Source organism: Musca domestica, unplaced genomic scaffold (genome assembly GCF_030504385.1).
Source record: "Musca domestica strain aabys unplaced genomic scaffold, Musca_domestica.polishedcontigs.V.1.1 19, whole genome shotgun sequence".
NCBI lineage: Eukaryota > Metazoa > Arthropoda > Insecta > Diptera > Muscidae > Musca > Musca domestica.
This window is the reverse complement of record NW_026712245.1, coordinates 2,012,985-2,085,073: the sequence shown is the minus strand read 5'-3', so window position 1 is coordinate 2,085,073 and position 72,089 is coordinate 2,012,985. Positions and strand designations below refer to the sequence as shown.

Sequence of the window (72,089 nt, the reverse complement as noted above, 5' to 3'; positions counted from 1 at the left end):
AGAGTGCATATTACGGCTGCGGAGGACAAAAATAAAAAATCGGTTGAACAATATATATGGGAGCTATAGCTATATCTGAACCGATTTCGATCAAATTTGGCATACTTATTTTCAGGTCCAATCTGATCCTACATGCAAAATTCCATACAATTGGGACTGATATTACACGTTTGGTGCACAAAAAAAGGCAAATCGGACGAATATATATATGGGAGCTATATGTAAATTTTTACCGATTATCTCCAATTTCAAATAGGTTTCGTCCTTGGGCCAAACAAATGACTTGTGCAAAATTTTATCTCAATCGAATAATAAATGCGACCTGTATTCTGTTTACAAAAATACATGGACAAACGGAGGGACGGACTGGCATAAATCAACTCAAGTTGTGATTCTATGCTGATCACCAAAAGGAACTATAGGTCTATCTCGTTTCCTTCTTCATGTTACAAACAAATGCACAAAGACATAATACCCCTACCACAATGTGGTGTAGGGTATAAAAAACGTAATGGTACCAAATTAGTACCTTTAAGTACATTTCGCACTCTTCTAGTACGAATGTCCCAAAACCCAGCCTGGCAAACACCCACAAATTTTAGATTCTAGCTGCAATATTTCCCAGCATTTGTCTGATGAAATATAAAAACCTTAAAAGTACAATATTTAGTACTTTTCCCACTAATAGTGGTCCTTATGTAAAATTTCAAAGTTCTAGCTCTTGTGTACCTTGTCTACCCTTGTAATAACTGTCGTAACCTTAATACCCAATAAGGCTGTATATTTGGAAATTCGTACTAGAACGGTATGAAAAGTGCTAAAAGGTGCTTAATATGATACCCTTTGTTTTTGAGGAAGCAGTATAGCTAAAGCTCTTTAATTGGGAATGAGGGTAGCCGATGGCGCTACTTCCCCACAATATGTCAAAATTTTGAATAAAAATAATTCCCTTAAAATATGATTTTTTTAATATCTCCAAAATTTTGAAAATGCATATATCCGTGTTAAAAAAAAATAATCGACCACCAGACGAAGCGGCTGAAGCTTAAATCTTAGGTTTTTGTAATTCATACTAGATAGGTGCCATAAGTACTCAAAGGTACTAAATATAGTACAAAAAAGATAGAAACTAGAATTCTGAAATTTTGAATGAAGGGTCACTTGTGGAATGTAGCTTAGGTATGCCAAAGTGATTTAGGACATCGGAACTTTAAGTGTACGAAAAGTACAAAAATGTACTCATTTGTTACCGAGGTGTTTTTTAACAATAGAGTTATGGAGTGAATGATGCACCAAAATGGGTTTTTCAAAATGCGCACTATAAGTGTACGACAAGTACTAAAATATACTACTTTTAGTACCAGTTCGTATCGTGTAAACGGCTAGACCTAAAAACTTGAAATTTGGATTGGCAATCAAGGTGGAAGAGAAGAGTCGATGAAAGGAGGTAATTTTGGAAGTATGTGTGCAATGTATGTAAAAAAAGTATAAAATTTAGTACAATTTCAATTTGGAGGAACGGATGGAGCTGGAATCTTGAAATTTCAAATTAACATTAACTGGCGGAGTGTGGGATTGGAGTATGTAGGAAGTTTTCGAAATGTGTACTTATTTGCACAAAAAGTACTAAATGGTACTAAATTTGGTACATTTTCGATTTGGGTGAATCGATAGAACTAGAATTCTGAAATTTAGAAATAAGATTACCATATCATTCTAGGACTGATGAATGTAGGTAGTTTTGGATATTATGTACGAAATATGGTACGAAATTTGGTACAATTTAAATTTTGAGTGAACTGATAGAGTTGAAATCCTGAAATTTGGAAACTGAGTTATGCAAGTTGTTTTGGAAATTCGTACATATGTGTACTAAATGTTACTAAAGTTGGTACAATTTCGATTTAGGTGAACCCATAGGGCTGGAATTTTGAAATTTAGAAATAATATAACTATTGCATTCTAGGACTGAGAGAAATTGATACTTATGAAATTTGAAATTGAAATTGGTACTTATGTGTACTAAATGGTACTAAATATGATACAATTTAAATTTCGGGTTGGGGATGGAGTCCTGAAATTTGGAAATAAGATTACTATTACATTGTAGGACTGCGGTATGTAAGTAGTTAAGGAAATTCGTACTTATGTGTACTAAATGGTACTAAAGTTGTTACAATTAAAATTTTGGGTGAACCGGAAGAGTTGGAATTCTGAAATTTGAAATTAACATTGCTTGCAGAGTGTGGGATTCGGATATGTAAGATATTTTCGAAATTTGCACGAAAAGTACCAGATGGTACTAAGTATCGTTTTGCGTGAACCGATGGAGTTGGAATTCTAAAATTTAAAAATAGGATTATTATTGCATTCTAGGACTGAAGAATGTAGGTAGTATTGGATATTCGTACATATGTGTACTAAATGGTACTTAACTTGGAACAATTTGAATTTTGGGAGAACCATTAGAGTTGGAATCCTAAAATTTGGAAATAAGTTTATTATTAGATTGTAGGACTAGGGTAGGTAGGTTTTTAATTAAATTTAATTAAATAAATGGCACTAAAGTTGGTACAATTTAAATTTTGAGTGAACCGGAAGTGTTGGAATTCTGAAATTTGAAAATAAGATGATGTAGGTAGTACGAATATTTGTACTTAAGTGTACTAAATATCACTAAATTTGGTACAATTTGAAAAATAAGTACAATTTCCAATTTTCAGGATACTCTAGAAAATTGGAAATTGTACTTATTTGTACTAAATAAAGTACAATTTATATTTTGAGCGAACCAACGGCGGTGAAATCTTAAAATTTGGAATTGGGATTACTGCGGGAGTATAGGATTGGAGTATGTAGGAAGCTTTAGAAATTCGTACTTATGTGTACTAAATGGTACAAATTGGAATTGTGATAAACCGATGAAGCTAGAATTCTGAAATTAGGAATGAGAGTGGCTGATGTAGTGCAGAATAAATATACCAAAGGGTTATTCGAAATTCTAACTTTAAATTTAGGAAATTTGGTATTGCAGCCTGAACCCATGGTGGTTTCGGAGATGTGTACTTTAATTGTACTGAATGTTACCATATTTGGTATTGGGTGAAAATTTGATATTTAGGTTACTGATGTTGTCTGTGTTTTAGATTTGGCGGAGGTTGTTTTGACGGGCTTCCAATATTTGTATGAAAAGTACTAAATGGTACTAAATTTCGTATTGGATGAAGGAATAGGGTTAGAATCATCAAATTTGGTATTGAAGTCTCTGTTGGTATCTGGAATTGAGATAAGGAGGCGGTTTTGGAAATTGGTCCCATATTTGTACGAAACGTACTAAATGGTACTAAATTTTGTATTGGGTGAAGAATAAAGCTGAAATACTGAAATTTAATATAGATGCCACTGTTGGTGTCTGTTGCTAAGATATAGAGGTGGTTTTGGAAAGATGTACTATAATTGTGCGTTAAGTACTAAATTTGGTTTTGGATGAAGGAATAGGGTTAGAATCATCAAATTTGATATTTTGATTACCGATAGTATCTGTCTTTGAGATTTGGAGGTGGTTTTGGAAATTCGTCCTATATTTGTACGAAACGTATTAAATTGGTGTCTGAAATGGTTTTAGAAAAGAGTACTATAATTATACGAAAAGTACTAAATTTGGTATTGGTTGAAGGAAAAATGCTGAAATTCTGAAATTTGATATAGATATCATACAGTTTTAAGAGAAGGAGGCGGATATGGGAATGCGTGCTATAATTGTTCGAAAAATACTAAATGGCACTTAATTCGGTGTTGAGTTGATTTTCCTATATTTGATAAGTTTTTAAGTTTTGCACTAAGTTTGAATTTCCATCCTATCGAACATAATTTTACCTCGAGTGTACGATTTATTTAAGTTTGTTATCATTTATGATTTCTGTGTATTTGTTATTTTTTTCGGTTGCCAAAATAACCGGCATCAATATAACTTCTCACACTCTAACCGGCTCAAATAACGTTTTACGTTTGATAACACCAAAGTGTCGACATAATTTTGGTAATCAGACATCATCAACAAAAACCAGTAAAGAAAGTCTTAAAGTCGGGCGGGGCCGACTTTATGATACCCTACACCACTTTGCTAATTAAGTAGAGCTCCACATAACAATTAAAAGTTTTTATGGGAGAATTCAATCATACACGCTATGATTATAATTATAATTTAAAGTTCAAAGGGCTAAATATGCCGAAGCATTTGTATCTTTTAAATTCGGAATTGTATTGCCCATATGGTGCTCAATTAATTTAAAATCGGATAAAGATATATATGGGAGCTATATCCAAATCTGAACCGATCTCGATAAAATTTGGCAAAGATATGTCTGAGCTGTATTTGATATATTTCCCTGAATATCTCTGTTACGGAGTGCATATTACGGCTGTGGGTAACAAATATAACAAATCGGATTAATAATATATTTGGGAGCTATAGCTGTATCTGAACCGATCTTCACCAAATTTGACATACTAGCTTCTAGACACAATTCGATCGTAAGTGCCAAATTCCATCCCATTTGGACAAATATTAGACGTTTGGTGCACAATAAAAGGTAAATCGGGCGAAGTTATATATGGGAGCTATATCCAAATCTGAACCGATCTCCATAAAATTTGGCAAATGTATTTCTGAGCTGTATTTGATATATTTCCCCAAATATTGTTGTTGCATAGTGCATATTACGGCGGGGGTGGACAAAAATAACAAATCGGATGAACAATATATATGGGAGCTATAGCTATATCAGAACCGATTTCAATCAAATTTGGCATACATATTTTCAGGCCTAATTTGGGTGTATATGAAAAATTCCATACAATTCGGGCTGATATTACACGTTTGGTACACAATAAAAGGCAAATCGGACGAAGATATATATGGGAGCTATATCTAAATTTTGACCGATTATCTCCAATTTCAATAGGGTTCGTCCTTGGGCCAAGCAAAAGATCTTTGCAAAATTTCATCTGAATCGGGCAATAAATGCGACCTGTACTTTGTTTACAAAAATACATGGACAGACGGACGGACGGACATGCATAAATTGACTAAGAATGTGATTCTATGCAGATCATCAGAAGGAACTATGGGTCTATCTCGTTTCCTTCTGCCTGTTACAAACAAATGCACAAAGACATAATACCCTGACCACCTTGTGGTGTAGGGTATAAAAAGTTAAATAGCGTTTTTATGGCCTAGTACCAGTTCAACCAAACAAAGAAGCGACCACTCTTCAATAGCACCGCTGTTGTGCACACGCCAAACAAAAATCTGCGGCAAAAAAGAAACATTCTCAGGGAAAAAATGGCTGAATAAGAAAACAATATTCATAAAACTTAGTTGGAGCTATCAAAAGAGGTTCAATGATTTCCGTGATGGCTCTGAAGCAAACAACGGAGAATTTTGGATTCTAATTTTAAATCTGATTCTATTTTGTTTTTTTTTTTTTTTTCTTTTTTCGGGAAACAAACTTTGCCCAACAAAAAAACACGTTTCATTCATTAATAATTTTTATATTCTTGTAGGGAGGGAATGGCGCCAAAATGTGGCTTTCTTGTGAGAATTCTGTTGCTATTTAATTTATTATCAAATTAATTTGTTTGAATTCATTTAAAAAAATATATATTTTTTTTATTTCTTGCCCGCTGTCTGCACGTGACGTCTGTCTAATTTAAATAAATAATCAGCAAAAACAAGTCGTTGTAAAAAAAAATCTTGATAATTATGACCCTTGGGTTATCAAACTTGGACTATTTATAGTTGAGTGTAGAATTTTTAAAATGATGTATGAATTATGTTTTTTTTTACATTTAGTTCAAGGGCAATGTCTGAAGCACGCCGTGAGACATCAAAGTGTTGGTAGGATGTAAGCTGTTATGTCACTAGTTACTGGTGCCAAAATGTACTTTATTAACCGGTTATTTGGGAGAGAGATTTTTTGCTGAATTCTCAGTGATAAAACCTGAATATTTTTGGTACCATTATCTTTTTTTTTAGACACATATTTAAAATCTGAAAATGTTACAGAAATATAAAAATTTTTTGGAAATTGTTTAAAAAAATTCGCAAAAATAAACAAAATCAAAAATAAACAAACAATTTAATAGATTTAACAGATTTAAACAAGTTAAAAAAGTATTAGTCGGTATAGCCCACAAATGTATACCAACAGCCAATGTTGAAATTATTATTCAAATTGTTGACCCTCTATGGAGTGGGTTCCAAAGGCAATCACTATTGTCAATTTCGTATCGAACCTAAATAAATATAATATAAATATTGCGACGTGACAGGTTTGGACTATATTTGTTACATCCTTCACTTTGTATGAGATATGTGATACTTTTTTTTGGTACCACATATTGTCGACCGAAGTATTCCATTTTCATACTTCATCTAATACAGATAAAAATATTGGTAAGGGCTAAATTACGAGGAAATCGAACATGTATATCCAATTTTATGCGAAACCATAAATTCCTTATTCATCTCAGGTTTCTGGTTGAGAAAAATATTTAGATATAGCAAGTTGTAAAAAATCGCTGACTTATTTCACAAGTTATGACAGATAAACCTGACCTTCTGTGTTTGAGATAACAGAAGGGGTTCGCAGATGTTAATCATCTACACACAACATATCTTGTGTTAGCAAAAATGTTTATTGTTTGTGAAATTTGAAGAGAGTTGGATGCTTATTCCGCTTTCTTTTAACGTTTTGTTTTGCAAAATCTTGAAACCCATATAGGGGAGGTACCAGAAGGAATAATCCGTTTTGCTACCATATTTATAACAGATCTTGTATTGATGAAAATATTGAGATGTACCAAATCTGAATGAAATCGGATGTTAATTTCACTCTTTCATAGGTATTCAAAATTTTGACCAGAAGAAATGGACCGATATATCCCATCTTCACATCAGTTATTTTGTTAATAGAAATATTGGGATGTATGAAATATGAGGAGAACCGAATGCTTATTTCGGATATTATAATTGTTTTGGTTATTCAAAATTTTGACCCATTGTGGGGGAGGCACCGGATGGAGTGGACCGATATATTCCATCTTCACACCAGATCTTGTGTTAGTAGAAATTATGACAAGTGTGAAATATGAAGAGAACCGGATGCTTATTACGGATTTTATAGCCGTTTTGTTTTGGAATGGTCCGATCTCTATCATCTTTATAACAGATCTTGTGTTGATAGAGGTGACCGATATTGTTCACTTTCTCACCTGACCTTATCCAAATTATCCTTTCTCCAAAATCGAATTATCCTTTCTCTTTCTGTGCACCAAAATATTTCTTTTTAAATGTCGACCTTTTCTTTAAAATTTTATTAAATGAATGCAAAAAATGTCGGAAATAGCATTAAATTTTAGAATAAGTTTAGATTTGTTCGAATTGGTCACCTTTGGCACGAATTATGACCTTATGGTCAAATGGCCAATGAAACTGTCACCCGCTGCCCGAATGTTGCTCTGCGGTATTTTGGCCCATTCCCGGCAAAGCGCTTGCTTGAGGTGATCGACACTTTGGTATTTTTCACCTGCCAACCTTGCTTTCCAAGATACTCCAAACACCATAGTCCAACGGATTGGTATCCGGAGATTTTGGTGGCAATTGTGCGCTGGAAATGAAGCAAGGAACCTCATTTTGTTACCAGTCTTGGGTGGCGCGTGCTGAGTGCGATGGTGCTGAGACCTGTTGGAATGCTCAAGGTCTGCCAAAATGTTTGCGTGCCCAAGGCTTTAATACAACCTACAGAATATTTTCGCGATAATATTTGGCATTTAATCTGATGCCATGGTCGATTAATACGAGCGGAGAACGACCATTGGCTGTTATGGTGGCCCACACCTTCACAATGGCCGGTGATTGAGTTCTGGTGGCCAACCGAAGCACAGTGCACATTTTCAGCTGACCTCTTTGGCAAGTAAACACGATCATTTTGTTTGTTTACAAACTGCTGGACAACGAATGTTTTCTCAACGGAGACGAAGAAAACAAATTTCGGCAGTTCACCACTTTCGAAGCAACTCTTTAGCTCTTTTAAGTCCATTTTCTTTCTGTTGCGGTGTAAGTTCTTGCACTTTTTGAGATTTCAATGGCTTTACCCCGAGCTCATTTTTGAATATTTGCCGAATGGAATATTGCGATATGTTCAGCTCATGAGCCATTTTTCGGCTACTGCGACGCGTGTTTCGATCAAGTTGCTTCTTCACCTTTAGAACTATTTCTGCTGATGTTGCTGTTTTCTTCCGCCCACTTCCTTGACGTCGGGCTACGCTACCAGTATCCAGGTAACGAGCGATGGTACGAGACACAAAAGATTTATTCAAATTTAAATGCTGGAGTGCTCTAACGATAGCCACTTGTGGTTTTCCAGCCAAATATAAAGAAATCGCATCATCATGCTTGAATTCTATCACGAATAACTCTTTTTCTGAAAAATTCTAACCAAAATGCTTTTGTACGCTTGTAAACAATATAATGAGCTGTCTCTGGAATAATTTTAACAGTTGTCGGACGAGTGACTTAGAAATGACAGCAGTCTGAAATTGGTTGAAGTTTTTTCATCTCGTCCTGTATGCTAGAATATGGAGTTCAAAATAATTTTTTTTTTTTTTTTAATTTCCAAAATGATTTTTTTCACTTATGCCACTCTTCCAATAAATGAGCTATATAATTTTACTGAAGAGCCACAAATAAAAACGTATTGAGGCCTTCAGATGGCCATAATTTCTGTTATATTATATGACCTTTATTAAAATACTGTTCAATATATACATTAATATAAATCTTTTATTAAAATCAGAAGTGAATAAACCTCGTATGGAAAAACGGAGAACTTTCATTCACAATAAGAAGAAAAAAATGAAACAAAAATGTATATTCACACAATGGCTGTGCATGCGTTCAGCACATGACATGATTTTGCATTTTATTTTTGCTTTATTTATTTATTTTTTGTTTGTAGCTATATTTTTATTGCGACCGGACTGAAACATACTGCCAGCCAGCCAGTCAGCCGGACGGCCAGCCCGCCATCCATCCGTTCCATTGACCACAGGATGAAGTAGCAGGTCATTCACTTTCTATAGAAACTCGTACAACAAATGTTTTGAAATGCAGAATTCATTCAAAAGACCGGAATGGAGTAAAGCAAAAAAAAATTAAAAAAAAATGTAACTCCATGCAATGCCCTGCTAACCCAATTTTTTATGGATTCCCTTTTAAAATCATCAATCACAATAATGGAAATTTTAGCAATTGCTTTTTACAATTCTGTTGTAATGGAATTTTGATTCCAAGTTCAGCTGTTGTGGGTTTTATTTCATATCAACAGAGAATGAAAAAGAAAAAAATAAGAAAAGAAATGCATTAATGTTTATTTAAATTTTGCATTTATTTATTATTCATTTTTTTATTATTTGTTTTGAAGATAAGTTTTTTTTTATTTTTTCTTGATATAATGTGGCAAAGGGGGTATTTATTTATATTTACACAATGAATTCTAATCAGATAGCATGGGTAATTACACTGGGTTACAAAAAAGGTTTTAGGGGAGATTTATTAAAAAAAGGTTATGAACTGTTACTGAGTGTTGTGAAGTTCCTTGAAAGTAAATTTGAATATAATATCTTGTTACTTTGTTCTTGATGGTAATGTGAAAAAGGTTATTGGGTCTGTTCCAACTGTTATTGCTAGGGCATTTTTAGTACTCAAAACGCACAAATTATTTAGTTTGACAAGATTTTTTAAGCAAAACTTTAAACTTCAGACTTTTTTATATTTTTAATGTTTTTTTTTCGTAAAAAATAATAGGAATATGTTTCCTTTTACACCAAAAAGTACTCAAAATCTTTTATTTTGAAGTTTACCGATGGAGGTATTAGTACAATCATTGCACCAATATTTTTTGTCTAAAACTATTTCAACGTCAACATATGTAAACCCTAAAGATCAACAGTGAATCCAGTATAAAATTTCGGAATTCCATCTCTATCACTTCACCCAATACCCAATTTAGTACCACTTAGTACTTTTCGAATAATTATAGTACACACATCCAAGACCACCTCCATATCTTAACCACAGTCACCAACAGTGAAGTTTATTTCAGTTTTTAGGATTTCAACTTTCGACTTCACCTAATAGAATTTTAGTGCTCATTTGCAGCACGGTTCCATATCTCAATATCAAATTTCAGGATTTCAAGTCTATTCCTTCATCCAATATCAAATTTATTACGTTTCGTACAAATATAGTACGCATTTCCAAAACCGCCTTTGTATCTCTATTCCACATACCAACAGAAACCTCAATAACAAATATGAGGATCGCGTCACCCAATACCAACTTTTGTAACACTTAGTACTTTTCGTATAATTTTAGTACGATTTTCCAATCGTTCCATATTTCAACTCTCGACACCAACTATGACATCCATATCAAATTTCAGGATTTCAGCTCTATTCCTTCGATAGATACCAAATTTAGTACCATTCAGTACTTTTTGTACATATACAGTACGCATTTCCCAACCATCGCCTAGTCTCAAACATAGATATCACCAGTAATCTAAATATGAAGTTTCAGAATTTTACCTCTATCTCTTCACGCAATACCAAATATTGTACTATTTGCCAGTTTTCGTACAATTATAGTACAAATTTCCGAAACCACTTTCATATGTCCAGACTACGTATGAACAGCAATCCTAATACCAAATTTCAGATTTCAAGCACTATCTGTTCAACCAATACCAAATTGTACCATTCAGTACTTTTCGTACAAATATAAGAAGTATTTCCTAACCGCCGCCAAATCTCAAACGCCGATACCATCTGTAATCTAAATATCAAATTTCAGGATTTTATCTCTATCCCTTCACCTAATACCAAATTTAGTACCATGCAGTACTTTTCGTTCATTTATAGCAACAATTTCCGAAACCACCTGCATATGTCTAGGCTACACATGAATAGCGATCCTAATACCAAATTTTAAGTTTCAAGCACTTTTTGTTCACCCAATACCAAATTTTACCAAATATAATACAATTTAGTACTTTTCGTACAAATATAGGACTCATTTCCAAATCACCATCAAATCTCAAACGCAGACACCACTGGTAATCTAAATAAAAAAATCAGAATTTTATCTCTATACCTGCATCCATTACCAAATTTAGTATTATGTAGTACGATTCGTACAATTATAGTACACATTTCCTAACCACCGCCAAATCTCAAACGCAGATACCATCAGTAATCTAAATATCAAATTCCAGTATTTTATTTCTATCCCTTCACCTAATACCAAATTTAGTACCATGCTGCACTTTTCGTACAATTATAGCAACAATTTCCGAAACCACCTGCTATAGGCTATACATGAACAGCGACCCTAATACCAAATTTCAGATTTTAAGCACTTCATCCATTCACCCTAAACCAGATTTAGTACAATTTAGTACAGTTCGTATATTGAGATATGGGGGTTTTTTGGAAGTGCACATTTCCAAAACAACACCCATATCTTAATTCCCAATACCAACAGAGACCTCATTATTAAATTTCAAAATTCCAAACCTATCCCTTCACCCAATACCAAATTTAGTACCATTTAGTACTTTTCATACAATTATAGAATATATTTCCAAAGCACCGCCAAATCTCAAACACGGACACCATCAGTAATCTAAATTTCAAAACTTTATCGCTATCCCTTCACTCAATACCAAATATAGTACAATTCAGTACTTTTCGTACAAGTAGAGTACACATTTCCGAAACCACCTCCAAATGTCCAGGCTACGCATGAACAGCGACGACCCTAATACCAAATTTCAAATTTTAGGCACTATCTGTTCATCCAATACCAAATTGTACCAAATTTAGTACCATTTAGTACTTATCGTACATTTATAGTACACATTTTCAAACCACACCCAAATCTCCAACACAGATACCACCAGTAATTTAAATATTAAATTTCAGAATTTTATCTCTATCCCTTCACTTAATACCAAATTTAGTACTATTTAGTACTTTTCGTACAATTATAGTACAAATTTCCAAAACTATCTGCATATGTCCAGGCTATACATGAACAGTCTCTACTACCAAATTTCAGATTTCAGGCACTATATGTTCGCCCAATACCAAATTGTACCAAATATAGAACTATTTAGTACTTTTCGCGCACTCGTAGTACACATTTTAAAAATCACATCTTTATCACAACCTACCACCAATAGGGATCCCAATACAAAATTTCAGCTTCATCCGTTCACCCTTGACCAGACTGTTCCAAATTTAGTACCATTTAGTACATTTCTCACATTTAGAACGCATTTCCAAAAGAGCCTTCATATATCAAACTTACTTTCCCACATTGATTCTCATATCAAATTTTAAGATTTTAGCTCATTCCCTTCACATAACACCAACTGGTACCATTTTAGAAGTTTAGTACGATTTTAGAGCTTTACGTATCCTTAAAGTTCAAATTTCCAAAAACCCTCTGTTACATCTGTCCTGCACACCATCAGTGACTCTCATTCCAAATTTCAGAATTTCTAGCTCATTACGTTTATCCAATACAAAGTATTCTATTTATAGTACTTTTCGTACCATTTAGTACAAATGTCCAAACAAACTGAAATTTTTCGCCGAAACGTTCATTCTCAGTCAGGCCTCTGAAAAATTCGCTCGTATTCGTACAAAGAGTAAAACTCACCCAATTTCGAGCGAATACACTACTGGAGCAGAAAAAAAATTGGGAGAACTCAATTTTTGGATGTCGCTCCAATATATTTATAATATTTTCCTCGTTTTTGAGTGGGAGAAAAATTCGTTTAAATCGAGCAGATTCTACTCTTGCACTCTTTTAGTTTTTGGTTTATCATTGTAGTATTTTTATTTATCAGTATTTTTCTGTACAAGATCAACTTCTCCTCCACCTCTTCCTCCCCTACTCGGGAATGTTTCCACAGAAAACGAAAGAGTGAAGAGTAAACGCCCTAAAAAACTCCCACTCTTCAAACAATCCTGCTCACGAGCAAGTCTCTCTCGAGTGAAAATGAGCTAATCTGTGCTCTGTTCTCAGTCAATTATCTCACTATTCTTTTAAATAAATAGATTATTTTTTAAACTTTTCGGCGCTCGATGACGTTCGATTAGGGATTTGATCTATTAAATAAGATGATGAACCCGGTTACGGCGTAGAATCAAAATGTCGCATTACTTTATAGAATTTGGTAATTTCGCCCCGAAAAAAATCATATTTGTGAATAATGAACTCGAATCATTTCCCGCCATTCTTTGTTTGAGCTTTGTTTTTTTTTTTCGCCAAACATTTGATTTGTTTTAATACGAAGCAACAAAAAATAATAATAATAAATACGTATTTTAATTAATCAGCTTGTTTATATTGTTGTTATTTTTCTTTAAGGTGACAGTTCATTGGGTTTTTTTCTGTCAGTTCCTTTGGCGTAATTTGCAAAAGAAAACGTAAATATTGTCTTTGGCAAATATTTCCGTTTCTTCTGTTTGATGTTTGGTATCAAAGTTTATTAAACCATAATTTCTAGAAGACCAAACGAATGAACGTGAAGCTGCTGCTGCCTGTTGATAACGTGGAAAATAATAATAATAATAATATTTTTTTTTCAAATAAAAGTACAAAACATAGAAACAATAAAAAACCGTGCAATTGATAAGAAAAAAAGTTATTATGATTTGCCCGGCAGATTAATTTGCCGGCATTGACGTCACCGGCGCACACGCACAAATTAAATTAATTCAAACTCTATTTAGTCGACAATAAATTATAGAGAAGATGAGACAAAAAACATATAAATTTTATTATTTTTTTTAATATTATCAGTTGTATTTTCCGTTTTTCGTATGCAATTTAAATACGAGGAACGGATTTAAAAATTAATTATAATTAAAATAAGGATAATAATAATAATAAAAATAATAATAATAATAATAATAATAATAATAATAGTAATAATAATAATAATATAGCAATAATATAATAATAAGAATAATATTTATATTGACAATAATAATAATTACACTAATGATAACATAATTAAAATAATAATACTTATGATAGTGACAGTAATAATAATAAGAATAATAATAACACTGTGCAACACAAAAAAAATAATTAAAGCAAAAAAGCTCACAGATTGTGAAAATAGAGCAAGAACTAAACCAGTAAGGAAAGATCAAAAGTCGGGCGTGGCCGAATATATATTACCCTACACCACTATGCGCATTTAGTAGAGCTCGCGTAACAAAAAAATTATTGGGAATTTATAACAATTCAGTGTTCTGCCGCAAACACTAATTTTTAAAGAAATTCGTGGAAAAATGAGGCAAAAATCATTAAAATACCGAATATCGGTAGGTACCGTTATATGACGGCTATACCAAAACATGGACCTATTATACTATGTTCCACCAACGGAGCTAGAACCCATCACGAACTATAAATACCAATTTTTAGTCAAATCCGTTAAAAAAATGTAGCAAAAATATCGGGACCAACTTGTGGTGTAGGGTATAAAAACAAGTGTACCGGCGCACAGTGGGGTTAAATCCCCAAAAACGGAAATTAATTCAGGGAAGCATTCTATCGCTCTGAAATTATGCTCAGACACTTATATTAGTATGTTTAGTATTAAAAATGGGACATATCCGTCCTATTTCGATAAGGTCCCCATATAGTCTTACTTCCTGATTTTCGGTATTTTGTAGGTTTCGGCCACAACTTCTAATCCTATCATGTAGAGTCCTGAGTAACTAGACATTCTGAGTTCTTCACTCTTCTTTTTGGACCAAATCCGTTTCAGGATATTTGGAGTCGATCTACCGATGTCCATACGTCCGTCTGGCTGGTGCGCACGATAACTCTCGAAGGGAGTATCCGATTTGATCCAAACTTGGTACATCGTAATATTATTATCAAACTTAGATCAATTTCGGAGATGGGCAACATCGGTAGACTTCTTCTGGTACTTCCCCCATAAAAGGTTGAAATTTTCAAAAAAAATATGTTCTTGCATAGAAAGAGAATGGATGATCCGATTATGCTCCAACTTTGCAAATCCTAATATTGGAGTTAGTGTTAGGTCAGGTGCGAAAATGGACAATATCGGTCCACTCCATCAAGTACCTCCTCCCAAAGGATAAAAATGTTGATGTATGTGACCGATTGTTTTCAAACTTCACGCATCCCAAAATTTTTATAAACCCAAGGTCTGGCGTGAAGATGGAATATATTAGTCCACTCCTACAGGTACCTCCCCCACAAATTGTCAATATTTTGAATATCCATGAAGCTCATAAAACGCGATATTAACATCCCATTCCATTCAAACCTGGCACATCTTATCTTTTCTACGAGCACAAGATCTGTTGTAAAGATGGTAGAGGTTCGATATCTATTCCTTCCGGTAAGTCCCCCACAAAAAGTCAAAGTTTTGAATAACCAAAACGTTCATAAAATCCGAAGCATTCGGTTCACACATTCCATTATTAGTACTAACACAAGATCTGCTGCGAATATGGGATATATTGGTCCACTTTTTCTGGTACCTCACCCACAAAGAGTCAAAATTTGACCCTTGAAGCCCAAAAAACGCGAAATTAACATTCAAATCCATTCAGACTTGGCACATCTCAATTTTTCTATCAGTACAAGATCTGTTATGAAGATGGTAGGGATCGAACGATTCCTTCTGTACTTCCCTCACTTAGGGTTCAAGATTTTCGAAAACGAAAAGCTCAAACTAAGCTAAATAAGCATTCAACTCTCTTCAAATTTCCCACATACAAACATTTTTGTTAACACAAGATCTGTTGTGAAGATGGTAAATAGCTGGATTTTATGATAAAGTTACCAATATAGACCCAATATTTATGTCGTATTTATTTAAGTCCGACAGTATTGGCCCATTCCTTCAGAACCCACTCCATAGAGGGTCAAGAGTTTGAAAAATCATAACAGAAGTCAAAATATATCTAAGTAATCAAACATTGGCTGAGGGTATAATTCTGTCGGCAGAACCGACTGATACTTTTTAAATACGATTAAAAACTCTCTTAATACGGAATTGTGGCATGTCAAAATATTCTGCAAAACCCCATAATAAATAATTTTTTATTTGTCATCCTAACTTTAATAACACTCCTCGTAGCTGCTATTGTTGTTGTTGTGTCAGCGTATGATTCTTTTATTATTATTTTTTTTTTTTTGTTAAATAAAATTGAACAGAAAACATTTTATTACCCTCAAAACAAATGAAGAAATTCTTTAAAAAAATTGCCCTGGCGTCATTGAGTCTGGCGCGGAATACAATTCACTTTTTTTTAATTTTTTCTCGTTTTTTTCTCGTTCTTTTTTTTTTTTTCACAACTTTTTGTGAATAGGTTATAAAATAAATTTTGAAAAAAAATGGAGATAGCTTTTGGCAATAATTTGGTTATATAGTGTTAGTAGTTTTTATGTAGTCTTCTTATCACATTAATTGACAATAAAATTATCTTGACCAAATCGTACGATTTCAGTGGAATACTATTTTGTTTTGTAAAACACGACAAAAAAAAAACGTTTTGATTTATGGCATGTTCTGAATTGTAGCACTGTTGAGTATGTAGTTAATAGAAGACTTCATAAATTTTAATTGTTGATGACCATGCATGAGAATGACGGCGCCAAGTGGTTGTTTTCTAATTAGACATAGTAACAAAATCGAATTAGTTTTTTTCGTTTTCGAATAGAGGGCTGTTGGTAAAGTTTATGTTACAATTAAGGAATTATTAATTATTATTATTTTTTTTAATTAAACACAATTTTTATATTTATATTATTTAAAGCTATTAGTATTCTGAAACTAAATTATGAGAAACTACCTAAAGGTTGAGAAAAAAAACTGCAACAAAATTTTATTGAATGAAAGCAAAAAATGTCGGAAATAGCATCAAATTTTAGAATTAGTTTAGATTTGTTCGAATTCGTTACCTTTGGTACGAATTATGACCTTCAAACGGCCAATGAAACCGTCACAAGCACTTGCTTGAGGTGTTCGACATTTTGGTATTTTTTAGTGCCAACCTTGCTTTCCAAAATACTCCAGGCACAATAGTCCAACGGATTGGTATCCGAAGATTTTGGTGGCCATTGTGCGCTGGAAATGAAGCGAGAAACCTCTTTTTGTAACCATGCTTGAGTGGCGCGTGCTGAGTGCGATTGTGCTGAGTCCTTTTGGAATGTCCTCCAGAATATTTTCGCAATAATATTCGGTATTTATTCTGATGCCACGTTCGATTAATACGAGGGGAGAGCGACCATCGGCTGTTATGGCGGTCCACACCATCACCATGGCCAGCGCTTGAGTTGTGGTGGTCAACCGAAAGTGCAAATTTTCAGCTGACCTCTTTGGCAAGTAAACACCATCATTTTGTTTTTGGTTACAAACTGCTGGACAACGAATGTTTTATCATCGGAGAAACCCAAATTCGGCATTTTATTCTTCTACTTTATTTCTGCTGCGGTGTATGTTCTTGCACTTTTTGGAATTTCAATGGCTTTACCCCGAGCTCATTTTTTCAATATTTGCCGAATGGAGTATTGCGATATGTTCAGCTCACGAGCCATATTTCGGCCATAGCGACGCGGGTTCCGATCAAGTCGTTTCTTTACTTTTCGAACCATTTCTGCTGATGTTGCTGTTTTCTTCCGTCCACTTCCTTGACACCGGGGGCTACGCTACCAGTATCACGGTAACGAGCGATGGTACGAGACACAAAAGATTTATTCACATTTAAATGCTGGAGTTCTCTAACGATAGTCACTTGTGGATTTCCAGCCAAATATAAAGAAATCACACTATCACGCTTGAATTCCATCACGAATAACTTTTTTTCTGGAAAATTCTCACCAAGATGCTTTTGCACGCTTGTAAATAATATAATGAGCTGTCACTGGAATAATTTTAACAGCTTTCGGAGCTTTAACAGCGGAGTAGCTTTAAAATGACAGCAGTCTGAAGTTGTTGTAGTTTTTTCATCTCATCCTATATATATGGAGCTATAGCTATATCTGAGCCGATTTTCACCAAAATTTAAGGCATTTGAATTCCATCGAAAGTGCCAAAATTCAGTCCATTTTGGGCTGATGTTAGCCATTTTGTGCACAATGAACCTGATATCGCATAAAGATATACCTATACCCTAATCTGATACGATCTCGATAAAAAAAACTTATTTCTGAACTGTATCTGATATATGGCACCAAATTTCATTCTTGTGGAGTGCATATTACGTATGCAAGGACTTAAAACCCCAAATTGGATGAGACATATATATGGGAGCTATAGCTATATATCTGAACCAAACATCATTCTTGTGGAGTGCATGTTACGCTTCTGAGGTACCTAAAACCCCTAATTGGATGAGACATATATATGGGAGCTATAACTATATCTAAACCGATTTTCACTAAATTTGATGTACTTGCTTCTAGATTGAATTCGGTTGGATGTGCCGAAATTCAGGTCATTTGGATTTATTTTGGCCATTTGGTGCACAATTAACCCGAAATCGGTTGAAGATATATGGGAGCTATATCTAAATCTGAATCCGATTCTCATCAATTTCAATAGAGTTCGGCCAAACAAATATTGTTTGGAAAATTTCATCTCAATCGGATAATTAATGCGACCCGCATTTTGTTCACAAGAATACATGGACGGGAGGACAGACGGCCTGACATGTATAAATCGACTCAGAAAGTGGTTCTATGAAGATCCTCAAAAATAACTATGGGTGTATCTCGTCTTCTTTATAAGAATACATGGACAGACGGACGGCCTGACATGCATAAATCGACTCAGAAAGTGGTTCTATGAAGATGCTCAAAAGTAAGTATGGGTCTAACTCGCCTCCTCTCCGTGTTACAAACAAATGCACAAAGAAATAATACCCTTACCACTATAAAAAGAACCAAAAAGACCCCTATGGTGAATCGCTTGAGGGTTGACATTTTCGACCAATGTCATCTGCATATAGTTGTCAGTAAAATTGCTGAAGACATTATTTACCTAAAATTCACGGATTCCAAGGAATCTAAATTTCTAAAAATATCCTCTTTTTTTTTGGCAGATGTGTGGCAACTCTTAAATTATTAGCTATACTTTCATAATCTACTATGTTTTTTTCTTGTAATTATCGAAAAGTTGCATTTTGTCGCATAGTGTTTCCAGAGCTTACCCGAATTATGCTTTAGATTCGCAATTCATCGTCCTAAATTCTAAATTCATTATCCCAAAAAACCCGCAATTCTAAATCCTCTCTTTTAGCCCATTTCTTGTTTCCCTCCAAGCATGTAAATCTCTGTAGGGTATAACACAATCACAGTTGCCAATACTGTCTATCAAACACTTATTATTATTTGACTCTGGCAAATGTTTGAAATCGTACACATTGTTTGAGAGAGATACATAGACACCTACATAGATACACGATTATATTTGTTATTTTTGTCACACGCCAGCTTTTTTTCGTTTGTCATGTTAACAAATTAACATTCATTTAGTCAAAAATAGGAGGGGTACAGTAGGTCACAGAGATTTTGGTGCAGGCAAACTCAAAAATTTCATTTTTTTTTTTGGCATAAAAATGTTTCCAATTTTTTTAAAAAAGGCAATGACCCTTTCTTTCCTTTGAAATAATTCCCCCCCAATGTATCTGACATGTAGTTATCCACCCAACTTAGAATTCGGTTACGGCATTGCCTCCTACAGAGTATCACAGTTTCTCTCATTATTTTCATTCCCAACAACAACAAAAACAAACATTTCACGAAAAACCTCCCACAATTAAGTAGCAAAAAATTGTTAAACATTTTCAATTTGTTTGAGAATTCTGAAAACCACAAAATAATAAAGAAACAAAACTGATAGAAAAAAATCCCACAGCACCCCCATCCCAATGAGGAGGGGGAGACGGGCAAAAATTGTCATTGTCAACGGAATTGAAGACAAAAACAAAAATACAAAAAAAATATTATACAATATAAACAAATCGTTAAAATATATGTATGCCTGTACCCAACAAGTCGAACAACGACTCGCCACATAGCTACTACCTAGCTACGTAAGTAATACAATTTTATTTCGTGGAATTCGCAGCGTATATGTACTTTCCAGTGAGTGTGTATGTACGCAGTGCAAGAACCTAAATTTTGGGGGCAGCCGATCATTCATCCATAATTTGGCCAACCAAAAAAAAAATTGAAAAAAAAAAAAAAAAAAACAATTATAAAATAAAAGCGAAATCGTTCATCATTAGCGCAGAAAGGCGACTGACTGCTTTGGCTGGTTGGCTGCTTGGTTGGTTGTGGCGGTGATCAGTGTGTGATCACTTAACAAACGCGTGTCCAGGGTGATTTCACCGAAAGAAACAAGTGACGTATCCTCTTGTCGATCAGGGTGCGGAAAAACACAATTTTTGGAAAATTTTTGAAATCGGATAAAGATAAATATGGGAGCTCTATCCAAATCGGAACCGATCTCGATAAAATTTGGCAAAGATATTTCTGAGCTGTATTTGATATATTTCCCTGAATATCGTTGTTACGGAGTGCATATTACGGCTGTGGGTAACAAATATAACAAATCGGATGAACAGTATATATGTGGGAGCTATAGCTATATCTGAACCGATCTTCACCAAATTTGACATACTAGATTCTAGACTCAATTCGGTCGTAAGTGCCAAATTTCATCCCATTTGGACAAATATTAGACGTTTGGTGCACAATAAAAAGTAAATCGGACGAAGTTATATGTGGGAGCTATATCCAAATCTGAACCGATCTCGATAAAATTTAGCAAATGTATTTCTGAGCTGTATTTGATATATTTCCCCAAATATTGTTGTTATAGAGTGCATATTACGGCTGTGGGTAACAAATATAACAAATCGGATGAACAATATATATGGGAGCCTTAGCTATATCTGAACCGATTTCGATCAAATTTGGCATACTTATTTTCAGGTCCAATCTGATCGTATGTGCAAAATTCCATACTATTCGTGTCGATATTACACGTTTGGTGCATAATAAAAAGCAAATCGGACAAAGATATATATAGGAGCTACATCAAAATATTGACCGATTATCTCCAATTTCAATAGAGTTCGTCCTTAGGCCAAACAAATGATTTGTGCAAAATTTCATTTGGATAGGGCAATAAATGCGAACTGTACTTTGTTTACAAAAATACATGGACAGACGGACATGCATAAATCGACTCAGAGTGTGATTCTATAATGTATCCTCAGGTCGATCAGGATACGCAAAAAACTGAAAAAACTGAAACTGATTTTTTTAATGGGATTGAAAAATTTAAGGATCTTTTCATCCCACCTACCATGTGGATGTTAAAAATTACAAATTATTTACGAACTCTGGCACCTAGAATGCCCTGGAAATCCCCCAGACAATTTCCGACAAAAATCTTCAACAACTATAACAACAACAAGTGTAATAACCTCCTTTATCGTTTGCTGTGCTTTTCCTTTCTCAACAGAAAATTACTTGGTTCTTATTTTTTTGTTCTTTTCTTTTCCTCTGAAGAGTTCATCCGAACAACAAAGCGACAACAAAACGAAGTTCATTTCGATCAGTGACCTGATATTGGGGACATCACGTCTGGATACCAGATATGTTTGAAGAACAAGAAAAAAATATGTTTATCAAAGGAAAGTTTCCAAAACTGAGGGGGAGGGGAATCAGTTTCAGATATTCCGAAATGACAGCGAGGGAGTTTTTTAGAAGGGTTAAACTGAAGGAATCTTTTTTAGAACCTATTAAGAACAGCTGGAGAGGTGGTCTCTTTAGAGTAACTGGAGAGGTGGCTTTTTTCGGCCATCCAGAGAGGTGGCCTATTTAAAGCAGCTGGGGGGTGACCTATTTAGACCAGCTGGAAAGGTGGCCTATTTAGACCAGCTGAAGAGGTGACCTATTTAGACCAGATGAAGAGGTGGCCCATTTAATCCAGCTAATAGATGACCAATTAAGACCAGTTGGAGAGGTGGTCTTTTTTAGACCATCTGGAAAGGTAGTCGTTTTTAGACCATCTGGAGAGGTGGTCTTTTTTAGACCAGCTGGAGAGGTGGTCTTTTTTAGACCAGCTGGAGAGGTGGACTTTTTTAGACCACCTGGAGAGGTGGACTTTTTTAGACCACCTGGAGAGGTGGACTTTTTTAGACAAGCTGAAGCGGTGACCTATTTAGACCAGCATAAGAGGTGACCTATTTAGACCAGCATAAGAGGTGAACTATTTAGACCAGTTGGAGAGGTTGTCTAAATACCAGCTGTGTTTGGTCTCTTTAGACCAGCTGGAGCTGGTCTTCTTTATACCTGCTGGAGCTGGCCTTCTTTAGACCTGCTGGAGCTGTTCTTCTTTAGACCTGCTGGAGCGGGTCTTCTTTAGACCTGCTGGAGCTGGTCTTCTTTAAACCTACTGAAGCTGGTCTATCTAGTTCTTCTGGAGAGGTGGTCCTCCTTTTAGACCACATGGGGAGGTGTTTTTTTAGACCAGCTGGAGATGTGGTCTTTTTTAGACCAGCTTGAGAGGTGGTCTTTTTACCAACTAGAGCTGGTCTCGTTGGACCGTCTGTAGATGGTCTCTTTAGATCGGCTGTAGATGGTATCTACGGCTGTAGGTAGTCTCTATAGACCAGCTGGAGGTTATAGGTAGTTTATTTGTATCAGCTATAGATGATCTATGCGGTAAGTGGTCTATTAAGATCAGCTGGTCTTGGTGGTGTATTTTTCGACTAGATGCTTAGTCTTGGAGGTTTATTTTTAGAGCAGCTGTGTTTGGTAATCTATTTGTAGACCAGCTGCTCTTAGAGGTCTATTCGTGGACCAGCTGGTTTTGGTGGTCTATTTTTAGACCAGCTGCTCTTGGTGGTCTATTAATGGTCCAGCTTGTATTGATGGTCTTTTTATGGATCAGCTGGTATTGGTGGCCTATTTTTAGACCCCGCAGGTCTCGGTGATCTATTTTTAGACCAACTGCACTCGATGATCTATTTTTAGACCAGTAGTCTATTTTCAGAACAGCTGGTCTCAGTTGTCTATTTTAGACCAGCGGGAAGTTGTGTATGTGGTCGTCTATAGAGATAGCCGTGTACAGAGACTTCCAACAGGTCACTAAAGACACGGCCTTCAGGTCGTCTATAGAGTCGGCCAAAGTCGTCTAGAGGCGGGTCGTCTATGCAGACACAATTTAGCTTCATCCATAGAGACGGACTTTAGGTCGAGTATAGCGAAGACCTTTAGATCGTTTATTAACACGGCCTTCAAGTCGTCAACAGAGACTGCCTTCTGGTGGCCTATACAGATGTCCAGGAAATAAGACACGCTCTATTTCTTTCTCTCTCTCCCTCTCTCCTTTTCTACCTCTATTTCTCTCCCTCTCTCTCCGATATATTTACAGCTAAGCTGAAAGAATTCTCCTTAGATTTCAAAACAAGCGATTTTGGCCATAGAGTTTTGAAGCAACATTCAATTTCAATTATTTTGGAATCAAATGAAATATCTAAGACGTCACTTTTTTATTCAACTGGATCTATAAACTTAATATTTGCATTTTTTAAGTTTATATTTAGAGACGATTCAAAAAAAAACTGTTTTCATTCATAACCTGTTGTTTTGGTTATTGGCGGTTCCTAACATCGCCAATAGTAGCCAGAGTAGTAGCGGACTAACAGTAGCAATAACAATACTACGAATTCTAAAAAAAACTTGAAATTCGGCTCTGATTTAAGTATGGTTTATTGAATATTAATTTGTTATTAAATAATTTAAAATCAAACTGTTTCGAAATACCAACAGTATTGTGAGGAACATAAAAATACCTGGATACACCTGAATTTTGAATAATCAATCATTTAATGAGCCAAATAAAAAAACATGTACGCATTTTCAATATGAAGTGATTCGAAAACTCGTTTCCACCCTCGATTTGTTTTTATAATTTCGTTTCCATGCCGATTTTTCCAAGGTGTTCATTTTACAAGGCCACAACCTTGCACTTGAATTTTTCTGTCAAGTAGCTAGGGTTTTGTAAACGCTCTGCCAAATAGTGTCTGGAGTTTAGTTTTTAAACAACAAAAGTTTGTATATTTACTTTTTGTTTAAATTATTTATTTTATTGAACTTGTTTGTTATGTTGTTTGTTTTGTTTTTGTAGTTGTAATGTGTCGTTATTTTTACATTCTTATCGGCGAACTGTTTATTTGCATTTGGTATTACAAATACTGCAGCAAAAAAGGGTCAACTATAGAGGAATGATAAAAAATCTGTATATAGGGAGATCTTACTCTTTTGGATTCTATAGGCTCCAAAGACAATAGGGTGTTGTATTTTTTTTTTTTTTTTTTTTTTTTTTTTTTTTTTGAAACGAACTAAGCGAAATTTTTCACGACCTTTATTGAGTGCTATTAAAGTACAGAGAGAAAGAACATACTTTTAGGCAAACAGAAGGAAACCTGTATAGTCGAGCAAAGCCTCCCTTGCTGTTGTTACGAATGCATCTCTGATTTTTTTTTAATAATAAACAAGTAAAAAAACTGTAAGTTCGGCCGGGCCGAACTTTGAATACCCTCCACCATTTGGTACAAATATAACAATTTTCAAAAAAATAAAATCCGTTAAAAAAAAACTGTTAAAATCTTAAAAATACCGAATTTAGCCGTATATTAGGGTTTATACGACGACGTGGACCTGCATAGGCAACTTTTGTCACAAGCTATTACAATATTCAAATGCGAAACGTAAAAAAAAATCTGTTTATAATGTAGCTAAAATCATCAAAATACCGAATATAGGGAGGTACCATGGGGGTTATAAAACGTGGACCTGCACAGACAATTTTCTGTGATAGGCTGTAGTATCCATTGCGAATTTCAAATACAAAATTTGAAACAATTCCGGTAAATAATGTCGCTAAAATCATCAAAATACCGAATATCGGGGGTACTGTTATATGGGGGCTATACGAAGACGTGGACCTGCACAGACAATTTTCTGTCATAGGCTGCAGTATTCTATACGAACTTCTAATACAAAATTTGAAATAGTTCCGGTATCTAATGTCTTTAAAATCATCAGAATATCCAATATCGGGAGATACCTTTGTATGGTGGCTATACGAAGGCGTGGACCTACATGGGTCATTTTCTGCCTTAGGATGTAGTATCCATTACGAACTTCAAATACCAAAATTGAAACAATTCCGGTAAATAATGTCGCTAAAATCATCAAAATACCGAATATCGGGGGATACCCTTATATGGGGACTATACGAAGACGTGGACCTACATGGCTCATTTTCTGTCTTAGGATTTAGTATCCATTACGAACTTTAAATACCAAAATTGAAACAATTCCGGTTAATAATGTCGCAGAAATCATCAAAAAACCTAATATCGGGGGGTACCGTTACATGGGGGCTATACGAAGACGTGGACCTACATGGCCCGTTTTCTGTCTTTAGCCGTAGTATCAATTTCCACAGATGGACAGACGGGTAGACGGACGGATATTGATAAATCGACATAGAATTTTATGCTGATCAAGAATATATATACTTTGTGGGGTCTAAAATGTATATTTTGAGTTGTTACAAGCGGAATGATAAACTTAATATACCCTCCATAAACTTAATATAACCTCAAAATTAAAATTCCCATCACCCCAAAGTCCCCATTCATTTTTTACAACTTGCAAACTGCACTTTTCCATTTTGTTTCCAATTGCCCGATGACTCGTTGTTTATTTGCAAAACAACTTCAAAGTAACAACCCCGTCCAAATACCAAGAAAACACCCTTAGAATGACAACATCATGAAATGTCAAAAGAGCAGACTGCAACAACATCAGACTATTATCAGGCTATAAAATGTATAACGAAACTCAAATAATAAACTAGAAAATATTGGAATTACAGGCAATGAATGAAATTGAAAAGGAGAATATAATTGATTAAAATATTGCATGCATGTTTTGAATTTAGAAAATGAATTTTCTAATTTTTGCAATTTTTTCTAATCGACAAAACGAATGTGACTGTCGTCAACCCAAAATGTCAGCTGTCTGTTTTGAGGAATGAAATGCAATTTTTTCTAATCGACAAAACGAATGTGACTGTCGTCAACCCAAAATGTCAGCTGTCTGTTTTGAGGAATGAAATGTGTTTTTTTCTGTTGCTCTCAAGTGAGTCAATTTGAAAATGATTGAATGGTTGTTCTGTTTTTTTTTTCGCCGACGAGGATAAATAAAAGAAATATTTAAAATTTTCTAAGGGAACCCAGATCGAATAGTGTAAGAGTAATTTTCGACAGGAGCAAAAAGTAGGAAAAAAGTTAATTATAAAGTTTCAGTACATTTTCGACAGATATATACCCTTAGCATTGGAACATTTATGGATGTCCTTTATGAAGGATGTCTGTAATGTGTGAGTTTTAAAGGGAAATGCTTAATAACATCGCATTTTACGAAAGTTCGGATTACACTGTGCGACAAATTTTTTTATTTTTAAAATTTTTAAATAATTGCTATATAGTAGAGCTAAAAAAGGCACCTCTCTATCGGGAGTCTTAAAAATTTACATCGCAAAATAACTAATGTATGGGGGGGGCCCTCTTCCACATTTTATTTTAAATTGTTGGATTAAGATTACTTGGAATTCTTTTATTTTAAGGTGTATTCGGCAATACTATACATAATAATACGAGGATTATAACGGTCAACATTTTCACACAATTTTATACCCTCAGATACCGCAAAAAATCATCGAAATAACTGCTTTAGACCCTAGGTCTCTTTGGAGTTGATCTAGGGGTATCCGTCCTTCCGTCTGCCTGGTGCGCGCGATATCTCACGAAGGGAGTATCCGAATTGGTCCAAACTCTTTAAATCGTAATATTATTATCAAATTTAGCTCGAGTTCGGAAATGGGCAACATCCCCTCCTTCTGTTACCTCCCTCAGAGAAAATAATTTACAACATAGAAAAAGGAAGGATCACTCGATTTTGTGCAAACTTTGCAAGTTCCAATATTTTTGTCTGTCATATGGGAAGGTGGACAATACGGGCCTACTCCAACAAGTAACGCCTACAAAGGGTCAACTTTTTTAAAATTTATAACTCTTATAAAATGGGTCCGTATTTATATTTTTATGAACACAAGATATGTTGTGAAAGTTGGATACATCGGTCCACTCCTTCTGGTATCTCCCCCACAACAGGCCAAAATTTTGAATAATTATATCTGCCGTAAAAGGCGAAATAAGCATCAGATTCCCTTCAAATTTCACATATTCCAATATTTTTCCTAACGAAGGTTCTTCTGTGAAAATTATAGATATCGGCATATCCCTTCTGGTACCTCTCTCCCAAATCTTCACAATTTGCAATACTTATATCTCTTTTAACTTGCAAACCAAGTCGGCAATTCTTTCAAACTTGCTATATCTATATATTTTTCTCAATCAAATATCTGATGCGAATATGGAGTTTATCGGCTCACTCCTTCTCGTATCTTCATTGAGAAATGTTAACCCTTTGCAGGGAAAGGAACCAAAGCACGAATTTAAACCATGCGATTTTTGTGAGAAATCTTCTTTATATCCACCATCTTGGAAAGGAGGGTATATTAGCTTTGTCATTCCGTTTGTAACATTCTTAAATATTGGTCGTAGACCCCATAAAGTATATATATTCATAATCAGCATAAAATTCTAAGTCGATTTAACGATGTCCGTCTGTCTGTCTATCTGTCTGTCCGCCTGTCTGTTGAATTTACAATACAGCCCACATTATTTGACGTAGAGAGACAAAACTTAGCAGTGCAATTTGTATTGTGTCTAGGATGGTTGGCATTGAAAATGAAAATATATCGGTCCACGTCCATACCTCCCGATATTCGTAATTTGGTGGTTTTTGCCACATTTTTTCAAAGATTTGACTGAAAATTGGTATGTGTGTATGGTCATAATGGGTTCTAGCTCCTTTGGCGAAACATTACATTGCATATAGGTCCACGATTTGGTATAGCCCCCATATAACGGTACCTCCCGATATTCGGCATTTTAATGATTTCTTCGCGGATTTGTCTAGAAATCGGTATTTGTTGGTCGTAATGGGTTCTAGCTCTTTTGGCGAAACACTGTATGTATAGGTCCACGTTTTTGTATAGACCCATATAGCCGTATTTCCCGATATTCGATATCCATGATCATGTCTAAAAATTGGTTTATGTGGGTCATAATGGGCTCTAATGTTTCCTTTACCCTAAGGTGGAGGGTATTTGAAGTTTGGCCTGGCCGAACTTAATTTTTTTTACTTGTTTTATTTATCAGTTTGAGTGTCTATGATGTTAGTAACAAGCCTATCAAAAAACCTTCAGTCAATTTCTTGCACAAATCATTAACAGTGTCGGTATCAGTCGGTATCTGCCTTTTCTTATGTTTCCCAGTGTAATTCGAATCCAAGCCAAGATTGTTTCGAATCATTGCATTTTAAAGTACTTCAAATAATTAAAATTATAATTGTATAATATTAAAATTGAGATTGCATTCGGAAGGAATATTAAATCACTTTGCCAGGGGAATCAGAGTCAGCAATCAAAAGACAATACTTATTATTTCAGATGACATTAATTCATTCGCTCAATTATGGCAACAAACCTACAGCTGAGATTAATCAATTTGTAACTTTGCGAAGCGCGACAGGCAGGCAGACAGACAGACGGACAGAGACAGATAGCCAGAGTTCATAAAAGTCCAACGACTTGCGGCGCGGCAACAATAAAAAGCCCCCCACAGATATCGCAACAGAATTCACAATTAATTGTATTTCTTTCTTATCATTATTTAATTGTAACAAATAAATAAATAAATGAGAGAAAAGAAAAACGATTATTTTTTTACAAAAAAAAAAAAAAAAAAAAAAAACAATATCAGTGACCAGTTAACGTGGCGATATATTCGTTTTTTTTTCCTTGAAAATAATTATAACAAATAAAAAAATCATTTTTTTTTTGCAAAATATTTTTACATCAAAACAAAACCAGAAATCGATTAACGAGGGCAGATACAGGGTGAGATAAAAAAATCTGCAACAAAGTCAAACGCCATTATTTTTAAATTTTTATTTTAAATTTTATTGAATGAAAGCGAAAATATCGGAAATAGCATCATTTGTTCGAATTGGTCACCTTTGGCACGAATTATGGCCTTTAAATGACCAATGAAACCGTCACACGCTGGCCGAATGCTGCTCTGCGGTATTTTGGCCCATTCCCGGCGAAGCGCTTGCTTGAGGTGATCGTTCGACACTTTGGTTTTTGTAAATGCCAACCTTGCTTTGCAAAATACTCCAGACACAATAGTCCAGCGGATTGGTATCCGGAGATTTTGGTGGCCATTGGGCGCTGGAAATGAAGCGAGGAACCTCATTTTGTAACCACTCTTGGATGGCGCGTGCTGAGTGCGTTGGTTCTGAGTCCTGTTGGAATGTCCTGCGGCCAAAATGTTTGCGTGTCCAAACCATTAATACACCCTCCAGAATATTTTCGCGATAATATTCGGTATTTATTCTGATGCCGATTAATACGAGCTGGACAACGAATGTTCTCTCGTCCAAGGCGTTAATACACCCTCCAGAATATTTTCGCGATAATATTCGGCATTTATTCTGATGCCGATTAATACGAGCTGGACAACGAATGTTCTCTCATCAGAGAAAACCAAATTCGGCAATTCACCACTTTCGGCCGAGCGAAGCAACTGTTTAGCTCTTTTACAACTTTTTAGGAACCTCCTTTTGTAAGCATTCTTGGATGGGTTCTGCGGCCAAAATGTTTGCGTGCCTAAGGCCCAAGGCTTTAATACAACCCTCCAGAATACTTTCGCGATAAAATTCGGCATTTATTCTGATGCCACGGTTGATTAATACGAGCGGAGAGCGAACACCGGCTATTATGGCGGCCCACACCATCACCATGGCCGGCGCTAGAGTTCTGGTGGCCAAACGAAGGTGCACATTTTCAGCTGACCTCTTTGGCAAGTAAACACGATCATTTTCTTTGCTTACTAACTGCTGGACAACGAATGTTTTCTCATCGGAGAAAACCAAATTCGGCAGTTCACCACTTTCGACCAAGCGAAGCAACTCTTTATCTCTTTTGAGTCTATTTTCTTTCTGTTGCGGTGTAAGTTCTTGCACTTTTTGGAATTTCAATGGCTTTACCCCGAGCTCATTTTTTAATATTTGCCAAATAGAATATTGCGATATGTTCAGCTCACGAGCCATTTTTCGGCCGCTGTGACGCGGGTTTCGATCAAGTCGTTTCTTTACTTTTCGAACCATTTCTGCTGATGTTGCTGTTTTCTTCTTCTGTCCACTTCCTTGAGGTCGGGCTACGCTACCAGTATCACGATAACGAACGTTGGCACGAGACACGAAACGATTTATTCACATTTAAATGCTGGAGTGCTCTAACGTGTGGTTTTCCAGCCAAATATAAAGAAATCCCCCTATCACGCTTGACTTCCATCTCGAATAACTTTTTTTTCTGGAAAATTCTCACCAAAATGCTTTTGTACGCTGGTAAACAATATAATGAGCTGCCGCTGGAATAATTTTAACAGCTGTCGAACGAGTGGCTTAGAAAATACAGCCTGTCTGAGGTTGGTTGCAGTTTTTTCATCTCACCCTGTATTATGGTAAAAACCTTGTAATAATTTTAAAAAATAATAAATGTATCATTACCATGATATAATTGAGAGTAGATTTTTTACTCTTCGCGCCAACTGTCTCCTAAATAAAGTAGGGTAAGTACGCCTAAGTTCGGCATGTCCCAGTAGTCGGCAGTTTTGAAATTTAAACTTAAATAACTAAAAATGGAATTGGCCAAATAATGAAATAATTGCAAAAAAAAAACGTCAACAGCGTTTTCTGCTCTCTTTCTGTAAAAAAACAATGAGATCCGATCATTTATTACGAGAGAATAACGGTTTTCGTCAGTGAGTGTCTTCCAACGCGTGTGATAGTGCTTGTTTGTAAAGAAAAAATTAGTGGTGGCGTCAACTTAATAATCGATTTAAGTAAATTAAAGTTAAAACTTTTAGAATCAGAAATATTTTATAATAGTAAATAACAGTCTAAAGATCATTTTATAACTTAAAAAACATACATAATCAAGCATTTTTCTCTTATATTATTTAATGCCGACATTAGGAACAGAAAAAAAGAGATTTGGCAATAGTCGGCAAGGGGGTGCCGATCACTAGAAAAATATCATTTTTGACCTATCTCACCAAAACTTGAGAAAAGTATTAAAAAATAATCCAAAAAAAAAATAGTTTTGAGTTGGCAATTGATTTTATTTGTGCTTTTTGACCAACTTTTTTAAATTCTATTTCAGCTATTTGACGATTTAGATAGCGGTGGCATTTAAAAAAATGTTGGTTATCTAAAAGAAAAAGATCAATTCACAAATTCCAAATATAAGAATCGTACTTTTTATTTAATCTAATTTTTATTTTATTTGAATCCATACGTTACTGAAGGTATTCCATACTATTCTTGATTTTCTACCTATATTTGGTTCAGAATGATAATTAAATAAAACACCATTTAAAAACGAAATTAGTTAATTAAACTGTGAATTCGTAATACAGCATTGTTTTATACTATTTGGAAAAAAAAATACAAAATAATATATTTTTTACTGAAATAGCATATACCGACTACTGGCAAATACACATGCCGAGCATTGGAAAATGTTGCCGACTACTGGCAAAAAACTACTATTTTAGTAAAGTTGCAAATTTTGCCAATTTAATAAAAACAAATTCATTTGTTGTTTATTATTTCGAAAACTAAACAAAATTTAGAATCTGAACAACTTTATTTTTATGCAATTGAAAGATTTCGTTCAGAATGTCGAAAGATTGAAATATTAAAAAGCCTAAAAGTGCTGACTACTGGTACACTTACCCTAGTTTCCCATTTGAAATGTTGATTGTCGGCAATTCAACTTTGTTTCAAATTGATATAACACCCCAACCCTCCGGGTACGAATATTAGCATACAGATTTTATTACTTCATTTTTATTCATTTGGATTCCTCAAAATGGGCAGCTATCATCTCTTTGCACTCCCTTAATTTCACAAAATCAAATTTCTTGACTTGATATTTTGTTGCTTTACTGTCCCCTATCAGTTTCGCCAAGAATTGTTACAATTTATCAACAAAATAAGAACCAAAAAACACTTGAAACTACAAATTAATCGAATGCACATTTGTACGGCTTCAGAAATTAATGCCACAATATTGCCATGGAAACTAATGGACATGATGTTGATTTCCACTTGGATATATAAATACAGACTATGTGCAGAATTTTTTTTTTTTAATTTCACATTACTATTTTCTAAACGATTGCTTGGAAATACTTCGAGAACTGATAAGTGGACATTTTAAGAATTGAAATTACACTATGACTACCTACCACTAGGTCTTCATGGCATCTAAAATGTCACTATTTTTATAGCCTACACCAAAAGGTGGGCAGCGTATTATGTCTTTGAGCATTTGCTTGTAAAAGGCAAATTATGATTTGCGTAGAATCACATTCTGAGTCGATTTATGCATGTCCGTCTGTTCGACTGTCGGCCGGTCCGCCTATCTCTCCATATATTTTTGTAAAAAAAAGTAAAGGTTGTATCTATTGTCCGATCCAGATTTAATTTTGTACAAATCATTTGTTTGACCCAAGGACGAACCCTATTGAAATGTTTTCCAAATGGAAAGGAATTGAGCCTAGAAACAAGTATGTCAAATATAGTGAAAATCGGTTCGGATATTGCTATAGCTTCCATCTATATTGTTCGTCCGAATTGCTATTTTTGTTCTCCACAGCCTAATAACAAAGATATTTGGGGAAATACAGGGTGAGATAAAAAACTGCAACAAAATCAAACGCCATAATTTTTGCATTTTTTTAAATTTTATTGAATGAAGGCATAACATATCGGAAATAGCATAAAGTTTTAGAATAAGTTTAGATTTGGTCACCTTTGGTACGAATTATTGCCTTGAAACCGTCACACGCTGCCCGAATGTTGCTGTCCAGTATTTTGCGCTTTCCCGGCGAAGCGCTTCCTTGAGGTGATCGACACTTTGGATTTTTTTTTTTAGTGTAAACCTTGCTTTCCAAAATGCTGCAGATTGGTATCCGGAGATTTTGGTGGCTGGAAATGAAGCGAAGAACCTCATTTTGTAACCATTCTTGGCTGGCACATGCTGAGTCCTGTTGGAATCTCCAAGGTCTGCGCCCAAAATGTTTGCGTGCCCAAGGCTTTAATACACCCTCCAGAATATGTTCGCGATTTTTCATCGTCATTTATTCTGATGCCAGGGTCTATTAATACGAGCGGAGAGCGACCATCGGCTGTTGTGGCGGCCCACACCATCCCCCTAGCCGGTGCTTGAGTGCTGTTGGCCAACCAAAGGTGTTTGTTTACAATCTGCTGGACAACGAATGTTTTCTCATCAGAGAAAACCAAATTCGGCAGTTCACCTCTAATTTTTCAAATGGGCTATATAGGTCCACGTTTAAGTATAGGTCCCAAATAACGGTATCTCCCTATATTCGGTATTTTGATGATTTTAGAGACATTATTCACGGGAATTGTTTTTAATTTCGTATTTGAAGTTCCTAATAGCTTCTACAGTCCATGACAGAAAATTGCTTATGCAAGTCTAGGTCTTTGTGTAGCCCTCATATATCGGTACCTCCATATATTCGGTATTTAGATGATTATAAGTACAATATTTAACGGAATTTTTTGAAATTTCGTATTTTTACTTCGTGACGGATACTGCAGCCTATGACAGAAAATTGTCTTTGCAGGCCCAGTTGTCCGTATAGCCCCCATATAACGGTATCTCCCTCTATTCGGTATTTTGATGAGTTCAGTGACATTATTCACGGGAATCGTTTCAAATTTTGTATTCGAAGTTCCTAATAGCTACTATAGCCTGTGGCAATCAAAAGCTTATGCAGGTCCCGGTCTTCGTATAACCCCCATATAACGATACCTCCCTATATTCGGTATTTTTATTCACAGGAATTGTTTCAAATTTTGTACTTGAGGTTCTTAATATGTACTATAGCCTGTGACAGAAAATTCCACGTCTTGGTGTAGACCCCAAATAAACGGTAACTCCCTGTATTTGGTATTTTTAAGATTTTAACAGAATTTTAAACTGATTCTATTTTCATTTTTTTTTTTATTTTTATTTTTTATTTATTTAATTTTTTTTTTTTTTTGAAAATTTCCAAATTCGTTCCACATGGTGGAGGGTATTCGAAATTCGGCTCGGACGAACTTACTGCTTTTTAACTCTGAATTTTTTAAATTATCTTCTCTTTCATTAACACATGATCGCCTTTATCATATTTGTCAGCATTTGTTTAATTCTTACGATATTTGTTTAATTCTAATTAAGTTAATTTACCATAATTTTAAATCAGAAATTCATTTATTCTTTAATAACTGAAAACTAGAAATATTCATTTTGTGTGAATGCAAGAATATAACAAAATATAACAACTTTCATACTTCTCTTGCAAATAGGACTGTTATATTATCAACAGCCTAAAAGTATGCTTTAAATGTTATCGCTCTTTGTATTAGCACTGCTACATGAATGTATAAAATGAAATCATAACAAGTAAAATAGTATTAGACGGTTTTTTGCCGGCAAATGTATACCCCCAGCCATGAGTTATGATTTCTCTAACTATTGATCCGAAGCAGTTGGCCAATATTGCCCAATTCCTATCTGACCTAAAACAGATATACATATTACAACCTGCCAGATTTAGACCTTATCGACTACTTCCTATACTTTGTATAATATATGTGCAATTTTTTGGAAAATGTGGAAATATGCGTGCGGTAACCGTTTCTTACTTCATCTAATAAAGATAAAAATATTAGTATGTGCAGGAAATCGAACATTTATACCCAATTTTATGCGAAGTCATAAATTTCATATCAGATTTCTGGTTAAGAGTAATAAATAGATATAGCAAGTTGTAAATAATCGCTGACTTGTTTCGCAAGCTATGACATATATAAGCATTGGAAATTGTGATTTTTTGTGGCTGAGGTACCAGAAAGGATTGGCAGATATGTATCATCTTCACAACAGATCTTGTGTTAGCAAAAATATTTGGATATGTGAAATTTGAAGAGAGTTGGATGTTTATTTCGATTTCTTTAAGCGTCTTGTTTTTCAAAAATCTTGAACCCTACCTATGTGGGGGATGTACAAGAAAAAATAGTCCTAACTCCACCATCTTTATGACAGATCTTATGGTTATGGAAATATTGAGATGTACCTAGTCTGCAATGGAATCGGATGTTAATTTCCCATTTTATGAGCGTCATGGAAAAAATGTTGACCCTTTGTGTGGGAGGTACCAAGAAGAGTGGACTGATATATCCCATCTTTACACCAGACCTTGGGTTCATAAACATATTGTGGTGTGTATAATTTGAAGAGAGCCAGAGACTTATTTCGGATTTTCTGATCGTTTTGGTTACTCAAAATTTACACCCTTTGTGGGGTAGGTACCAGAAGGAATGGTCCGATCTCTACTGTCTTTATAAACTTATCCTGTTTTGAAAGAAATATTCAGATGTGCCAAGTCTAAATGGAATCGGATTTTAATTTCACGTTTTATGAGCTTAATGGATATTCAAAATTTCGGGCGTTTATGTAGGAGGTACGAGAAGGAGTTGACCGATATATTCCATCTTAACAACAGATCTTGCGTTAGAAAAAATATTTGGATGTTTGAAATTTGAAGAGAGATGGATGCTTATATAAGTGTTATAATTATTCAAAATTTTAACACTTTTGGGGGAGGTGGACCGATAATGGAGTGGACCGATATTGTCCATTTTCGCACCAGGTCTAGCACTGACGCAAATATTGGGATTTGCAAAGTTGGAGCAAATTCGGATTATCGTTTCTCCTTCTGTGCAGAAAAAATATTTTTGAAAATGTCAACCTTTTGTGGGGGGAGGTACCGGAAGGAGTGGACCGATATATTCCATCTTAACACCAGACCTTTGGTAAATAAAAAAAATTGGGATGTGTGAAACTTGATGACAATCGGACACTTACATCACATTTTATAAGAGTTGTAATTATTCAAAATTTTGAACCTTTGTGGGGGAGGAACTTGATGGAGTGAACCAATAGTGTTTATTTTTGTACCTGACCTAGCACTGACGCAAATATTAGGATTTTCAAAGTTGGAGCAAAATCGGATTATCGTTTGTCTTTCTGTGCAGAAAATATTTTTTGGAAAATTTTGACTTTTTTTGGGGGAGGTACCAGAAGGAGTGGTCCGATATTACCCATCTCCGAACTCGATTTAAGTTTGACAAAAATATCACGATGTTCCAACTTTGGATCAAATCGGATACACTCTTCGAGAGTTATAGTGCTAGATCGACTCCAAATGTCCTGAAACGGATTTGGCACAAAGAGACCTAGGGTCTAAAACCGTTATTTCGACTAGGCATGTTTTGAACTTATTAAATGATATATACCCTCTGTAGCCATATGGCTGAGAGTATAAAAATGGAGTATAATTCTGGAATGCATGCACAAATTTCGATCTTAATGATTGGATTTTTTTTTCAAATACAGAAGATATTCAAAATTTTATTTCACACCACTTGGCTAATTCATTCTTTACATGGTTTTTTCACAATTTTAACACTAATCTTATATGTGGTCAACGGGATAAGTGATTTATTCTTCAGCTCCTCATACATGCCTCCGGTTATCAAATAGACAACTTTGGGGCGATAGAGGAACGATACAACTGGGTTACGGCTACCAATTCGTATATTGCCCATGACATAGAAACCCGGCTTGAGGGGACAATCAAAGGACATATTGCTCTGTTTCACGGCGGTTATATAGCCTTGCTTGACCAGCGGTACTTTACTAAATGTCGAGACCAAATCACACATTCGTGCCGTTACATTGTACAGAGTCGACGAACGCTTGTCCTCACGCACCACAATGCGAAATTTCGAAACCGGATATGCTATCTCCCGATTAACCGTCGTTTCCGAACGTATGCTGCCCGGGTCGTCAAATGTCATGTTGACAATGAAATCCGGACGATTGTCGGTCCAAGAAATATTGTAGAAGATGAGTTGATAGCAGAGTGCCTAAGGATACACAAAATAGATATAAAAAATCGGATTTTGAGATTTTTTTAAATTAATAAAACCTACCTCCCTGCAGAATGTTGTTTTCGTGCAATTTATTATTAGAAATATTGTTATTAAATTAAAACTCAGAAATATTTTCTTTTCTCTGTATTCCATGTTGCGGAAAATCCATTGACTGCAAATTCGAATCATAAAAATCGAATGATATATATTGTTCTCCCATATTTTTTGGAGGCACTTTTAACCAAATTAGTTTATAATTATATTTTTGTTTTTACTAACTGGAATGTAATTAGTTGTGAAATTGATTTTTATCTTGATTTTGAAAAATCATAATACGCAACACCGTGCCGGAGTTGAAAGTACTCGCTGGCGTCCAGTATATGTTGGGTCATCGTAAATATCAGTTCATCGTTAGAACACACCTTTTTTAACACCTTTTGTTTAAAACGATACGGCCAAAACGTGCCTCATCGAATAAAAGATTATAGACATACGTCTCTTTGGACCAAATCCGTTTCAGGACATTTGGAGTCGATTTAGCGATGTCCGTCCGTCTGTCTGGCTGGCTGGTGCGCATGATAAATCTAGAAGGGAGTATCCAATTTAATCCAAACTTGGTACATCGCAATATTATTATCAAACTCAGATCGAGTTCGGAGATGGGCAAATTTCAAAACTTAGGTCCATTGTGTGGGAGGTACCAGAACGAATGGTCCGATCTCTACCATCTATATAAAAGATCTTGCGTTTATGAAAATATTGAGATGTGCCAAGTCTGAATGGAATCGTGTTTAAGTGTTTTAAGAGCTTGATGAATATTCAACATTTCGACCTTTTGTGGGGGAGGTACTTGATGGAGTGGACCTATATTATCCATTTTTGCACCTGACCTAGAACTGACGTAAATATCAGGATTTGCAAAATTGGAACAAAATCGGATTATCGATTCTCTTTCTGTGCAGAAAAAAATATATTTTTTTGAAAATCTCGATCATTTGTGTGGGAGGTATCAGAAGGAGTGGACCGATATATTCCATCTTAACACCAGACCTTGGGTTAATATAAATATTGAGATGTGTGAAATTTGAAGACAATCGGACTCTTACATCACATTTTATGAGAGTTGTAATCATTTAAAATGTTGACCCTTTGTGGGGGAGGTACTTGATGGAGTGGACCTATATTATTCATTTTTGCACCTGACGTAAATATTAAGATTTGCAAAGTTTGAGCAAAATCGGATTATCGGTTCTCTTTCTGTGCAAAAAATATATATTTGTTAAGGTTCCGATTGTCTGCAAATTACATACATCACACCAACTCAAGGTCTGGTGTGAAGATGAAATACATCGGTTCACTCCTTCTGGTACCTCTCCCACAAAACGTCGAAATTTTCATAAAATATTTTTTGCACAGAAAGAGAAACGATAATCCGATTTTGCTCCAACTTCGCAAATCTTAATATTTGCATTAGCACTAGGTCAGGTGCGAAAATGGACAATATAGGTCCACTCCATCAATTTTTACCCCACTAAGGGTCAAAATTTTGGATAATTACAGCTCTTACAAAATGTGACATAACAGCCTGATTATCTTCAGATTACACACATCACCATATTTTTATTGACCCAAGCCCTGGGCCTCAATTCTTGTTCTATGAAAATGTGAAATGAAAACTTTTATAAAGGAAAGAAATGTCAAATGAAAAATTTTATAAAGGAAATATTTTTCATTTCATATTTTCATAGAACAAGAATCCAGCCCCTGGTGTGAAGATGGAATATACCGGTCCACTCCTTCTGGTACCTCCCCAACAAAGAGTAAAAATATTGAATATCTATGAAGCTCATAAAATGCGAAATAAACATTCGATTCCATTCAGAATTGGCACCTCTCAATATTTTCATCAACACAGGATCTCTTATGAAGATGCCAGAGATCGAAAGGTTCTTTCTGGTACCTCCCCCACAATGGGTCAAAGTTTTGAATAACCAGCGAGGAACCTCATTTTGTGACCATTCTTAGGTGGCGCGTGCTGAGTGCGATGGTGCTGAGTCCTGTTGGAATGTCCAAGGTCTGCGGCCAAAATTTTTCCGTGCCCAAGGCTTTTATCCACCGTCCAGAATATTTTCGCGATGATATTCCGCATTTATTCTGATGCCACGGTCGATTAATACGAGTGGAGAGCGACCATCGGCTGTTATGGCGGCCCACATCATCACCATGGCCGGCGCTTGAGTCCTGGTGGCCAACCGAAAGTGCACATTTTCAGCTGACCTCTTTGGCAAGTGAACGCGATCATTTTGTTTGTTTACAAACTGCTGGTCAACGAATGTTTTCTCATCGGAGAAAACCAAATTCGGCAGTACACCACTTTCGGCCAAACGAAGCAACTCTTTAGCTCTTTTGAGTCTATTTTCTTTCTGTTGCGGTGTAAGTTCTTGCACTTTTTGGAACTTCAGCTCATTTTTCAATATTTGCCGAATGGATTATTGCGATATGTTCAGCTCACGAGCCATTTTTCGGCCACTGCGACGCGAATTCCGATTAAGTCGCTTCCTTACTTTTCGAACCATTTCTGCTGATGTTGCAGTTTTCTACGCAGGCTACGCTACCAGTATCACGGTAACGAGCGATGGTACGAGACACAAAAGATTTATTCACATTTAAATGCTGGAGTGCTCTTACGATAGTCACTTGTGGTTTTCCAGCCAAATATAAAGAAATCACAAAATCACGTTTGAATTCCATCACGAAAAACTTTTTTTCTGGAAAATTCTCACCAAAATGCTTTTGTACGCTTGTAAGCAATATAATGAGCTATCATTGGAATAATTTTGAACAGCTGTCGGACTAGTGTCTTAGCGATGACAGCAGTCTGAAGTGGTTGCAGTTTTTTCATCTCACCCCGTAAAGTGAAGGAAATAGCCAATATAGTCCAAACATGGAACGTCGTAATACATATCATATATCTTATATATTTAGGTCCGACATTAATGGTCCAATGGACAATATTATATAAATTATGATTTTTATCAAAATATGTAATAAACTCACATAAAGTCCAGTATTAACCCTTAAATGTGTTTTGAGTATTCATGATTTTCAGGCGTTTATGCAAGATTTAGACTTTAGATTATCCTTGGGCACAAATTAGAATATTTTTACTGTAGTTAAAAGGAATTTTTAACCATGCATTAAAAAGGACCAAAAACCTCGTTATAAAAAATGTTGTCGAAGACACTATATGAGCAAATTGCAAGGATTTCAAGAAATATGAATCGGAAAAATTGATTAAATGTTGAAATTGGGGATCTTGCCTTCTATATTCAGGTTACATTCCGATATAAACTTTCAAAACGCCGATGCGATTGAAAGTTAAATTAGAGTTGAAAGTACTAGCTGGCGCCCATTGTGTGTTAAGTCATCGCAACATCATTAAAACTTTGAAAATTTTAAAATATCATTCTTAAAATTAAGTTATACGGAATTCAAAGTTACAGGTCTAATGTCATGTTTACGTCAGATCTTTTTGCAGGGTTCAAGAGGATTTATTTGAAGTATAAGCAATGGATATGACAATTTTAATCCAAATCCAGTGGGTAAACTCTTTTATATGTAAACGTACTGTAAGGATTGCTAAAAATTCTTTCCATAAATGTAGTCTCAAATAAAGCTATGACATTTTTTAAAAAATAATATTTAATTTTTTATTTATTATTTTTTTTTTTAATTTTGTTCTATTTTATAGTAATTCAGCTAAAATATAATGGAATTTCACATTTGTCTACTTATAAGTAAAACATTTTCTATTATTTTTTTTTTAATTTCTAAATGTTCTTAGTCCTTGTATAAAAGTCGATACTTCTCCGCTAAACGTATCATTGCCGCAATTTTCTCTTTTATTTTCTTTCCGCCCACATTTTTGCTCATCACTTCCATGTTCATGTCCTTGAAGTCGTCGGGCATGGTGCTGTTATCGGCCAAAATAATTTTCGTCATAAATGTGGCGTGGCATATTTCAACGGGGGCGCTGCGATGGATTTCCTTCATGAAACTGAAAATGAAAAAACACAAAAAAAAATTATTTCTTAAATTAAGGTTCATTTCAGCATAAAAATATAAAACAATAAAATACAAAATCAACGTTTAAAATAAATGTGTTCATATATTTTTTTTAATATATAAAAAATTTAACAAGTTAAAAAGTATTATTCGGTTTCCGACAGATGTATACCCTTAGCCAATGTTCTATTATTTGAATACATCTTGACTTCTGTTATGATTATTGAAATTGTTGACCCTCTATGAAGTAGGTTCCGAAGGAATGGGTCAATATTGTCCATTTCGTATCGGTCCAAAATAAATATGATATAAATATTGCGACGTGCCAGGTATGGTTTATATTGGTTACTTTCTTCACTTTATACGAGATTTGCGATAATTTTTAGAAAAAGTTAAAATGTACATAAGCTACCAGATATAGTCGACCGAAGCATTCCATTTTCACACCTCATCTAATAGACATGACAAAATTACAAGAAATCGAACATTTGTAACCAATTTTATGCGAAATCATAAATTCCAGGTTTCTGGTTGATTTAAATATAACAACTTGTAAATAATCGCTGACTTGTTTCAAAAGTTATGACAGTTATAATTATTGGAAATTGTAACCCTTTGTGGGTGAGGTACCAGAAAGGGGTTCGCATATATATATATCATCTCCAAAACAGATCTTGTGTTAACAAAAATGTATGTATGTGTGAAATTTGAAGAGAGATGGATGGATGCTTATTTGGCTTTCTTTGAGCGCTTCGTTTTTCAAAATCATGAACCCTATGTGGGGGAGTTACCAGACGAAATGGTCCGATCTCTACCACCTTTATGACAGATCTTTTTTGATGGAAATTTTGAGATGTATCAAGTCTGAATGTAATCGAATAGGATATTCAAGGGATATTCAAAATGTTGATCCTTTGTGGGAGAGGTACCAGAAGGAGGAGACCGAATTTGAAGAGAGCCGGAGACTTTTTTCGGATTTTATGATCGTTTTGGTTATTCAAAATTTACACCCTTTGTGGGGTAGGCACCAGAAGTAATGGTCCGATCTCTACCATCTTTATGACAGATCTTGTGTTGATAGAAAAATTGAGAAGTGCTAAGTCTGAATAGAATAGGATCCTTAAAATTTGGCCCTTTTTGAGGGACTTACCAGAAGAAATGGTCCGATCCCTACCGTCCTTATAACTAATCTTGTGCTGATAGAAATATTGAGATGTGCTAAGTCTGAATGGAGTAGGATGTTTATGAGCTTCATGAATATAGAAAATGTTGACACTTTTGTGGGGAGGTACCAGGTGTGGAATATTGGATTGTGGATTCCAAATTCAAACCAGACCTTGGGTTAATATAAATATTGTAATATGTGTGAGTTGTAGATAATCGGAGTCTTAGATCACATTTTATAAGAGTTATAATTATTCAAAATTTTGACCCTTTGGAGGGAGGTATTTGAATGAGCGGACTGATTATGTCTATTTTCGCACCTAATTTAACACTGAAGGAAATATAAAGATTTGCAAAGTTAGAGCAAAATCGGATTATCCTTCCTCTTTTTATAAAGTAAATTATTTTCTTAGTAAATTTGACATTTTGTGGGGAGATACTAGAAGGAGTGGATCGATGTGACCCATCTCCGAATTAGATCTAAGTTTGATAGCAACATTACGACGTACCATATATATGTTATAACCCTCTTCAGGCATATGGCTGAAGGTATAAAATCCAAGTCAATTAATTTTTTTGCCGAAATTACAGGAAAACGCGAAAGATTATGAAAGTAGAGGTAACAAGTAAAAAAGCAGTTAGCTCGGATGGGTCGAACTTTAAATACCCTACACCATTTGGAACAAATTAAAAAATTTTCAAAATAAAAAGAGAAATCCCTTAAAATTCCGTTAAAATCTTAAAAATACCAAGTATAGGGAGTTACATTTATATTAGGTTTTATTCAAAGACGTGGACCTGCATAAGCATTTTTGTCATAGGCTGGTAACGTAACCGGACGTCAAACCAGAAATGGTTCGAAAAGTAAAGAAGCTACTTGATCGAAACCAGCGTCGCAGTGGGTGAAACATATCGCAATATTCCAAATATTGAAAAATGAGCTCGGGGTAAAGCCATTAAAATTCCAAAAGGTGCAAGAACTTACACCGCAACAGAAAGATAATAGACCCAAAAGTGCTAAAGAGTTGCTTCGCTTGGTGGTAAACTGCCGAATTTGGTTTTCTCCAATTCGTTTACTTGCCAAAGAGGTCAGCTGAAAATGTACACCTTTGTTTGGCCACTAGAACTCAAGCGCCGGTCATGGTGATGGTGTGGGCCGCCATAGCAGCCGATGGTCGCTCTCCGCTCGTATTTATCGACCGTGGCATCAGAATAAATGCCGAATATTATCGCGAAAATATTCTGGAGGCCTTGGGCACGCAAACATTTTGGCCGCAGGACATTCCAACAGAACTCAGCACGCGCCACCCAAAAACGAGGTTACAAAATGGGGTTCCTCACTTCATTTCCAGCGCACAATGACCACCAAAATTTCCGGATACCAATCCGTTGGTCTGTTGTGTCTAGTGGAAAGCAAGGTTGGCACTAAAAAATACCAAAGTGTCGATCACCTCAATCAAGCGCTGCCCCGGGAATGGGCCAAAATATCGCAGAGCAACATTCGCGCAGCGTATGACGGTTTCATTGGCGGTTTGAAGGCCATAATTCGTGCAAAAGTTGACCAATTCAAACAATTCTAAACTTATTCTAAAATTTGATGCTATTTCCGACATTTTTTGCTTTCTTTCAATAAAATTTAAAAAAAAAGTACAAATTGTGGCGTTTGACTTTGTTGCAGTTATTTTATCTCACCCTGTCCCTGTATACCTAGCCATATAGCTGAGGGTACAAAAAAATCGAATAAATTTTTCTTCGACCTTCGACCATTAAAGTAACATAAAAATTCGTTCTAGGAAGAGAAAATATTCTGATCAAAATTTCAATATAAATCTTAGATCTGATCTGTTACAGAATCCTTCTTGAACTTACCCCAACAATGAGTATTTATCCGTGGCTACATTTAGCGATTTCAAGCAATCAATAAATGCATTGTAATACAATATTAAAAATTCATCCATGTGTTGATCCAAGACAGGTATTTCCACGCTGGAGAATAACAAAAAGATAATATCATGAGCTAAACTTTCATATTGGGCAATTTGGAAATCGACAAATTTCACTTTTTGGGCTACGCCATTTTCATCTGAAATAAAAATTTGAAAGTTATTCTAAACTACGATTAGGAAAATTTTTCAAAAATCACAAACCATATTTCAACATTAAATTATTAATCCACAAATCACAGTGGACAATGGTGGTGTAGAGGTCATCCTTGGCATCATCCTGAGTTAGAAATTCATCGTATTCCTTCATCAATTCCACAAAGCGATTGATGTAATTTTCATTGTTATCGGTGGCAAGGGAAACGTCCTTGATCATGTCCTAAATTAGGAATTAAAATTTATTTCATAATTTAAAATCAGAAAATTGTTAAAAACTCACCCTATCCATGGTCTCCTTAACCTCAGGTGGCATATTGTTCATATTAAATCTACGGAAATATGGTCTGATATTTTTATCAAAATACTCAGGCCTCTTAAGCCTCAATGCAATGGGCAAGGCATGATATTTGGCCAATTCGACTAAAATACATTTGGTCTGTAGATAATTAAACATGACATGACGATTGCCGGCCTTAAATCCCGATGTTTGTAAATTCTCCTGTAACAACACTGCATCACGATCTACTTGTTCTGCATCGGGATTTAGAGAAATCCTACTACCATAGTATTTTGGAAAACCTTCAAAAAGTTCCCCCTCTGGTATGCCGGCTTCCAGCTGTAAATCCCGTATGGCTGAACTTAAATATTTGTATACGGCATTTTCTGTGCGACATGTGCGATCCGGTTGAAATAATGCCCAGAATAGATCATTTGTAATGGGTGGCAATTTAGCAATTAGGGGTATGTCTTCGGTTTCCCCAGTGGGCTTTTCAACATTGACCGTTATGGCCAACATAACACTGCCATAATTTTCACCTGGCTTCGTGAGATAACGGCTTGTGTACGACACCAATTTGCCACCATTCAAATGGGGTTCTATCACTGGGGCGAGATCAGCAATTCTGGGTACATCGGCCATTGTAACTAAAGGTAGGGGGAATGGGATGTATGAACAAATTAAGATTTTTTTAAATAATTATATAAAATTAAGTAACTAAATATGAGGCGCTCTCTCTCTCTCTCTCTCTTCTTATCTCTCTCTCTCCCTTTTTAACAATTGGCATTTTCTTCATAGCGAATATAAAGTTCGACCCCGTTTAATGTATCACCACACTTTTACAATGTGTGTTTTAAACAGGTTCAGGTTCATTAATGTCAGAGAATGTCTAGAGGTCTTTCATAGGCATTTATTAACATTTCACAGATTGTTTGTTTAGCTGTTACGTTGTAACGTTCAAATGACATTTTTCATTGGAGCTTCTTCGCACATTGTTCAAATATGAGGAACAAAATCAATTAAGGTATGTTATTAACTACCTTATCGGATGTTACACAAGTACATTGGGGTGTGCCGAAAAAAACATAAAAATTATAATTCCTTCACATTCAAGTAAAGCTCCGAAATAGGCGAAATTCACTCTCTTACTCTATTTTAACTCGCACTCATATTTTTCAAACAAGAGAAACTCGCGAGAGCGCCTACAATTCTCAAAAGTGTAGAGAGTAAATTTAGTATAAAACACATATTCTCTGATGATTACTGCTCAGGATTATGTTCCAATCACGAATATCAACGAACAAAAGAGAATGGCGCCCAAACAATTTTTCAAAAAAAATAACGAAATAAGTTTTATCAATTTTATCGGAAAGTCTGGCATGGTTGCCAGAGTTACGCGAAACAAGCTAAAAATTATCAGTCGATTTTGCCGACAGATGCATACCCTTAGCCAATGATCGATTATTTAACTATATTTTGACTTGTGTTCTTATTATTTAAATTGTTGACCATCTATGGAGTAGGCTCCGAAAGAATGAGCCAATTTTGTCATTTTCGTATCGGTTCTAAGTAAATATGATATAAATATTGCGACGTGCCAGGTCTGGACTATATTGGTTACTTCCTTCACTTTATATGAAATAAAATGTTAAAAAGTTGGTGAGGTACCAGATATAGCCGACCTTTATATTTTCACACTTTATATAATACAGATAAAAATATTGGTATGGACCAATTTATAAGAAAATTGAACATTCACAGGATGAAATGAAAAAACTGCAACCAACTTCAGACTGCTGTCATTTCTAAGCCACTCCTCCGACAGCTGTTAAAATTATTCCAGTGACAGCTCATTATATTGTTTACAAGCGTAAAAAAGCATTTTGGTAAGAATTTTCCAGAAAAAAAAATTATTCGTGATGGAATTCAAGCGTGATAGTGTGATTTCTTTATATTTGACTGGAAAACCACAAGTGGCTATCGTTAGAGTACTCCAGCATTAAAATGTGAATAAATCTTTTGTGTTTCGTACCATTGCTCGTTACCGTGATATTGGTAGCGTAGCACGACGTCAAGGAAGTTGACGGAAGAAAACAGCAAATAGTTCGAAAGTAATGGTTCGAAAAGTAAAGACGCCACTTGATCGAAACCCGCGTCACAGTGGCCGAAAAATAGCTCGTGAGCTGAACATATCACAATATTCCATTCGGTAAATATTGAAAAATGAGCTCGGGGTTAAGCCATTGAAATTCCAAAAAGTGCAAGAACTTACACCGCAACAGAAAGAAAATAGAATCAAAAGAGCTAAAGAGTTGCTTCGCTTGGCTGAAAGTAGTGAACTGTCGAATTTGGTTTCCTCCGATGAGAAAATATTCGTTGTCCAGCAGTTTGTAAACAAACAAAATTATCGTGTTTACTTGCCAAAGAGGTCAGCTGAACATTTGCACCTTCGGTTGGCCACCAGAACTGAGGCGTCGGCCATAGTGATGGTGTGGGCCGCCATAACAGCCTATGGTCGCTCTCCGCTCGTATTAATCGACCGTGGCATCAGAATAAATTCCGAATATATTAGGAAAATATTCTGGAGGGTGTATTAAAGCTTTGGGCGAGCAAACATTTTGGCCGCAGACCTTGGACATTCCAACAGGACTCAGCACCATCCTACTCAGCACACGCCACCCAAGAATGGTTAAAATGAGGTCCCTCGGATACCAATCCATTGGACTATTATGTCTGGAGTATTTTGGAAAGCGAGATTGGCACTAAAAAATAAAAAGGGTCGATCACCTCTAAATACTACTAAAATACCGCATAGCAACATTCGGGCAGAGTGTGACGGTTTCATTGGCCGTTTGAAGGCCATAGTTCGTGTCACAGGTGACCAATTCGAACAGATCTAAACTTATTCTAAAATTTTATGGTATTTCCGATATTTTTTGCTTTCATTCAATAAATTAAAAAAAAAAGAATTAAAAATATGGCGTTTGATTTTGTTGCAGTTCTTATTATCTCCCCCTGTATATCATATAAAGTATAGGGAGTAGTTGATATAGTCTAAATCTGGCACATTGTAATATTTATATCAGTCTAAGGTCAGCTTCGATTTGGTCAATATTGGCCAACAGTTTGAATAATCATCACTCAAGGCTGGGGGTATACATCTCTCGGAAAAACCGACTGATACTATTTTTGTTTTATTGGATCAACTGTTATATTTTCAATTTCTCTCTCGTATAATTTTTTTTCTCTCTAGTATAAATCGTATTTTTTCTCAACAACCTCTTGCTGAGTAAATCTCAATGGGAAAGTAAACGAACGGACCTATTGTTGATCAGCTATGTCGCATATACCCAATATTTCTAAATAAGAGTTCAAAAGTTATTGTCTAAGTTATAATGTAGACATAACTTTATACCAAAGATATGTCTATTACCTTCGGAATTATATTCTTCTAAAAAAAACGTGAAATTTATTTCAAATCAATTTTTATGATAGAAACCCCACCGGTTATGAATTATCTTCTGTCTATCATCAGAACACATTCGTATTTATTTTACTAACTCTCTCTCTCTCCTTCTATATCGGTCTCTCTCTCTGCCATACTCAGTATTCAGATGCAGAGAGCGTATTTTCACGACTTGGCTCTAACACTTTATCGTTAATCCCCAAATAATCCTTGTTATCATTCACCTACACTCTCGAGTTCTGAGGTAATTTGCCGCTTTGGAACGGCTCTACTGCTATAGCGCGTTATTTACACGTTTCAGGACTTATTGTTTATATTTTCATAATTTCAAATTTGGTTTGAAGCCCACCCTCACAAACAAGCATCATAAACACAAATAATAAACACAAAATAATTGCTTTCTTCCAGAATCTGCAAGAATCCATCATTTTTTTGCCTTTTTCTATTTTTTTTTTTTTTTTCTAATAAATTTACAAACTTTTGCAACTTTTTTACACACAATGTGAACTTAGAATAAACCCCACCAGGAACCCCAAGGCAATAAATTTATAGTAAACAAGAGATTTTAAAATCCAAATTTCTCTCCATTTACTATAAATGGGTTTTTAGGCCAACACCATTATCAACACGCGCTGACAACTTCATAACAAATTAAATATAATCACAGATTTTGACAATTTTTTGAACACAAAATTGTGAAACGAACTTTTTGGTTTATTAATAAAATATAACCACAAATTATGCTTATTTTTTACAAATTATTATAATTTATAATAACAATTTTAATTAGGATATTTTAATTTCAAAAAAATGGTCACTTTAACATAATTTTTCTAAATTTTCAAATCCATCACAAATTTAATTTTTTTTTCAATTTTCATTCACTTTGTCAGCACCCCATTCATTAATCTTAACTTACATCCCGTTTAACAAATTTTGGTTATTGTTTTCAAATTTCAACACAAGAGTTTTTTTTTTAAATTCGTAGGTTTTGTTCAAAAATTCACTCTGCTAAGGGTCGACGATCACCGCACACTGTCTGTCGTCTGCGAAGAACGAACTACTCGTATGCCAAAAAGCAATAGACTTTTTCAAAATGAGAAGAATTACAAAAAAAAAAAAAAAATAAACAACAGCAACAATACCAAATAGATTATGTGAAAGTAGTGGCACTAATGGTGAGACACCAACCAAATACTTATCGGGTTCTATGTTGACAATTTAGCGTTTTTCACTTTCACCGCCAAAATATGTGGCGCTACGCTTTATGGAAAATCTTTTTTAAAGAGAACTACATGAGGTTTTTTATACCCTCCACCATACATAGTATGGAGGGTATAGTAAGTTCGTCATTCCGTTTGTAACTCATCGAAATAATAATTTTAGACATTACAAAGTAGATATATTCTTGATCAGCGTAAAATTCTAAGACCTGTCCGTCCGTCTGCTGTAATGACGAAAACGAATAAAGATAGAAAGCTAACATTTCCGCAAATCAGTCTTTTTTCTCCAGGTAGGTCAAGTTCGAAGTTGGGCTATATCGGTCCACGATATCGTATAGCCTCCATATAACCGTACAGCCGATATTCGTTATTTTAATGAGTGTAGCCAAATTTTTCAATGAAGTTGTCTGAAAATCCATCCATTGTCCATATAGGTTCAGGATATCGTAAATATTTTAGCTATTTTTTCTAAGGATTTGTCTGAAAATCTACACAAGAAGTTCTTTCTAAGCACTTTAACCCCTGGAAGATAATTGTATATATAGGCCCACGATATTGTATATCCCCCATATAACGGTACCTCCCGGTATTCGGTATTTTGATGATTGTAGCCAAATTGTTGAGTACTTTGCGCTCTGGAAGTGAATGGTCTACATAGGTCCACGATATAGTACAGCCCCCAAACAACGGTACCCACGATATTCGGTATTTTGATGAAATTTAACGACATTTTTACCGGAATTGTTTAAAATTTGGTATTTGAAGTTCCTAATAGGTACTAAAGCCTTAGACAAAGAATTGTTTATGCAGGTCCAGGTCTTCGTATAGCCCCCAAATATCGTTACCTCCCGATATTCGATTTTTTGATGATTTTAGCAACATTATTCACCGGAATTGTTTTAAATTTCATATTTGAAGTTCCTAATGGGTACTACAGCCTACGACAGAAAATTGTCTATGCATGTCCAGGTCTTGGCATAGCCTTTAAATATCGGTACCTCCCGATACTCGGTATTTTGATAATTTTAACGACATTATTTACCGAAATTATTTCAGATTTCGTACTTGAAGTTCCTAATGGGTACTACATTGTATGACAAAAAGGTGTCATTGCAGGTCCATGTCTTCGTATAGCCCGCATATAACGATACCTCCTGATATTCGGTATTTTGATGATTTTAGCGACCGGAATTGTTTTAAATTTCGTATTTGAAGTTCCTAATGGATACTACAGCCTACGGCAGAAAATTTTCTATGCAGGTCCAGGTCTTCGCATAGCCCCTAAATATCGGTACCTCCCGATATTCGGTATTTTGATGATTTTATCGACATTATTCACCAGATTTGTTTCAAATTTCGTAATTGAAGTTCGTAATGGGTACTACAACCTACGACAGAAAATTTTCTATGCAGGTCCAGGTCTTCATATAGCCCCCATATAACCGTAACTCCCTATATTCGGTATTTTGCTGACTTTAGCAACATAATTCACCGGAATTGTTTGAAATTTAGTATTTGAAGTTCTTAATGGGTACTACAGCCTATGACAAAAAATCTCGAATGCAGATCCACGTTTTGGTATAACCGCCATATAACCGTACCTCCCTATATTCGGTATTTTGATGATATTACCGGATTTTTTTTTTCAAGTTTCGTATTTGAATATTGTAGTGGCTTATGATAAAAGTTGACTATGCAGGTCCACGTCTTCGTATAGACACCAATATAATGGCTATATACGGCATTTTTAAGGTTTTAACAGAATTTTTATTTATTTTTTTTAAATTTCCAAATTTGGTCCAAATGGCGGAGGGTATTCAAAGTTCGAGCCGGCCGAACTCACTGCTTTTCACTTGTTTTATCTCATACCTATAGAAGACCCGGAAATATTATCCAAACTATAGACGACGCAAACTTTATGTATTGAACATTTCTATTGAATTACACGCCCTTAAAACTTTTCACATCAAAACTAAATTCCCTCAAGTTAACAACACCCTAACCACTTGAAGAGCCATCATATCCGTGCGTTTGCTACTGAGATTTTCTATTCATTGCTCAATTTGTCAATTTTGAAATTAGCTCGCTTCAAACTTTTGTGAAATTCTCTGCTCTCTTTTTTTACCTTTTTTCTCAACCTCGACGTGTGCCGTCGACGGTTCTCAACAAAAACCACCAGATAACATGAATAAGTTAATTGATTTGTAGGCAAACGATAACAGGTTGCTCGCAATATCATCCCAACTGAGATAACGTTCGGACGTGATCACTATACAAATAGTTTGCAAAAACAAAACAAAAAACAATTCTCAAAGTTTTTTTTACAATGGCACTTACCAACCCACCCGCTGAAAGTAGTAATAATTTAATTTATTTTATTGAATAGACCAACAATTGTTAAACAAATACACGGACATGAAATTTTCAACAATTTTGAAAATGAACTACTGGCAGGCAGAATGTACTCGTACTTAAATGACATCGGCGGAATTGTACATACCTTGTCACGTTCGTATATACGTTCTTACACCGATGTGGCCAGAAATTGCAAAATATAATTTCGAAGTGGTCGTAATGGACAAAATATTAAATTTTTCCATAAAAAACGTGCCAAAAATGTCTAACATTCCGGGAACTTCCGATTATGTCAAATCTTAATTTTTTGCACAATATTAAAATGTTTACCAAAAAAAATTAAAAAATATTAATAACATTAGTGCTGCTCAAAACCCTGTACTGGTACATCAGTCCGCATATGAGATTATTTGAGAGAAAAACATGGTAGAATCAGACCTACGAAAAACTCTCTCGAATTCAAGTAAAAAGTGAAACTCCGTGGAAGACGTATCGGGAGCACTCCTATAAAACAAATAATGGAATAAAAAAAAAACAAGAACAAAAGCTGCTAAGTTCGATAGAGCTGAAATTGCAATACCCTCCAACATTTAAAAAGAACTTGAAAAATGAATAAAAAAAAGTCCGTTAAAAATTCCGCCAAAATTTTAAAAATTCCTAATATTAGGTGTTACAGTTATATGGGACTAAACAGCCAATGGTGCTAGAGAGGCAGGTGCCTATTACGAACTCCAAAATCCAAGTTTAAAATAATTCTGTTGAAAAACGTAGTTAAAATTATCAAAATAGCGAATAATAGGTGTCGTTATATGGGGCTTATACGAAGACGTGAATTCGTATAGACAAATTTTATGTCATGGGCGGTAGTACCCATTACAAACTTCATATACCAAATTTGAAAGAATTCCGACGAAAAGTGTGACACAAGTCATCAAAATACCGAATATTTGGAGTTACAGTTAAATGTGGGCTATACGAAAACTTGTATGGTTAATAATCTGCCAAAGAAGATGACGCCTATTACGAACTTCAATAAACAAGCAAAAAAGCAGTAAGATCGGGCGGGCCCGAACATTGAATACCACTCCACCATTTGAAACGAATTTGGAAATCTTCAAAAAAATAAAATCCATTAAGAATTCTCTTAAAATCTTAAAAATATCGAATATAGGAAGTCGCCGTTATATTGGGCTCTATACGAAGACGTGGGCTTAAATGGCAACTTTTGTCTAGGCCATTACAATATTCAAATACGAAACTTGAAATAAACCGGTAAATAATGTAGCTATAATCATCAAAATACGGAATATAGGGGTTACCGTTATATGGGCGCTATACAAAGACCAGACACTGCATAGACAATTTATTGTCATAGGCTGTAGTACCCATAACGAACTTCAAATACGAAATTTGAAAAAAATCCGATCAATAATGTCGCTAAAATCACGAAAATACCGAATATAGGAGAGCGTTATATGGGGGCAATACGAAGACCTAGATCTGCACAGACAATTTTCTGTCATAGGATGTAGTACCCATAACGAACTTGAAATATGAAATTCGAAACAATTCCGGTGAATAATGTCCCTAAAATCATCAAAATACCGAATATGGGGGTGCCGTTATATGGGGGCTATACGATATCGTGGATGTAGCCGATGTTGCCCATCTGCGAATTTAATCTGTCTGCAGACAAAAAACTGATCTATGCAAAATTTTAGCTTCCTATCTTAATTCGTTTTTACTCTAGCGTGAATAAGGGCGGAAGGACACTTTGTTGGGTCTAAAATTACTATTTCGATAAGTTACAAACAGAACGACGAACTTACCTTCTTCTATGACGAACTGACCTCCATACTTTGTATGGTGGAGGATATAAAAATTTAAAATAATTCATTTAAAAAATCTAGCTTAAATTCTTAAAATACCAAATATCTGGAGGTACAGTCATACGGAGACAATAACATAACGTGGACCTACATTCAAGTAAAATTGGATCAACCTACTTCATTTCGTTCGGAAGCTAGAGTGATTTTTACAGGTGAACGGACATTACTGAAACGTAATTGAATTTTATTCTGATCAAGAATATATATACTTTGTTGGGTCTAAAATTATTATTTCGATGAGTTACAAAGGGAATGGCGAACTTAATATACCCTCCATACTCTGAAAAAAATCTAGCTAAAATTCTTAAAATACCGAAAATTTGAAGGTACATTGTACCTAAACATGGACCTGTATTGACAATTCTATGTGAAGAAGTTCCTTACATTATGGGCATAAAAACTGACAATTTATCCCGAATTTGGGTTAAAACTGTGACAAAAACAATCAAAACACCTTAAATTTGGCGGTACAGTTATATGGGGGTATTTGGCCCATTTTCTATACCAAAAGACCTGCAGACACAAATTACATTTGAATAAAATTTGATCAACCTACTTCATATCGTTCGGAAGCTAGAGTGGGTTCTACAGACGGGCATGCAGACATCGCTAAATCGTAATAAAATGTTATGCTAATCAAGAGTATATGTACTTTGTGGGGTCTAAAATTAATATTTCGAGGTCTCTCCATACTCTGGAGGAGGGTATAGCAAAACACTATTTATCAGGTTCACTTGAATAAATGCGAACATGTTAGGCTCCCTCCATGTTCCGTTTATAGAGCTACCCTAAGCGCTTTGTCTTTAAACTAGTCTACATCTGAGGAGCTTGTCTTTATAAATAGACCTTGTTCACGGCTCCTCTGAAAACATACTCCCCTTTTTGAGCCCTTTTATTGAAAAAGAATACATTTTTATGTATTTTAAGAAATTTTCTTACAGTTAAATAGCCTATAAAGACAGGCTCTGCTTCAACTCGCCTTTGGGCAGATGCTTTCTTTGGGAAAGGACTTCCTGTACAGCACAGGATATAGGGGGGAATCTATATCCTGTGCTGTACAGGAAGTCGTCGTATGTCGAATATAGAGAAAACTGTATAGATAGATAGACTTTCACCTTTTCCATAAAGCAGGCCTCAATTCACAAATCGTCTATAAAAATATATTCTATTTCTAGCTTATCTAGTAATAGATTCGATTCACGGCACATTCATAAGCATAGACTAGTCTGAATAATCGTCTATAATTAAAGCCTTACTTCACGGCACGTTTATGAAGGCAGACTTCATTTACCGATGGTCTATAGAGGCCAACTCCACGACTGGTGTTTTTGTCTGTCTTTTCGTTTTTTAATATAAACTTCTTTTTTAATGCAACTCCTTCGGAAAACAGTCCATTCGATTGATTATTCAGTCACCTATTCAGGTCTCATATGGAATCTCAAATTTGTTTTCCATTAATTGATTTTTACTTATCGAAAAAAGCATGCTCTCTATTAAAACTTCCTCCAGCATTTCTTCGACCAAATATCTCCTAAGTGCTGCACTATTAGGACTTCCTTCTGTTCCTCCATTGTTTTTTATATTCATCTTATCCAAAACTCTTCCTAATCGGTCCTTAATAGTGTATACAGTCTTCAAACTGATGTCGTAATATCATTATTTTAAAATTCCTATTTAAACGTAGAAATATTCCCTAGGTAGTCTAGAAATAATTCTTATTTCTATGCTATATCAGATACCTCATAGTTCAATCAAAAAAATTTCTTATTATTATCTATTATCTATCTTTACACACTCCCCTCAGTAAGTCTATCTGATAAAATAACATTCATCCATAATAAGTCCATGCGCCAGAGGTTTTTATATGGAATTGCTGTTATTTCATCATAACAATCCGTTTTCTGCTTGGTCATGGCTCGCCATAGCTATTAAGAAATGTCTACGTGCGATCATTCTTGTTATAAATTGATAAAAATTTACATGATAACGGCACACGTTCATAGTTTGCCGCGATTAAAATACTACAGGAAATCAAATGCTGCCTCTTTGCAAAACTGCCGCATCATTCAGCAGAATACTCAAAGCATGAATTGACATTACGTAGAGAATTGCTGTGTGGGAGAAGGTGGTCTCCTGCAAAAATAAGAAATGAAATATTTATTAAAATGTTTTGTGAATGATCTACACAGCTTATCTAGAAAACATATTCTCATTACAGGTTACATTCAGATCGTTTTATTTTTGTTCATCATCATCACTAGGAAACTGGAAATTGAAAGCAACAGAAAGGTTCAACAGAAATGGCGCATTACTTGGTTGTCCACACGTTAAATCTCCGCCTCCAGGCGAAAAAGAAGTGATATTTGAACAATTACATCTTTTCTTATTATTAAATATTGTTTTTCTTTCATTTCATAATCGTTTCCTGCCTTCCACAATTTAATTTCCTGTGGCGATACAACAATTCAATAACGGCTCTCATCAGAATACGTTACGTTCATACGTAATACGTTACGTTCCACACTAATTTCGTTGTGGTTTTATTTGTTTGTTTCTGTTCTCATTCCATTCATTCCTCCATAGGAAATTTGACAACTGCCCAAGAAAAAAACACTGAGTGAGACGGCAAAATTTGACACTGTCAAAAAAGAGAAACAAGCAGAATTCGTACACACACTCTGTGGAAGGCATTCTTTTTGCAAAATCTATTTATTAAAAGAAATAATCTAACAAGAAAAACAAAAACACAATGTCTGCCGACAAAGAGAAAACAGCCAAAGGTGATTTGGGTTTGTTGGAGGAAGATGATGAATTTGAGGAGTTCCCAGCAGAAGGTATGTAGCAAACAACACTCCATTGTACTCATGTTACTCACCGCACTATACACGCTTGCCTCCACAGATTTTAATGCCGTAAACGAAGATGAGGATGAAGTCAACGTTTGGGAAGACAACTGGGACGATGATAATGTCGAAGACGATTTCAGTGTACAACTAAAGGCCCATTTGGAAAAGCAAGCCATGGAAACGTAAAACAGCCTCAATAAATCATCATCTCACAAAATAAAAACAAAAACAGTTTTCATGTTTGTTTTAAGAGTTTAATTATAGTAGATTCTTTTGTAAGTAAAATAACATAAACAAAAAAAGAACAATTCAAATGGCTTCTTTCTATGTGAACTTATTAATGGTATCTATTATCCCCATAGGTGATCAAAATTTCCGTTATATTTTCTTTGAGGTACTCAGATATATCCTTTTGTTCTTCTATTTGACAATCCAATGCATGCTCCTGATTGTCCATTTTGGCAATTTGATCGTTCTTCTGTTTAAGCACGTCTTGCAATGTTTGTAAAGACTCCTTGTGTGATTTTTCCTTTACATCAAATTGTTGTTTCTTGCTAAGATACTGCTGTACAAGAGTTTCATAATTTTGTTGTTCTTCTTCAACGTTTTGGTTCAGGATGGCACGCCTCTCCTGGGCGGCATGCTCCTCGGCCATTGCCTTCTCCAATTGTTTATTAGTTTCCCTTAGCTGATCGATTAAACGCAATGGTACAATATCTGTGGCCTTTTCAATTTCCTTTTTAAGGCGCTGCATTAGCTCCACGCTGTTGGAAAGTTCTCGCAAGGAACTTTCACTGGCATTGGCCATTTCCTTGTGTTTAGCTATGTCGGCCTTAAGATTATCGATTTGCTTCTGCAATTCATGTGACTCCTCATCGGCCACAACTTTTTTAACAAGACTGCGTTTTTGTTCATGTAAATGTTTCAGCTTTTCCGCCAACTCCTCACATGATTCCTTCAACTTTTGCAGTGATTCTTCTTGGCTTGCCTTACGTTTGGACAAATCCCTGTGTTCAGTTCTTAGTTGGGGTAATTGTTTTGTCAGCTCATCCACAGCCATTTTGAGTTCCTTGGTCTCCTGGACCTTTAGCTCATTTTCACGTTGTTGACGTTCTATCATTCCCTTCAGCTCATGGAATTTTTGTATGGGTTCTTGGGCCATCTTGAAGACTTCCTCCTTGTACATGTTATAATAGAAGAGGTAATTTAATAAAATGTACAAGGTGTGCGAAGTCTTTTTGGGAGCTGGAATGAAAATACTATTAGAACAAAGATTATTTTTTCCATTTTGCGGTAGACTCACTTGGCCTTATTAGTTCATAATAGGTAAAGGAATATGATTTGTCGGTAATTTTAAGAAAATGATCGATTTGTCGTACCAGTCGTATGAGAAACAAACGATTTTCTCGATTATTTTCCACTGTATCTCCTTTGTTTAAGGGAAATGGAGGTTCCACCTTATAGCCAAAGCGTCGAATGTAACAAACCAAGGCTCTGATGAGAAACCCCTCGGTGGGCTGCGTCAAATCACTTTGTTTTATTTGACAATCGGCAAATACCTTGTTCCAACCTTCAACATCTTCCTTGGTAAGCATTTTGAATGGGATTTCTTTAATTATTTTATTTATTATTATATAGTTTAAATAAGAATGTTTATTTTGGCGCCGCTTGTCACGACTTATTCAATAGGTAGCACCAAAATGAAAAACGTTCCTGATGAAACACCTACAACCATGTTTACATGTTATAAATCCGTGACTTCCAAGTGATTTGAGATGAAAATAATATTAAAATACTTTTGCTGAAATATTTTATAAAAAATATCAAATATAAGCGTAAAAATAGCCGAGCTCAATTGCAGGGAAGTTTTGACATATTTAGACGCCATTGTACAAGAATAAAGGTAAGATAGAGCTTCCAGCTGATTACATTTTTTAAGTGTGCTCGACTTCTGCCAATTCTGTGTATGTTTTATTCATATTAGATTTAAGAAGGTACTCATGAAATCATATGTTTACAGTTTTTTTGAAAATGTTTCATTTGTCAAAATCTCATTTCAAAAAAAATTATTGTCAAAATGTTTGTTTATAAATCCGTTGTATATTTAAAAATCAGAGATGGGAACCTGCTTACTAGGCAGTGAAGGTAAATTGCAGAAACTACAGAGATGGGAATGCTTATTTGAAGTGACTTTATCTTCTTAATTTTAACACGGTATTATTGATTTGGAAAAAAATATTTTTTTCATAATCAATGATTGGAAAAAACGTACATTGCTCACCCTGCGCACTAAAAATATTAAACAGTTTGGCTATGGAATTGAAAGATTAAAAAAAAGATATTTTTGAAACAACACCGAAGCATTTCGTTCATTTTGCGCGCTATTGAACTCATTTAAAAATGAGAAAAAATATCAAATAATTGAAAACTACTTGTTTTTTTAAGTTATAATTTTGAATAATTTTGACAGGAAACGGGTATATTGTCAGGCCTGTATTTCCGTAGTTTTATGAAGGTCTTCTACTGCTTTATTGTACCATGGGTATCAGCTGGTTGACCCACGATTGCGCTGAATTGAATCCTTAAAAATTACAATCAGCTGATTTTTGCTGCTTGAAAAACAACTAAAAAAGTTCCAAAACAAAGCGTCATTTCATTTTAATTTTTTAACGTTTACACTAAACACACAATTCGAATGGTTAAAGCATGTTTAATTTTTTTAATTGAAACTTACCTGTGTACGTTTACACTAAACCTTTTTTAGTGTAAAACATATGCTCTGTTCCGAAGCTGCACTAATGTTAAAGTTTTTACTACGATTGCCGATTTTCCTTTATAATATCGAAAAAATTGCAAAACTATTAGATTTTTGTAGTTTCTGGAACAGAGCAATAATTTCGATATTCCTTTTTTAGTAAAAATGCCAAATTTAGCGGATTTAAATTGTCATCTCCATTGCGTGTATGTTAAGTTTGAATTTAGTGTATTTCATTTGACGTATACGCAATTCTAAACAAGAGAATGCAAAACAAATACTCTTTTTTTAAACATAGTTTCATTTATTATTTATTGTTTATCGATTTTCATATAACTTTTTAAACATTTACCTTTGGTTCTATTACTACGCTTTTATATTGCATTTATATTTTGTGAAGGATTGGCTGGCTATCGCAATGTTGTGGTTTTTAGGAAGAAAGTAACAAAAAAATGTTAAGTTATTTTGATTACTGTTTTTGTTCTATTTTTATTAAAAATTGAGCTATAAAGCTGAATACAGTTAGATATTTCCTTGTGTTTGTTTGGATTTCTATTTTGTCTCTTAATAAAAGGTGATGTTTAATGAAATGCTTGAAAATCAAAAAGTAACCTTTTTTAAACTCACGATGGTGAAAATTCTTTGAAGAAAATGTATTTCTTATGAATTCATTCAATGTACAATAAAATCAAGGTAACTTCATTTCATATAACAAAATCCATCTCTGTATTCTACTGTAATTTACCTAGTCAAATTTAACTTCATTTAAAAGAGGTTCCCATCTCTGTCTTGTGTATATACCATGGTAGAAGAATATAGGTAGTCGCATCGACACAGCAGATGGGACAATGAACTGTCAAACCATTTTTGGAATTATAATTTTTGAATGAAAAATTAGTGAAATTTGTAAAAGTTGTTGAAAATGCATATCACAACAACCTTCGATTGGCGTCGTATAAGAAAACATATAATAGTTAACTCATTTTAGAAAAAAAAAATTAAATTTAAAAAATGTTGACATACCAATGTTCCCAAGCGTTGATGCATCTACTTGTATTCTTCTACCATGGTATATACAAAGCATTTATAAACAAACATTTTGACAATAAGGAGTTGTCAAATGTATAATTTTGGGAAAATGGAAAACATATGATTGCTTGACATTACCTTCTTAGTTTTACGATAAGTTCACGTTTTCTTTCCTGAAATTTCTATGTTTCCAACTATAACAAAAAAGAATGTTGACGTAAGTGGTTTGGGAGTCAAGAACATTTTTGAACATTTTTTGAGAACATTGTTTTCACCATGGTAGAATTAAGAAGGTTAAGTCATGCAATCATATGTTTAAAATTGTTTTCAAAATTATTAATTTGACAACACCTTATTGTCAACATTTATATTTACAAATCCATTGTATACACACAAATCAGAGATGGGAACCTGTATTCAAAACAGTGAAATATGACAGGGTAAGTTACAGAAAATGCAGAGATGGGTATGCTAATTTAAAAATGACTTTACCTTCATAATTTTACCATGGTTTTCATTTATTTCTCACACATTTAAATTTCATTTCGTTTAATTAAAAATCACCTATTATTAAGAGAACTTAGTGTATAGTAGTAGTTTTGAATTTGTGGCATTGACGCGGAGTAATTTTTGTGGAACTATGTTTTTTGTTTTCTTATTGTTTATATATGTTTGTATGTATATATATTAAGTGCTTTCATTTAAGTAGTGTTTTAGAGACAATTTATCTCTTGTCTTCTTTTTTCTCAAAAAAAAAACCAAATATATTTTTCTTCAACAATTTTGTTGTTTTTACACGGTATAATTTTGAATATAAAAATACAATTTTCCAAAAGTTTGCAGTTTTGTTTGTTGTTGTTGTCGTCGTCGTTTTGGTATTTTACTTTTTAAGGTTATAAAATGTTTAAGAAAATAAGGTAATCTGGTATTTTGTTACGTTTGTTTAATATTTATCGATTAGTTAGTTTGTCTGGCCTAAAAACGAAGAGAAAAACAATAATATTACAACATTTGATTGAATTTATATGTACAGGGGTTTCTAATAGTTTTCGATATTTTATGTTTTCGTTTTTTGTCATTACTCCAAAAAGATTAACATAATTTGACCCAAAATATATATTTTGTCATTTGAAAACCAACTCAATTAGAATAGATTTTAAATTATGGGTCCTTAAACAACTTTTTTCAAACCCAACATTTATTTCATTTCAAAATTTGTCTGGGATTTAGACAAAATTAGAAAAATGTCTTACTTTGAGGAGTTTGTTTTCATTTTGTTGTTTGTTTTTTTCGTATATATGTACGTGCTATTTTAATTTTTGTTTTTTCTTTAAATTTTAAACATTTAAACATTCATTTTATTAATAAAAGAAAAAAGTGTTTCGTATTAATATGATATTGTACGCATAATAATAAATATAATCGATTTTGTTGTTTGTTTGTTATTTGTTTATTTTCAAGAAAGTTTATTTTATTTGATTATTATTTATTAATAAATGTGCTTGAATTATTTTTATTTTCAATACATCACAGACGGTCTTTAACAAAATTCATTTTAAATGTTTTTATTATCAATCAAATGGTTAACAAACACTATGTCCTTTTTATGTTTTTTTCTCATTGCCTTTCTTTAATTTTTGTTTTGTTTTTAAAGGGACAGAAACTAATACTTGTTCCTTTTTTACATTCATGTCAATTAAATGTGTTAACAAAAGTTTAGTTATTTTAAAAAGTTTTGAGCGTTTCCTTTTTTTGTTTTGTTTGTTTTCGATTATTATAGTTTGTGCTTGAAGTTTTGTATTTGTATAAATAAATATTAGTTTTTATACATACTCGTTATATATGTGTATTAATAATTAGAAGAGAGGTCATATTGTTTTCAAAGTCAAATTAATCAAAAATTAAGTTGAATAATTATAGCTTAAATACTAATAACATTAAAAACTATATAAATATTTATGTGTATATATATTTTACTTATAGTTTTTAAATATTTAAAAAAGTTTGATTTTTCCTGTTGCATTATAATATAAATATTTACTTTAATTTATAAAATAAGAAATACTAAAAATTTATAAATTAAAAAAAACATATCACAAAAGTATAGGAAGTGTATTACAGAAACAAAACATATATGCGCGGGTGTATATACATACGTGTGTACTAAATATTTAGTTGATATAATTAAAATAAAATATTATTACGTTGGAAAGATTGCTTGTGGTGCAATACAAAGCTTAAGAAGAGAAATGTCACAGAATTGATGCTTGAAATGAAAAATATACCGTATTTATATAATTTATGTAAGAAATGGCAACTCTGCTTTATCTTTGTATTCTTTTGACAAAAGCATTCTTGAAGTTAATTACGCGCGAATTCGTTTCTGTGCGAATACAGACAAATAGTTAATTTTTTTTATCTTCAATATTATAAGGTTATGGGCTCAGTCTTCCCGCAGTGGCAATATTATTTGAAAATATAAACGGGAGCATTTATAATTTAGGAGTCAAGGGGTGTTCTTGACATTAAAAAATGGTAGTGGCAATGCAAAGTCACACCATAAAGTGCTTCCATGGGCAACTTATTGCAGGAAACGGCTATCCAATGGGATAGACCAGTTTATTAAATGAGCAGATTCACAAATATGTTAGGAGACACGCAGGTACCCAAATATTGTTTATATGGCTGGAATTGCCACAGACAGTCAGAATTTACGAATATCATGGAAAAGAGGTTCAGCAAACTTTATACAGGCCAGAAGTTCGTACGCCAAGGTGACTAACAGCAAGTACAAAATCAGCAAAGTTTGGCCGCCCTGAATTTTTATATCCTCCACCATTCGGAAGAAGCATGAAAATTTTCCAAACAAGTAAAAAAGTCGGTCGGTTTTGCCGACAGCTGTATACCCTCAGCCAATGTTCGATTATTTAAAAATATTTTGACTTTTGTTATGATTATTCAAATGTTTAACCCCTTATGCTGTAGGTTCCGAAGGAATGGGCCAATATTGGCCATTTCGTGTTGGTCCTAAATAAATATGTTATAAATATTGCGACGTGCTAGGTTTGGACTGTGTTGTGTTGATGGAAATATTGGGATTTACCATTTCTTGAAAGGAATCGGATGTCAATTTCGCTTTTTATGAGCTTCATGGCTATTCAAAATTTTGAGCCTTTGTGGGAGAGGTACCAGAAGGAGTGGACCGATATATCCCATCTTCACAACGGATCTTTTGTTAATGGAAATAATGGAGTGTGTGAAATATAAAGAGAACTGATGCTTATTTCGGATTTTATAAACGTTTTGGTTATTCAAAACTTTGAACCTTTGTGGGGGAGGTACTCGATGGAGTGGACCGATATTTTCCATTTTCGCACCTGACTTAGCACTAAAGCAATTATTAATACTTGCAAAGTTGGAGCAAAATCGGGTTGTCGTTTCTCATTCTGTGCAGAAAATATTTTTTTTGAAAATTTTGACCTTTTGTGGGGGTGGTACCAGAAGGAATGGATGGATATTGCCCATCTCCGAACTCGATCTAAGTTTGACAAATGGGATACTTCCTTCGAGTTATCGTGGGTACCAGACGGACATCGCTAGATCGACTCCAAATATCCTGAAACGGATTTGAACCAAAGAGACCTAGGGTCTAAAACCGTATGTGGATTAAGCACGTTTTGGCCGTCTCAAATGATATACACCTTCTCTAGCCATATGGCTGAGGGTATAAAGAGATGGTACCACATAAGTTATGTTATGATTGCGGGGATATGTTTGATTTTTTTTTTATAAATATTTCCAAATTTTGCGAAAAATACATTTTGAAGCGCCCATATAAGATCCGACATTAAGACCATTTTTGACTATATGACACTAAACTTAATATATATTCATTGTTATGATTTGACTCCTTTGAATTACGCAACCATATATAGAACTTGCGTGATGCCTACTTTTCTCCCTCGGAATTACTTTCTGAAAGGAATTTTTTGCTTTGCTATGTCAATTGATTTGAATTCCTTTTGATCTTGCTTGAAATGGGAGTGTAAAGTTTTCTCTACAGCTTATATTGCACCACAAAAAAATTTTTTTTTTTTATAAAATGTAATTATTGAAAAACATAAATTATTAACACAAAACATGAAATGTAAAAACAAAACAGTGAGCACCATTAAATAAACACAGAGCCATAGGGTAAGGCAAATAAAAAACTACCTTATTAAAATACATATATACAAACATTGAAGTTCATAAAGAAAAAGCAATTTTTTTTGGAGATATATCTTACAAAACAAGACGCTTGGCGCTACTTTCTAAAGAAAATAGATTTTGTTACAAGACAAGGTAATAATGGTTTATAACTTAATACTACATGTACTTGTGGAGGATACAAAATTACTGGGTTATTTTCAAAAGTTATCGGACAAATTTCTTTTCTTACTTGTAGCTTGGCTTTTTCAATGTTTTTTATACCCTACACCACATTGTGGTAAAAGGTATTATTTTATATTGGAATCATTTAACAAATGTCTATGGGTTCTAAAAAATAATTGTTTTAATTTCTCTCTCTATCCTTTTTAAGGATCAAAATTGTATTGTATGGTTGGGAATTTTAAAAAAGTGGCAAAAAAGAGATGCAATTATTTCTGTAAACCCTGTCTACTGAAGCAAAAGGAATTCTAGAGAAAACAAAAAGTTTTTATCTACACTTACAATAAAAACAAGAGGAACAAACGCCTGACAGACACCATCCACCCACCGTGATTAACAGTACCAACAAGAACAAAACTTAGCACAATCTTACCACTGACACAGCCCGCTGTCACAGCAGTAATTGTTACACTGAACTCATTCACGTCGTGTACGTTTGGGACGCGATACGGCAATTGAATCGTTTGCCGCCGCAGATGTATCACCCGAAGATGCAGAACCCGCTGCTCCGACATTTGCCGATGAATATGTTGAATTTGTTGTATGATTACCGAGTTTATCAACACCACGAACCTTACGGCTGGCAACTGATTGTGCTGTCACTTGTAACGAGATTGCATGGGTATTCAATTTTTCGGCCAGCAGTAGATCTTTGAGTCCTTTCATTTTCTGACTATATAAGGTGATGACGGGTGTTTTGAACATATGTTTCAATGGATCATCATCATCTAAAGGTGGTTCCGGCATTGCCACCGATAAGTTACTCGTTATCGTATGGTTTATTGATTGTCCCAATGTATTGCTGCCAATTGCAGGTGTAACATCATATTTGTGTTCATCTTTGCCATTTAAGCTGCTATTGTCGTCGTTAGATTCTTTATTGCGTTTTTGTTTTAGTTGTTGGTCAGCGGCGAAAAGGAAGCCCGTACGCCGATTTGTATTATTCTGACGGTCTTGAGATGAACCGGAAATCGCTGAATCCTCGGGCGGTGATAAATTGTAGCCCTAGAAGAAATAAAAAAAATAGTATCAAATTAATTCGAAATTGTAAATTGCGTTTAAGGAAGGAATTAAAAAACGATCGCGTATCATGCCAAAAGTCATTGTCATCGGAAGCCTTTATGGCAATATAAAATCGAATATAAATGAACAGGGTGAGATAAAAAAAAAACTGCAACTAACTTCAGACTGCTGTCATTTCTAAGCCTCTCGTCCGACAGCTGTTAAAATTATTCCAGTGACAGCTCATTATATTGTTTACAGGCGAAAAAGGCTATTCGTAATGGAATTTAAGCGTGATAGTGTGATTTCTTTATATTTGGATGGAAAACCACAAGTGGCTATCTGTCAAGTGTCGATCACCTCAAGCTAGCACTTCGCCAGAATGGGCTAAAATACCGCAGAGCAACATCCGGGCAGCGTGTGACGGTTTCATTGGCTGTTTGAATCCCATAATTCGTACCAAAGATGACCAATTCGAAAAAATCTAAATTTATTCTAAAATTTGGTTCTATTTCCGATATTTTTGGCGTTTGACTTTGTTACTTATTTTATCTCACCCATATAAGCTTAATCTAAACCTTCTAAACTTGAATTTTCAAATTTCGAAACCTCTATTATTCACACAGAATTTTTTAAGGGATTCTTATCTATAAATTTGATATCAAACAAGTTCCGATCGAAATTTTTGGATATCGAATGCGAGAATTTGGCGCCCGTCTTTTACTTTAGAAAAGTTAAAAGTTAAATTTTTCAATCATACCTGTCGTAATCCCTGCAGTAGCAAGTCTGGATTTAGAATCTTTTCACCGCAAGCAGCTGTCAAATCGGCCAATAATGTTGTTGGCATTTCAGATTTGTTGCCATCATTTGTTTTCTAATAAACAATTGAATTAACGATTATCTTTTTCATTTATTAATACATTTTCTATTTACCTCTTCCTTTTTCAGTGAATTATTGTTTCCTTCCGCTGTTGTTGTCGATTCACCCATTGTTTTAGCCTCTTTTAAAGTCTCATCACTTCCCACATCCATGGACGTCGTCGCCGATGTAGCACCTCTGTGAACCGCCTGCGGTTCATCTTCGGGTACCTTAATTATAACTTGCGACCTAACATCATAGTCAAATTTACAAATATTATTGACCAATGGTTTGGCCCAACCAATATGAAGAATTGGCGTCAAACTATCCTCTTCCCATTGGCAAATGCCATCATAAAATCTCAAGAGATTTGCAAAAACCTCCGAATCTCTTAGGATACTGCGTGCTGAATGACCAGAACTTTCGGTTTTCATAACATAGGGTATCATTTCATTGGCAATATCCAATAGTTCTTTGTAGATTTCTTCATCATCACGACATTGATAGGTGTACAGGCGTATAACATCGGCAGCATTGGCCCAGGCGGCAAAGGCTTCACGATATTTATTCAGGCGGTTATAGTAGTTGCCCTGGTACGTGTACGGATAGACATGATGATTTTGATAATGGGCCCGGGCAGATTCTATGGCTTCGCGGTATAGTTGGTCACAGGACACACGTTTAGGTGTTGGATTGATTTCCTCCAATTCACCAAGGGTACCTGAAATAAAGAAAAAGAATTTTCAGTGATTGAATTCCTTCTCTTTTATTTATTTCTTATTCCTTACCAATTGCCATGGGATATTTCCTTAGATGACCCATATCGTACAACATCCACAGTAAACGTTGCTGCATTTCGGCTACCTCCACACAATCGCTATTGCTTGACAGGGAAATGTTGATGGCCGAGGCAATGGCTGCCACCTCCATTGGTTTATCACACACAACAGGATAACCACCCAAATATAGCCATGACCCTGACTCAATACCCGCCTGTATATCTTGACCTCGCTTATCCTCACTACCCTTGCCATGCCATGTCACCTCAATTGTTTCCAGTTTCTTATTGCCAAAAACCACCCAGGCATGATCCTCGGATATGGCCAAACGTACATCACGATATCCAAGCAATTGACATCCAGCCACCACAGCCAACGCTACACCAAAACAATCCAACTTATTACCCGATAGATATGTATAGAGATTTTGTAGGTGGGCACGATCTTTGTAGCTGCTGCGTATCAACGAATGCCATATGACATCGGATACCTTTTTTATAACCTCTCTGGTTGCTTGTCGACTGTTGCATGTTGATGACACCTTCGGTTTATCCACTATGGATAATATACTTTGGAATTTCTTATAGAGACCAGAAACAAGTTCATAAGTCACCACCGGGAAAGGAACGGAATTGCTTTTGATGATGTCGTGTGTGTTGGCTGAAATAAAGGAGGATTAAAATCGGAGTTAATAACAAGTTAAAAAGAAGTAAGTAATACCCTGCACCATTTGGAACGAATTTGGAAATGTCCGTTAAAAAAAAACGGTGCATAATGTAGCTAAAATCATAAAAATACTGTATATGGGGAGGTACCGTTATATCGGAACTATACGAAGACCTGGACATGCATAGACAATTTTCTGCCACAGGCTGTAGTATCCATTACGAACTTTAATTACAATTTCGGTGAGTATTGTACCTAAAATCGTCAAAATACCGCATATAGGGAGGTACTGATACATGGGGCATATACGAAGACCTGGACCTGCATAGACAATTTTCTCTCACAGACTGTAGTTCCCATTACGAACTCTAAATACGTAATTTGAAACTACTCCGGTGAATAATGACGCTAAAATTCTTAAAATAACGCATATCGGGAGGTACCGTTATATGAGGGCTATACGAAAACGTGGACCTGCATATAAAATGTTTCTGTCTTAGGCTGTAGTATCCATTACGAACTAGAAAAACCAAATTTGAAACAATTCCGGTGAATAAATTCGCTGAAATCATCAAAGTGCCGAATATCGGGAGGTATCGTTATATGGAGGCTATACGAAGACGTGGACCTGCACAGACTATTTTCTGTCTTAGGCTGTAGTATGCATTACAAACTTCAAATACCTAATTTGAAACAATTCCGGTGAATAATGTCGCTAAAATCAACAAAGTACAGAATATGGTCAGGTCCCGTTATATGGGGGCTATACGAAGACGTGGACCTGCACAGACAATTTTCTGTCTTAGGCTGTAGTATTCATTTCAAACTTTAAATACCAAAGTTGAAACAATTCTGGTGAATAATGTCGCTTAAATCATCAAAATATCGAATATCGGGAGGTGCCGTTAAATGGGGGCTATACCAAAACGTTGACCTACATGGCCCATTTTCAATACCAAGATGTCCTGCAGACATAGTATACATTTGAGTAAAATTTTATCACTCTACTTCATTTCGTTGGGAAGCTAGAGTGATTTCCACAGACGGACGGACATCGCTAAATCGACATAGAATTTTATGCTGATCAAGAATATATATATTTTGTGGGGTCTCAAAATGAGTATTTCGAGGTGTTACAAACGGAATGACAAACTTAATTTACCCTCCATACTATGGTGGAGGGTATAAAAATTGAACCATCTTGATATCTTTAATGGATAAAGTAGTTGCCTTAAGTATAGCATACTTTTAGGCGGAAATGTTTTTATTAATATATTTATACAAATTTTGAACAAATGTTTCCATACAGAACTAAGCCGAACAAGAAGTAAATTGAGATTAAATTATAAATTCACCAAGTCAAAAATTCTACTTAATACTTATTGACAAACTTTTGCACGTTGCAAGTAAAAATGTGCTACTATGTACGTACATGCATATATGCACATTAAGTATATCGAAATTATGTACGACTTATATATTTTTATGAAAGTAAATATTTTTCCAAGTCTATCCTGCCAATAAGCACAATTTTGCAAAATAAAATTCATACACACCTGTCGACGTGTTGCCCACAATGCCGGCTAACGTTGATGCACCCGAGGCTGATGACGAGGTTGTCGTTGAATTGATGGTTGCCTGTGCGGCCTGAGCTGCATCTCCAGTTGTCAACGACAACTCAATGTAGCCAGCAACAATTGACAGCAAAGTCAAATCAGGTTCCACACAATGACTGTGGTACAGTTCTAAGGATCTTTTGAAAAAGTTGACAACATCATTTATTGACTTCAATGGAAAAAGACTGGGGTCCAGCGGTGAAGTTAATGAAATGGAAGGACTATTGCTGCTTCGAGTAACTGTTGCCATAATTGTTGGATATCTCACAAAACTAGGTATTAAACTATCCGGGAAAAATGTATATTACAGCTGCTGCCGAATTAAATATCGGGTGACAATTTTTCTTTTTGTTGCTTCTGTTTGTTGGTATTTGGTGTGAAATGAATGCAACTGCTGTTCGATGCTACTACTTTTATTGTTTCTTCTTTTCCTTCTACCAACAGCAGTGGTGGCGGCAGCAGCAGCAGTAGTCGTCAGCCGTAGTGTGGCAGGCTGCAATTGTTGTTCTTGTAGAAGGGCTTTCGTCCCTGTTCTGAGTTTGACGATGAGACGCCACAAGTTGACAAACCACTTTTTTGTACTGCCTTCTTTGTTTACCTTGTTCGCCAAAATACAACAAGGTACGTTCTATATAAGAAGAATGTAATGTGCAACAACTAACTACTTCTTCACTTTCTTTCCACCTCCTCCTTCGGCTTCTTGTCATTTATTTTTTTGGGAGCTGCTGTACCCACAAAAATTTACATTTTCAATCAATTTTTGCAATGAAATGGGTATTACAGCAGGTATTACGTTTTTGAATCAAATATTTTTTTGCCGATGTCTCATGTGTTGTTATTGTTGTATTTTATCCCTTTATCAGATCACGTTACGCTTGTGTTGTTGTTTAATTTATTTTTTTTGTTATTTAACTTTTTCTACGTGGTTTTTAGCATGTTGATTGCAAAATGATTCACACGCACAATATGTAAACATACACAAACACACACACACATGTACAGAGACAGATGAGAAAAAATTCCTCTACGACATCATCGTGGCCATCCGCCAACTAGACCTTTCATGCCCTTTCTGACAGAGTCAAATACCAATCGCCAAAACAACTCCCACTCCTTTCAGCAACTTTTTTTACGCAGTATTTTAGTGTTGTTGTTTTGTTTTCTTTTAAAATGTCATTAGTTGGCACATTCAGATTTTTTCTCACCCACTTTCTCTTATTTACAACAATACCAACATTATTTTTGCGTATTTATCGTTTAATGTATTTCTACTTTTAATTTTTTCTTCCAACTAGTTTCTGTTTCTCTTCTAAAGTCGTTTCCATTCAGAAAACTCAATTGTTTTTTAATTTTCATAAAAAATTAATCTCTGGAAACTTGATGTTTTTATTTTATGTTGTTGGTTGGTTGGATTCAATTTCACCACTTATTTTTATTTTATTACGTCTTCATTTTATTTGCCAGCCATCTTGGACCGATCAAATTCAAAAACGTTCCATACGATATGAACACGAAACACAAAATAGACTGAACGATGAAAAGTGCGCACAAAACAAACTAACAGTTTGTTTACGAATGTGTGCGATGCATAATGAACAGGCCACATTGCTTTGTTTACGAAAGAGATAAGGGAAAATCAATCAGCTGTTGGGAATAGGGGTAGATAGGTAAGTTAATGACAATTTGTTGTGAACTTGGATAGCTCACGAAACAAGAACCATTAAAAAAGTTGTGCTAGCAAAACAAAAGACTATAATTGCGATTAATAAAAATTGGTCTTGCGGGTACTGGAGCAGATTAAATGTTATTCACCGTCCATACGTTTAACTGGAAATTGCGTGAATTTTAACAATACAGATGAAAACAGCCTGAACCATCATATGACCTAAAATAACAGCCTGTTCCACGATCTCGAAAGAAAATTTGTGCGAACGAAGGCAACTCACTCACTTTCGCATAAGAATGCGTTCCACTAACTTTCGTTCTTTCTTTCGCATAGCCTTACGTGATTCAGTGTTGCAAAATATTTTTTGGCAAAATTAATCGCGAAATAAGGCAAAAAAAGCGCCAAATGTCTAATTTAAACGCGAAAAAGCAGCAGTGGCTCTGTCTCAACTGACAGTTCAGTTGTAAACAAACAAA

General features: G+C 34.9%; 5 protein-coding genes across 5 annotated transcripts; 1 reads left to right on the top strand and 4 right to left on the bottom strand.

Annotated features, from left to right (window-relative positions):
• Positions 1 to 36,922: 36,922 nt before the first annotated feature.
• On the bottom strand, positions 36,923 to 37,815 carry LOC101894591 (uncharacterized). The gene is made up of 3 exons (XM_059121378.1): positions 37,787 to 37,815; positions 37,484 to 37,487; positions 36,923 to 37,417 (listed from the first exon to the last, which is right to left on the bottom strand). Exons 1-3 carry the CDS (start codon positions 37,813 to 37,815, stop codon positions 36,923 to 36,925), a joined length of 528 nt encoding a protein of 175 aa, XP_058977361.1.
• A 3,334-nt stretch (positions 37,816 to 41,149) lies between these two features.
• LOC101893585 (uncharacterized) lies at positions 41,150 to 49,559 on the bottom strand. The gene is made up of 5 exons (XM_005181765.4): positions 49,417 to 49,559; positions 45,035 to 45,678; positions 44,800 to 44,974; positions 44,522 to 44,735; positions 41,150 to 41,480 (listed from the first exon to the last, which is right to left on the bottom strand). The coding sequence occupies exons 2-5, from the start codon at positions 45,671 to 45,673 to the stop codon at positions 41,264 to 41,266; spliced, it is 1,245 nt and encodes a 414-aa protein (XP_005181822.1). The 5' UTR covers positions 45,674 to 45,678; positions 49,417 to 49,559; the 3' UTR covers positions 41,150 to 41,263.
• A 7,032-nt stretch (positions 49,560 to 56,591) lies between these two features.
• Positions 56,592 to 57,118, top strand: LOC101893419 (probable 26S proteasome complex subunit sem1). Its single transcript, XM_011293477.3, has 2 exons — positions 56,592 to 56,798; positions 56,866 to 57,118. The coding sequence occupies exons 1-2, from the start codon at positions 56,714 to 56,716 to the stop codon at positions 56,994 to 56,996; spliced, it is 216 nt and encodes a 71-aa protein (XP_011291779.1). The 5' UTR covers positions 56,592 to 56,713; the 3' UTR covers positions 56,997 to 57,118.
• LOC101894429 (interaptin) lies at positions 57,114 to 58,521 on the bottom strand. The gene is made up of 2 exons (XM_005181770.4): positions 58,114 to 58,521; positions 57,114 to 58,055 (listed from the first exon to the last, which is right to left on the bottom strand). The coding sequence occupies exons 1-2, from the start codon at positions 58,403 to 58,405 to the stop codon at positions 57,148 to 57,150; spliced, it is 1,200 nt and encodes a 399-aa protein (XP_005181827.1). The 5' UTR covers positions 58,406 to 58,521; the 3' UTR covers positions 57,114 to 57,147.
• Positions 58,522 to 61,345: 2,824 nt separating this feature from the next.
• Positions 61,346 to 71,354, bottom strand: LOC101893252 (menin). Its single transcript, XM_011293476.3, has 5 exons — positions 69,888 to 71,354; positions 67,675 to 68,325; positions 66,961 to 67,607; positions 66,788 to 66,901; positions 61,346 to 66,030 (listed from the first exon to the last, which is right to left on the bottom strand). The coding sequence occupies exons 1-5, from the start codon at positions 70,195 to 70,197 to the stop codon at positions 65,443 to 65,445; spliced, it is 2,310 nt and encodes a 769-aa protein (XP_011291778.1). The 5' UTR covers positions 70,198 to 71,354; the 3' UTR covers positions 61,346 to 65,442.
• Between the last annotated feature and the right edge of the window lie 735 nt (positions 71,355 to 72,089).

Excerpts from the sequence above, each read along its gene's own strand:
- LOC101894591 (XM_059121378.1), bottom strand. The coding sequence starts at position 37,815 with ATGACCCAACATATACTGGACGCCAGCGA.
- LOC101893585 (XM_005181765.4), bottom strand. The coding sequence starts at position 45,673 with ATGGCCGATGTACCCAGAATTGCTGATCTCGCCCCAGTGATAGAACCC. Across the intron at positions 44,975-45,034 it reads TTAAGGAGACCATGGATAGG|GACATGATCAAGGACGTTTC; the intron begins GTGAGTTTTTAA and ends TTCCTAATTTAG. Across the intron at positions 44,736-44,799 it reads TAATTTAATGTTGAAATATG|ATGAAAATGGCGTAGCCCAA; the intron begins GTTTGTGATTTT and ends TTTTTATTTCAG.
- LOC101893419 (XM_011293477.3), top strand. The coding sequence starts at position 56,714 with ATGTCTGCCGACAAAGAGAAAACAGCCAAAGGTGATTTGGGTTTGTTG. Across the intron at positions 56,799-56,865 it reads TGAGGAGTTCCCAGCAGAAG|ATTTTAATGCCGTAAACGAA; the intron begins GTATGTAGCAAA and ends TTGCCTCCACAG.
- LOC101894429 (XM_005181770.4), bottom strand. The coding sequence starts at position 58,405 with ATGCTTACCAAGGAAGATGTTGAAGGTTGGAACAAGGTATTTGCCGAT. Across the intron at positions 58,056-58,113 it reads TTATGAACTAATAAGGCCAA|CTCCCAAAAAGACTTCGCAC; the intron begins GTGAGTCTACCG and ends TTTTCATTCCAG.
- LOC101893252 (XM_011293476.3), bottom strand. The coding sequence starts at position 70,197 with ATGGCAACAGTTACTCGAAGCAGCAATAGTCCTTCCATTTCATTAACT. Across the intron at positions 68,326-69,887 it reads TGTGGGCAACACGTCGACAG|CCAACACACACGACATCATC; the intron begins GTGTGTATGAAT and ends CCTTTATTTCAG. Across the intron at positions 67,608-67,674 it reads GAAATATCCCATGGCAATTG|GTACCCTTGGTGAATTGGAG; the intron begins GTAAGGAATAAG and ends TCTTTATTTCAG.